At 44.1% G+C, this 72,089-nt stretch overlaps 1 non-coding gene across 1 annotated transcript; it reads left to right on the plus strand.

Moving 5' to 3' along the window:
• The first annotated feature begins 29,299 nt into the window (after positions 1–29,299).
• On the plus strand, positions 29,300–29,401 carry LOC126254813 (U6 spliceosomal RNA). The gene has a single exon (XR_007546447.1). It is a non-coding gene; the product is annotated as a U6 spliceosomal RNA (small nuclear RNA).
• Positions 29,402–72,089: the final 42,688 nt, after the last annotated feature.

The following is a 72,089-nucleotide window of genomic DNA, read 5'->3' on the forward strand; positions in this document are numbered from 1 at the left end:
GTGCGTCAGATAGACAAAATCTCGAGCTGGTTGGAGGTCCTGCCCATAATACACTACTGGCCATTAAAATTGCTACACCAAGAAGAAATGCATATGATAAACGGGTATTCATTGGACAAATATATTATACTAGAACTGACATGTGATTACATTTTCACGCAATTTGGCTGCATAGATCCTGAGAAATCAGTACCCATAACAACCACCTCTGACCGTAATAACGGCCTTGTTACGCCTGGTCATAGAGTCAAACAAAGCTTGGATGGCGAGTACAGGTACAGCTGCCCATGCAGCTTCAACACGATACCACAGTTCATCAAGAGTAGTGACTGGCATATTGTGACGAGCCAGTTGCTCGGCCACCATTGACCAGACGTTTTCAATTGGTGAGAGATCTGGAGAATGTGCTGGCCACGGCAGTAGTCGAACATTTTCTGTATCCAGAGAGGCCCGTACACGACCTGCAACAGGCGGTCGTGCATTATCCTGCTGAAATGTAGGGTTTCGCAGGGATCGAACGAAGGGTAGAGCCAGGGGTCGTAAAATATCTGAAATGTAACGTCCACTGTTCAAAGTGCCGTCAATGAGAACAGGAGATGACCGAGACGTGTAATCAGTGGCACCCCATACCATCACGCTGGGTGATACGCCAGTATGGCGATGAGGAATACACGCTTCCAATGTGCGTTCACCGCGATGTCGCCAAACACGGATGAGACCATCATGATGCTGTAAACTGAAGCTGGATTCACGCGAAAAAATGATGTTTTGCCATTAGCGCACCCAGGTTCGTCGTTGAGTACACCATCGCAGGCGCTCCTGTCTGTGATGCAGCGTCAAGGGTAACCGCAGCCATGGTCTCCGAACTGATAGCCCATGCTACAGCAAACGTCGTCGAACTGTTCGTGTAGATGGTTGTTGTCTTGTAAATGTCCCCATGTGTTGACTCAGGGATCGAGAAGTGGCTGCACGATCCGTTACAGCGGTGCTGATAAGAGGCCTGTGATCTCGACTGCTAGCGATACGAGACCGTTGGGATCGAGCACGGCGTTCCGTATTACCCCCCTGAACCCACCGATTCCATATTCTGCTAACAGTCATTGGATCTAGAGCAACGCGAGCAGTAATGTCGCGATACGATAAACCGCAATCGCGGTAGGTTGGTTGGTTGGTTGGTTTGGGGAAGGAGACCAGACAGCGTGGTCATCGGTCTAATCGGATTAGGGAAGGATGGGGAAGGAAGTCGGCCGTGCCCTTTCAGAGGAACCATCCCGGCATTTGCCTGGAGTGATTTAGGGAAATCACGGAAAACCTAAATCAGGATGGCCGGACGCGGGATTGAACCGTCGTCCTCCCGAATGCGAGTCCAGTGTCTAACCACTGCGCTCTCGCGGTAGGCTACAATCCAACCTTTATCAAAGTCGGAAACGTGATGGTACGCATTTCGCCTCCTTACACGAGGCATCACAACAACGTTTCACCAGGCAACGCCGGTCAACTGCTGTTTGTGTATGAAAAATCGGTTGGAAACTTCCGTCATGTCAGCACGTTGTAGGTGTCGCCACCGGCGCCAACCTTGTGTGAATGCTCTGAAAAGCTAATCATTTGCATATCACAGCATCTTCTTCCTGTCGGTTAAATTTCGCGTCTGTAGCACGTCATCTTCGGGGTGTAGCAATTTTAATGGCCAGTGGTGTATTCCAAACATTCTCAATTAGGTACCACGGAGATAAGCAATAGAATCTCTCACCATGTACGGGCCGGGTATTGTCCTGTTCAGATGTAAGCCCAGGATGGCTTCGGCCTGGAAACTCACTGACTGGAGCAGAATTGTCTTAAGTGGTGAGTCCCGCTTCGAACTGAGCCCCAATGACCAGCGAAGACGTGTCTCGAGACGCCCTGGACTGTCCGCCATGCGACCTGACAGCCGGGAGTGATGGTCTGGGGTGACAATTCTTTTCGTAGCAGGATAGTTGCGGTTGTCATCCGTGCCACCCTTACATCGCAGTGGTATGTCGACGATATTCTACGCCTCGATTTATTAATCTTGATTTGAATACCATCCCGGATTTTCATTTCAGCAAGATAATGCTCGCCCGCACATGGCGTGAGTTTCTACAGCTTGTCTTAGTGCTTGGAAAACCCTACGTTGGTCCACTAGTACGCCTGATCTTTCCCCAGTTGGAGCATTATGGGCAGCACCCTCCAACCATTCCAGGAAATTTCCGATCTGACGCGCCTGTTTGACAGAATTTGGCACGATATTCCTCAGGAGGATATCTAGCAATTCTTATCCATCAATGCCAAGCCGAATAATTGCTTGCACAAGAGTCAGACGAGGATCAACGTGTTATTGACTTGCCCTTGTGAAGTTCTTTGTTTTGAATAAAGCGTCCAGTTTTTCTGACATTTTAATGATTTGTTTGTAATCACACATACCCTTTTCCTTCCCATCTGGATAGTTCCTTCATGGTGCGTCGTTTTCTTCTCGCATAGAGCGTAGTATTCAATCACTCACAAGATCTTAAAGACTTAATACTTAAATCAATCAGTAGGAGTACATCAGGTTTGGAAAAGGCCTATGACCTTACGTTGCTGGTAACGGCCTTGCCGCAGTGGATACACCGGTTCCCGTGAGATCACCTATGTTAAGCGCTGTTGGGCGTGGCCGGCACTTGGATGGGTGACCATCCAGCCGCCATACGCTGTTGCCATTTTTCGGGGTGCACTCAGCATCGCGATGCCAATTGAAGAGCTACTCGACCGAATAGTACCGGCTTAGGTAAAGAATACCGTCTTAACGGCCGGGAGAGCGGTGTGCTGACCCCACGCCCCTCCTCTCTGCATCCTCCTCTGAGGATGACACGGCGGTCTGATGGTCCCGGTAGGCCACTCGTTACCTGAAGACGGAGTGCTATGACATTACGATACTTTATCAATAAAAAAACCAACAACATAATGTACTGGAATCTTCAGACGGACGGAGCATTTAACCCGGAAGCCCGTCCTTCAAAGGCAGTGCTGGGCAGGCCTGTGTCACACACCTCCCATCGGTCCACTTCCATCCCCCTCACAACCTCAATTATGCCTGCACGTCTGTGCTGCAAAGTGCTTCACAGAGCAGTTGAAATGGGACAGTACGCAATGTCGTGGACTTTCCGACCCTGGACTTTCCGATCCGTGACGACAACGTCGCGTTTTAGACCGCAAATATTTTCGTCGTGGCTTTTCCGACTTGCAAAGACAGCTGCAACAGCGGAGGAGGTTCTGGTCGGCAATACCAAGGACAAAACTGGTTGTTCGGAAGGACAACGGTATCCTACAAAGCGGTCGGAAACGCCACGTTGGTGAATCCACGGAGCACGCATGCTTGACAACGGCGATGTGTGGACGTTTTGCATAATTTTCCGTGTACCCCCACTGCAGTAGCCCAGTACCAAAGCCTGGGTGATCACGTTACACTGATCGTCGGCACACGACGTTCCATTCCACTGTGTTTGACTAACTTCACTGAAACTCAAAGTGTCCATTTCGATGACGAATGAAGGAAAAAACGGACGACAACAAAATAGTTTCTGTTTTGGGAAACATGATGATGTGATTACAGCAGGTGTTAACGTAAGTACCTCATCTATGACACGTGTTTATACCTGCTGGTTATAAACGTCTGTTATATGTTAATGTTTCTTCAGCAACTTCTTCTTATGCAGCCTTTGTAATCTAGTGTTTTGCAGATAAATGATCTTGATGGGTAGCAGAGCGACACAAAAATGGTTCAAATGGCTCTGAGCACTATGGGTCATTAGTCTCCCAGAACTTAGAACCAGTTAAACCTAACTAACCTAAGGACATCACACACATCCATGCCCGAGGCAGGATTCGAACCTGCGACCGTAGCGGTCTCGCGGTTCCAGACTGCAGTGCCTAGAACCGCACGGCCACTTCGGCCGGCAGAGAGACACATCTCCGTTTCCAAAAACCATGTTTATTTAATTTAAAGAGTCCGATTTTCTATATCTTTCTTGAAGTTTGATACCTTTAACTCAGTGGCTCATGAGTGTGAAGTACTAATACAAGAAAAGTTTCACTTTTTTCTGTATTTGGCAGAAGAGGGAAATAAACACATAAATGAGATACACTTGACGTTGTTCAAGCAGTATGATGATTCAACAACGAGTTTTTTGACTGTTTGGTTGTCACTAGGTTCACCTGATTGAGATTTTGCAATCTGTTTTCACCTGTGAAGTTAGTCTCAGATGTTTCCGAAATAGTTAATTCTGTCGAAACAACGTTTTCGAGGGATGATGATACGAAAAGGATGGATTATATTACTATATTATTGTTATTATTATTATTATTATTATTATTATTGCAACCAATTTTCCTCCATCTAGCGAGACACTAGAGAAAATATGTGTGTGTCAATTTTTTTTTTGGTTATCAGTCTACTGACTGGTTTGATGCGGCCCGCCACGAATTCCTTTCCTGTTCTAACCTCTTCATCTCAGAGTAGCACTTGCAACCTACGTCCTCAATTATTTGCTTGACGTATTCCAATCTCTGTCTTCCTCTACAGTTTTTGCCCTCTACAGCTCCCTCTAGTACCATGGAAGTTATTCCCTCATGTCTTAGCAGATGTCCTATCATCCTGTCCCTTCTCCTTATCAGTGTTTTCCACATATTCCTTTCCTCTCCGATTCTGCATAGAACCTCCTCATTCCTTACCTTATCAGACCACCTAATTTTCAACATTCGTCTATAGCACCACATCTCAAATGCTTCGATTCTCTTCTGTTCCGGTTTTCCCACAGTCCATGTTTCACTACCATACCATGCTGTACTCTAGACGTACATCCTCAGAAATTTCTTCCTCAAATTAAGGCCGGTATTTGATACTAGTAGACTTCTCTTGGCCAGAAATGCCTTTTTTGCCATAGCGAGTCTGCTTTTGATGTCCTCCTTGCTCCGTCCGTCATTGGTTATTTTACTGCCTAGGTAGCAGAATTCCTTAACTTCATTGACTTCGTGGCCATGAACCCTGATGTTAAGTTTCTCGCTGTTCTCATTTCTACTACTTCTCATTACCTTCGTCTTTCTCCGATTTACTCTCAAACCATACTGTGTACTCATTAGACTGTTCATTCCGTTCAGCAGATCATTTAATTCTTCTTCACTTTCACTCAGGATAGCAATGTCATCAGCGAATCGTATCATTGATATCCTTTCACCTTGTATTTTAATTCCACTCCTGAACCTTTCTTTTATTTCCATCATTGCTTCCTCGATGTACAGATTGAAGAGTAGGGGCGAAAGGCTACAGCCTTGTCTTACACCCTTCTTAATACGAGCACTTCGTTCTTGATCGTTCACTCTTATTATTCCCTCTTGGTTGTTGTACATATTGTATATGACCCGTCTCTCCCTATAGTTTACCCCTACTTTTTTCAGAATCTCGAACAGCTTGCACCATTTTATATTGTCGAACGCTTTTTCCAGGTCGACAAATCCTATGAAAGTGTCTTGATTTTTCTTTAGCCTTGCTTCCATTATTAGCCGTAACGTCAGAATTGCCTCTCTCGTCCCTTTACTTTTCCTAAAGCCAAACTGATCTTCACCTAGCGCATTCTCAATTTTCTTTTTCATTCTTCTGTATATTATTCTTGTAATCAGCTTCGATTCATGAGCTGTTAACCTGATTGTGCGATAATTCTCGCACTTGTCAGCTCTTGCCGTCTTCGGAATTGTGTGGATGATGCTTTTCCGAAAGTCAGATGGTATGTCGCCAGACTCATATATTCTACACACCAACGTGAATAGTCGTTTTGTTGCCACTTCCCCCAATGATTTTAGAAATTCTGATGGAATGTTATCCATCCCTTCTGCCTTATTTGACCGTAAGTCCTCCAAAGCTCTTTTAAATTTCGATTCTAATACTGGATCCCCTATCTCTTCTAAATCGACTCCTGTTTCTTCTTCTATCACACCAGACAAATCTTCACCCTCATAGAGGCTTTCAATGTATTCTTTCCACCTATCTGCTCTCTCCTCTGCATTTAACAGTGGAATTCCCGTTGCGCTCTTAATGTTACCACCGTTGCTTTTAATGTCACCAAAGGTTGTTTCGACTTTCCTGTATGCTGAGTCTGTCCTTCCGACAATCATATCTTTTTCGATGTCTTCACATTTTTCCTGCAGCTATTTCGTCTTAGCTTCCCTGCACTTCCTATTTATTTCATTCCTCAGCGACTTGCATATCTGTATTCCTGATTTTCCCGGAACATGTTTGTACTTCCTCCTTTCATCAATCAACTGAAGTATTTCTTCTGTTACCCATGGTTTCTTCGCAGCTACCTTCTTTGTACCTATGTTTTCCTTCCCAACTTCTGTGATGGCCCTTTTTAGAGATGTCCATTCCTCTTCAACTAAACTGCCTACTGCGCTACTCCTTATTGCTGTATCTATAGCGTTAGAGAACTTCAAACGTATCTCGTCATTCCTTAGTACTTCCGTATCCCACTTCTTTGCGTATTGATTCTTCCTGACTAATGTCTTGAACTTCAGCCTACTCTTCATCACTACTATATTGTGATCTGAGTCTATATCTGCTCCTGGGTACGCCTTACAATCCAGTATCTGATTTCGGAATCTCTGTCTGACCATGATGTAATCTAATTGAAATCTTCCCGTATCTCCCGGCCTTTTCCAAGTATACCTCCTCCTCTTGTGATTCTTGAACAGGGTATTCGCTATTACTAGCTGAAACTTCTTACAGAACTCAATTAGTCTTTCTCCTCTTTCATTCCTTGTCCCAAGCCCATATTCTCCTGTAACCTTTTCTTCTACTCCTTCCCCTACAACTGCATTCCAGTCGCCCATAACTATTAGATTTTCGTCCCCCTTTACATACTGCATTACCCTTTCAATATCCTCATACACTTTCTCTATCTGTTCATCTTCAGCTTGCGACGTCGGCATGTATACCTGAACTATCGTTGTCGGTGTTGGTCTGCTGTCGATTCTGATTAGAACAACCCGGTCACTGAACTGTTCACAGTAACACACCTTCTGCCCTACCTTCCTATTCGTAACGAATCCTACACCTGTTATACCATTTTCTGCTGCTGTTGATATTACCCGATACTCATCTGACCAGAAATCCTTGTCTTCCTCCCACTTCACTTCACTGACCCCTACTATATCTAGATTGAGCCTTTGCTTTTCAGATTTTCTAGTTTCCGTACCACGTTCAAGCTTCTGACATTCCACGCCCCGACTCGTAGAACGTTATCCTTTCGTTGATTATTCAATCTTTTTCTCATGGTAACCTCCCCCTTGGCAGTCCCCTCCCGGAGATCCGAATGGGGGACTATTCCGGAATCTTTTGCCAATGGAGAGATCATCATGACACTTCTTCAAATACAAAAAAAAAAAAAAAAAAAAAAAATGGTTCAAATGGCTCTGAGCACTATGCGACTTAACTTCTGAGGTCATTAGTCGCCTAGAACTTAGAACTAATTAAACCTAACCTAAGGACATCACACACATCCATTCCCAAGGCAGGATTCGAACCTGCGACCGTAGCGGTCGCTCGGCTCCAGACTGTAGCGCCTAGAACCGCACGGCCACTCCGGCCAGCTCTTCAAATACAGGCCACATGTCCTGTGGATACACGTTACGTGTCTTTAATGCTGTGGTTTTCATTGCCTTCTGCATCTTCATGTCGTTGATCATTGCAGATTCTTCCGCCTTTAGGGGCAATTTCCCACCCCTAGGACAAGAGAGTGCCCTGAACCTCTATCCGCTCCTCCGCCCTCTTTGACAATGCCGTTGGCAGAATGAGGCTGACTTCTCATGCCGGAAGTCCTCGGCCGCTAATGCTGATTATTTATCAAAATTTAGGCAGTGGCGGGGATCGAACCCGGGACCGAAGACGTTTTGATTATGAATCAAAGACGCTACCCCTAATTAATAGAGTAAGGGAGTTTCATGTACCATACGATTGCCTTTTCCGATCTTGTAGAGCAAACAATACGCCGGTGAGGCAGACCCTGATTGCCGCGCACGCTACGGTCCGTTCCCCGGATTGTAGCAGGTGTCGTATCGCGTAGGTGCTGCCTTGGAAGGACGTCTGGGAAAACAGTTGGGTACTACAGCACAGCTGGTTGTTTTGTAGTATTATCTGTCCGCGGAGCCCGCCAAAAATCATAAAATGACACCACACTATCTGGTCAGGCTAACGTGACCACCTGTCAAAATCCTGGGTAAACACCCTTTGCTCGTTTTCAAAGCTCTATCTTTTCCTGAGTATTACATGTGTAAAGGTGACTGATGCTTTAATAGGACCATAAAATCATAAAGTTTGCATTCCGTAGTCTGTAAATGTTCTATGAGTGCTGCTTTGGTCACACGGAATCCACCTTTTGCTGCGCGCAGATGCGGGAAGAGAGTCAGAGAGGTTCTGGGAGGTACGTGAAGCCATTACGACTCCAGTGCTGTGGGCCAGCTGCGCCATATTTTTCAGATGAGAATCCGTGGCGCCAACAGCCCAATCGAGATTTTAAATCCGGGGGTTTTGATGGCCTGATGTGCACGGTAGACTCACGCTGGTGCTCTTCGAATCACGCATGTACACTGTGGGCTTTGTGATACCTTGCAGTGTCCTGCTGGTAGATGCCACTGTGTCGAGGAAAAGACAAGCTGCTTGTGGAACTGGACATGGCTCCCAAGGACAGATACATGCTTGTGTTCATCCATCATGCCTTCCAGAATGACGAGATCACCCAGGGAATGCGGCGAAAACATTCCCCTGATCATAACGTTCCCTCCCCCGGCCTGGGCCCGTCCGACGATTGCTGCACGGCCTTACACACGAACGATCACCTGTCAGATTGAGCATAAAACGTGACTCACGCTACAAAGGCCACCTGTCGCTACTCAGTGGCCGCCCGGTTGCGCTACTGGGGTACAAATTCCAACCTTTGTCTCCAATGAACAGCAGTCATCATGGTTACATGAACCAGGTTACTCGCCGGCCGAAGTGGCCGTGCGGTTAAAGGCGCTGCGGTCTGGGACCGCAAGACCGCTACGGTCGCAGGTTCGAATCCTGCCTCGGGCATGGATGTTTGTGATGTCCTTAGGTTAGTTAGGTTTAACTAGTTCTAAGTTCTAGGGGACTAATGACCTCAGCAGTTGAGTCCCATAGAGCTCAGCGCCATTTGAACCATTTTTGAACCAGGCTACTCCTGCAGAGACCCGTACGGAAGAACGTTCGCGGAACAATCATTGAGGAGACACTGTTGGTAGCCTCTACGTTCATCTAGGCCAGGGCTTCCCCTTAGGGGTCCGCCGGCTCTTTCTAGCGGGTCCCCGGTCTCCTTTCACCAAATTGTGTAGAATAATGAGTAAAATTATTGAATAAAAATGTGAAAATCAAATTCATCACTGTTTTTCGTATGAAAAACGTGTACTTTTACTTCAGGTCGTATTCCCAAGCAGCCTTTGCGGTTCCTAGTGAGAACGCCTACACAGTTCAGTGCCGGAGAGTGCGGCTTCTCTGATCGACTGTTTCGCAACAATACGGGCGTCGTTTGTGCGCCGGCTCGCGGCGCTAGATGCGCTGAAACCTTTGACGCATGCGCGGAGCGAGCTTTGTCGACCAATCACAGCGCTCGCTGGCACGTATGCGGCCCCAGGCATCATTAAATGTTAAACTTGCTTTGTCAGTGCACTACCTATTTCGTAAGTCGATTTTTGGCCAGTTTATTACTTCTAACATGGATCGGTTGCTGAAGTCAGGACATCGAAGGAGGGTGCAGTTTCTCCATCGCCTTCACAACAAGGAAAGTTTCCAGTTGAAATGAATGAGAAGGGAGGACGACCAAAGGAAGCACAATCACAAGAAGCTCCACAGCCGGATTTATTATGTGAAAACTCTGCAAGTACTCCATTGGTTGCAATATCCTGTGGAAGTGGAATAACCAAGAAGCGTAATTACAACAAAAGCTATTTAGAAATGGATTTTTTGGAGACAAAGGAGGGTAAAGCTCAGCGTGTAATTTGTGGGCGAGTCCTTCCGAACAGTTCAATTGTTCCAGTTAAACTGCGCCGTCATTTTGAGGTATTCACCCGGATTTCCAGGCTAAAGACATCTTTTGAGATTTTCTCAAAAGGAAGAATGCTGAACCAACTGCCTCTCAGCATTGCATGAAAACTCATGCAAAAACGAATAATGAAAATTCATTAAAAGCTACTTTCTTGGTTAGTTATGGAGTGGCAAAAACAGGCAAAGCTCATACCATTGCAGAAAATCTCATAAAGCCGTGTGTTAATGATATTATTTCTTGCATGCTAGATGAAAAGGCAGTGAAACTTGTATCTTCGGTGCCATTATCAAACAATACTGTCAAGAGACGCATTGTTGACATGTCAAATGATATGAAAGACACTCTTGTTTCTCGCATTCAACAATTCATTTGCTCTGCAGATAGATGAATCCACTGATGTTGCAGGATTAGCGATTCTATTGGCTTTTATGGACGCGCAAATAGCGGAAATTAAACTTAGGTTAATAGCGTGTAAGACTAGGGACTAATGACCTCAGCAGTGAAGTCCCATAGACTCTACATACATTTGAACATTTTTCTTCGAATTTCACGAAAAACCACACACACGCACACACACACACACACACACACACACACACACGACTGTTACGAACGTGTGAAATGTCAACTACCAAATAATTTTAATCAGGCTATAGTGAACAAAGGGAGTAAATCCACTAGTAAGTGTCTGGATACAGTGGGAATTCAAATTGGATCGTTAATTGCAAGTTGTTTTCAGTCATCTCTAAACCAAAGACTATTGATACTTCAGGGTGGGGGGATCATTGGGAACATGGCACTTGCATTAAGAAGCTTTCAGTTCCCTTGGGTTTCGCTCTGAAATTTAAAGTTACCGTGCTCTTGACTGACTAGGGGTCCGCCATGGATTTTCAAACTGAAGAAGGGGTCGTCCAGCTGAAAAGGTTGGGAAGCCCTGATCTAGGCGATCAGCTGCTCGACAGTACCATTTGCCCGTACACATCTCTGCAGCTATCGTTCACCCTTGTCATCTATGGCCTGTGGTACAACACACTTGTCTCGGGGCTTATTTTGGATAGCACCATTTTGCCAAGCAGGGTATACTTTAACCACAGCCGGCCGCGGTGGTCTCGCGGTTCTAGGCGCGCAGTCCGGAACCGTGTGACTGCTACGGTCGCAGGTTCGAATCCTGCCTCGGGCATGGATGTGTGTGATGTCCTTAGGTTAGTTAGGTTTAAGTAGTTCTAAGTTATAGGGGACTGATAACCACAGCAGTTGAGTCCCATAGTGCTCAGAGCCATTTTGAGCCTTTAACCACAAGGGCACGTGAACAGTTTACATACTTAGCCGTTTCCGAAATGCTACCACCCGTGGCCCAAAAGCCAATGATCATACCTTTTTCGATGTCAGACAAATCGCTTCGCTTCCTCATTATGACAACCACTGCACTGTTTTTCGTTACAGTCCACTGCCAGTTCGAGCGAGGTGGCGCAGTGGTTAGCACACTGGACTCGCATTCGGGAGGGCGACGGTTCAATCCCGTCTCCAGCCATCCTGATTTAGGTTTTCCGTGATTTCCCTAAATCGTTTCAGGCAAATGCCGGGATGGTTCCTTTGAAAGGGCACGGCCGATTTCCTTCCCAATCCGTCCCTAACCCGAGCATGAGCTCCGTCTCTAATGACCTCGTTGTCGACGGGACGTTAAACACTAACCACCACCACCACCACCACTGCCAGTTCCACCTGCCTTCTGTGAGTGGTTATTGCACCTTGACAGAGACAGCGACCACACTGATGTGATGGACCGTGTACGTAACAAAAGTTATTCTAATCCTGTGTAAACGAAAGTGGCTATAGAACACAGATTGACCAACTGAGATACTGTTGTTAAGTACTGCTATTGGGTATGGCGGAGAGAGTGATCCTTGAGTGTTGTTTTGTTTTGATGAAGAAAAATAACATATACACAAGTACGTGATCTTGCAGGACAGTCGACGCTGGAGTGCTGAAAATTCTCATAATTTGCAACAGAAGACTCTGCATGATGAGTGAAAAGGCGCATCGCGTGTACTTAGTGCAACACGAATCATCGGGCCACTCTTCTTCCACTAAACTACAACTTCTGATAGGTATGTGAACAGAATGTTGGCACCTGTTTCCAGAGAACTAGCAACTAATTAATAATTATAGCGTTAATGATCGAAGCAGAAGAAATGAACTAAAATGTGTTCTGCAGCCGGTACTGGAACCCGGGTCTTCTTGCTTGCTTTTTTTTCCCATTTTGTTCGTTGTTGATCGTTGTGTTTGGTCGTTGCGGCAGTCACATGACATCCGTTCGAGTTCGTTGTTGGTCCTTTCACTCAGACTTTTTTTTTTTCTTTTTTCTTACAGAGGCCAACCAGCTCTCTGACCCAACACGCTGAGCTACCGTGCCGGCAATAGGCAGAAATGCCAACCATTACACCACTGCAGTACAATGGTCAACATCGCTGGACGAACTACCCAAGTTTTGTGCCCTCAACTTGGGTAGTTCGTGCAGCAATGTTGACCATTCTACTGCGGTAGTATAATGGTTAGCATTTCTGCCTAGCAAGCAAGAAGACCCGGGTTCGAGTCTCAGCTGCTTCGATCATTATCGTATATAATGAAGAGACTTAGATGTCCCAGGGAAACATTTTATTATGAGATATAAAAAGTTATAACGTTATCACATTCTGTAAAATGCAAGAGCCCACACAGCTGACACTTCTACATCTACATCTACATCTATACTCCGCGAGCCACCTTACGGTGTGTGGCGGAGGGTACTTATTGTACCACTATCTGATCCCCCCTTCCCTGTTCCATTCACGAATTGTGCGTGGGAAGAACGACTGCTTGTAAGTCTCCGTATTTGCTCTAATTTCTCGGATCTTTTCGTTGTGATCATTACGCGAGATATATGTGGGCGGTAGTAATATGTTGCCCATCTCTTCCCGGAATGTGCTCTCTCGTAATTTCGATAATAAACCTCTCCGTATTGCGTAACGCCTTTCTTGAAGTGTCCGCCACTGGAGCTTGTTCAGCATCTCCGTAACGCTCTCGCGCTGACTAAATGTCCCCATGACGAATCGCGCTGCTTTTCGCTGGATCATGTCTATCTCTTCTATTAATCCAACCTGGTAAGGGTCCCATACTGATGAGCAATACTCAAGAATCGGACGAACAAGCGTTTTGTAAGCTACTTCTTTCGTCGATGAGTCACATTTTCTTAGAATTCTTCCTATGAATCTCAACCTGGCGCCTGCTTTTCCCACTATTTGTTTTATGTGATCATTCCACTTCAAATCGCTCCGGATAGTAACTCCTAAGTATTTTACGGTCGTTACCGCTTCCAATGATTTACCACCTATGGCATAATCGTACTGGAATGGATTTCTGCCCCTATGTATGCGCATTATATTACATTTATCTACGTTTAGGGAAAGCTGCCAGCTGTCGCACCATTCATTAATCCTCTGCAGGTCTTCCTGGAGTACGTACGAGTCTTCTGATGTTGCTACTTTCTTGTAGACAACCGTGTCATCTGCAAATAGCCTCACGGAGCTACCGATGTTGTCAACTAAGTCATTTATGTATATTGTAAACAATAAAGGTCCTATCACGCTTCCTTGCGGTACTCCCGAAATTACCTCTACATCTGCAGATTTTGAACCGTTAAGAATGATATGTTGTGTTCTTTCTTCTAGGAAATCCTGAATATATTCTATGAGAATATTAAGCGGCGCTTTTGATGACAGAAGCTTTCCTACACAGTTTCTGTACTGACATCGGGCAGCGGTATCTAAATTCGTCAGTGGATACAATACCATTACCTTAAAAGGTTTTACAGTTCGAGAATGTATCCAGCTGTGTTAGTAGGCGCTACTGTCGTACCAGTGTGACGTGCTAAATAGCGCGAACGTGTTTTCAGGTTTTCGTCCAATTTCGTCCAAAGTCAGCTAAAGACGCCCACACGAGTCCGAAAGGGCCTCATGATTTCCACCGATCGGACGCAGACTTTCCGGTATTGATTTCTGCGTAACGTTGGAGACCGTACTTGCGTGAAACACCCAACACATTGATCAGAACAGCCAAGGTTGGAACTAAATGCGACGCCTTGTCTATAGGTGCAATAGATTTACAAGTAACGGATAATGTCACACTGTTACTATTCCGCTGCACTGAATTTACTACAATTGCTCGTGCTGGCAGTTTGTGAGAAAAACTGGTACGTGGTGTTTTATTTTATTGTAATTGGCGTGAGCCATCGCATTCTGTCAGAAACCTATTTCATAGCCGTATTTGAACATTACAACTGTTGTGTTGTTTCGTAAATGGATAAATATTAAGACAGAAACGACAGCAAGACCCGATGCACAGTCTAGAAATATTTATTTTCCTATAAACTAGCTGCCACCTTGAAAGCTGTGAGTGTTACTTTTTGCAGGAATTTTTCTTGTTTTGGATGTTTGAAACCGCGCTTGTAAGATCTGAATTGCGTAACATTGAGTCTGGACAGAGATGCTCTGCCGCACAGGATGAGTGAAAGGTGATCTTTTCTCTGCGAAGATTCCCGTCAGATTTTTCTGTCGATCACGAGAGAGGAGAGAAGAAAGTTAGTTGAACTTTGGTGTTAGATATGAAAAATCGAGTTTTGGTTTAGTAGCAGCAAGGGACAAACAATTTTTGGAATTACGTTATGAATCAGTAGATGACATATTATGGAGAGAAAAAAGAACTGATTTTTACCTTGGTACTAATAATGGATTACAGGTAATTACTAAGTTTGTGTTATTTGAGGAAGTGGTTTGATAATGCAGCTTTGTTGTTTAGTCAGACATACAGGCCAGGAATCTTTTTGCTTTAGATTGTTTTCAGCATTTATCGATCAGTGAGAGAGAAATGGATGTTAGAATTAGATTTTGGAATTTTGTTTAGGGAGAGGGTATACATGTGAAGTTCAGATTCTTTTTAATTCTTGGACTATTGTTACGTGATTTTTGAAATTTCATTAAATGTTCTTCAGTCAAAGGAAATGAAATGCCGGCCGGGGTGGCCAAGCGGTTAAAGGCGCTACAGTCTGGAACCGCGCGGCCGCTACGGTCGCAGGTTCGAATCCTGCCTCGGGCATGGATGTGTGTGATGTCCTTAGGTTAGTTAGGTTTAAGTAGTTCTAAGTTCTAGGGGACTGATGACCTTAGAAGTTAAGTCCCATAGTGCTCAGAACCATTTGAACCATTTTTTTGGAAATGAAATTGGAATTCGGTTCTTTTAAACCAGAGTCATTGTCCACATCGCAAGAGTGAATTAATTCAACAATTATGAACCAAGAATGATAGCAATGTTTAAGTATGCGTTGCACCTCTGCGATACGTCATGCCATGGTTATTGGTAATGATACGTCCGATTCACTTCTATTGATGAGTCACCTTGTAGTGGACGTGATACAGCGTTGTACACGATAGTTCTGTATTCGAATCGAGAGTTTGCCGACATGATGTTTACTTACGGAAAGGCAAATGGGAAAGGGCGGCGCGCAGCAAGATTGTATCAGGAGACCTATCCCCGTCGACAACAAGCACAGCATTCAATGTTGGCAACACTGTTTCGCCATTTCTCTGAGACAGGCTCGTTTCAGGAAGCAGGTAATCATGAAGGACGTACCCGAAATGTTCAGAATTGGAGGAAAATGTGATTAACATTGTGCAAGGTGACCGCCGTATCAGTACCAGGCGGTTGACTCGCCAGTACAGGGTAAGGCAGGCGACCGTGTGGAACATTCTCTATGGTCATTTTTACTATCCTTATACTTACAGCGTGTGCAGGGCTTACTGGCTACAGACTTTCCACATGGGGAGCAGTTCTGTCACTGGTTTCTTCACCAGGCAACCACGATTCCCGGATTTGTGCATCCATCCTCTTCAGAGATGAGGCCATCTTTACGTGTACTGGTATCTTCAACTTTCATAGTATTCATCTGTGGGATACTATGCACAACCCCCGTGGTATGGTGGCAGCGAATCATCAGCATCGGTGCAGCCGGAATGTGTGGGCCGGGATAATTGGCGACCGAATTTTAGGACCAGTCTTCCCTCCAGGTCACCTATCAGGCTGGAACTATCGCGTTTCTTGCGGGTGACTCTGCCTTCCTAGCAGGAGGAACTGCCATTGCTGATTCGAAGGGTTAACGTCCGGAAGCATCTCAATTGTGTCTTCCCTGGTCAATGCATCGGATGAGGGGCTCCAACTCCATGACCTGATCGTTTACTGGATCTCAGCCCGTGCGATTTCTGATTATGGGTCCGTCTCAAAAGTATCGTGTATGCACCGCCCATTCCAGATGTGGAGACAATGGAGTAGCGTATTCATGCTGCCTTTGACACTGTTCGGATGTAGCCTGGCCGATGTGAACGTGTGAGACAAAAAATACTAAGGCGCGTACACGCATGCGTTGAGGTCCATTGGAACCATTTTCAACACATACTTAACTGTGGCTGCATGGCCCAGCGTGCATTAGACCGCAGTCTCTGTAACAAAGTATGATTGAATAAATGGTCTCTAGCATGGAAACCATGCATTTCAGGACATAAGTTCATTAGACCGTTTTTGTTCCTCTCATCGATAAAGTTTGTACACGGTGGAAAAAAATCACCCTGTATATATGTGGTTCAAAATGGTTCAAATGGCTCTGAGCACTATGGGACTTAACTTCTCAGGTCATCAGTCCCCTAGAACTTAGAACCTAACTAACCTAAGGACATCACACACATCCATGCCCGAGGCAGGATTCGAGCCTACGACCGTAGCGGTCGCGCGGTTCCAGACTGTAGCGCCTATAGGTATATATGTGGATATATGTATATTCTTGCCTGTTATTCGGTTAAACTTCCACAGCACGTTGCCGAAATATCGCAGAACTTATTTCGTGTTTCACTTGTGGCAGTGCCTTCTCAGCGTGAAAAAAGAGGAAGTGACGTCAGAAAACTCGTACAGTGGCCGGTTCCCGTGTGAGGACGGCTTCACTGCTCTCCGCGCTGCGTCTTGCCGCAGACTTTGGCCCAGAGCGAGCGTCGTCGCTACGGGCCCGAACAGCAGACTGAAGACTGTCTGTCCACCACGACCAACGCAGCTTCCAGCGGTTTGTAATATGTGACTAGTTCTCCGTGTATCCGTACACAACGAGTGCATACTGTATGTGCATATACCTGCTACTGGCACTCGCATAAAACACAAAAAATTAGAAAAATTAATAAACAATATCCAATTCAGAGAAATTAATCTTCTCTACTACTGACAAGAACGCAGGGAAACGAATAAACTAAATATTGTGTGCAAACTAGTGTTTCTACGCAATTATATTTATCTAAACTGCAATATGTCACACTTTGTCTACGATTCTGGGTATGTTCTTCCACTTCCAAATAATCTAATATTTTATTTTTGTCTCCGTTTAGTTATTTAATTTTATGTTGTTGGTTTTTTTAAACATTTGTACGTTTCTAAATAATAATCACTTTGAGGAAATTTAAAAAGTTGCAATTTTGTTGTTACTTTTCCAGAGAGAGAACTAACAAGTGGATAATCGGACCTGTTAGTCACGGATTATGATGAGTCTCAGGTATGTTGTAGAGCGATATGTCCCGAGTACCCGGCTAGCCGCTTCCGATGGGACCATCCCCACTTTTTGAGAAAATCGATGTTGAATTTTTATGCATACCGCCTATCTCCGTAGCGTGGTGCGGGGGCTAAGATTTGCGGCTCACGCGCTGGTGGTACGGGTTCCAACTTCACTTTCTGTATTTCTTTCCCCATCGTACAAAGTATTATTAAACAGTATATGACATGCAAAATTATTCAAATATAGCCATTTTCTTTGTAGTTCTTTAGTAAATCAATCATTACAGCAAACATTCTTCAAATGTATATTCCGTTTGTGGCTCGTAGTTAAAATTCCACATATTTTGACAGCTGCAATGAGTTACGTACGATGGACGGAGTATTAGCAGCTGTTGAAGGATTCCAGATTTGGACGAAAGTACTCATTCCTAATTTTGAAGTCGATCACGTAATTAATACCGATCAAACCGGCTGCCAGTATCAATCGACGTACAATAAATCACTTGCGTCACAAGCAGCGAATACCGATTTGAACAAGATTAGTCTTTCCTTCACAGCATTGAATAACACAAGTGTACCAGGAAAAATATACCCTTATATTTTCTTATGTGCAAGAACCATCCGGGGAATCTGGTCGGATCGTTGACAATAGAGTTACGACCTTGACTTATAAATTTAAAAAATGTAGTTGTGACTTGCCTGTATTCATGGAAACTGACGGAAGCGCCGCACGAAGAGTTTTTAAAGAAAAATTTCTTTAGATTATTAATTTTTGCGGAGGGCGGACTATATCCAGATGAAAGACAGGCATCTACCTCCACTATAAAAATCATCACACCCTGATGTACTCCGTTTTGCCAACCCTGTGATGTTCGTTTTTACAGGCGCGTTAAGAGTTTCACGAAAAATATTCAAAATGCTCCCGGCTTGCTAAACACTAATAGTCAGATCGCTTCGAGGGAACATCCCATAAAAATACATTCTTGAACTCTGCAACAGTTTAATGCACCTGTTTCCACGTGAAATATCAAATACAAGTGGTTCGAATCCAGATTGATCGTAGAAAGAACGATATTTTTGAATCCAAACGAACTATGTTTTCCGGTATTGTTTCTGAAAAATCAGGACTGCATGGTAACACCTTCAGTAATTCGTTTGGTGCTCTACGAATTTGTGTCTCGGTTGTTCCTGTGACAAACATCATTCGGAAGTGTGTTGTTGATTTATTAATGATATTATTACGGTGAAACAGACTATTTTTGAATAATTTTGCGTGACGTATACTATCTAATAATGTTCTGTATGATGAAATAAAAAATAAAAAAGGGAATAACTGGGGAGTACCGCCAGCGTCGGAGCCATGGCCTTACCTCCTGTACTACACTCCCTCTGTCGAAACTTGACGTTACCTGATATCGGATGTGTGCATTAAATTTCAACATCTATTTTCTAGAAAACTTGGGAGCCATCGCATGAAAAGTCGATAGCCAGGTAATCAGGACAGGTCCCTCTATGACATACGCAAGACTCATCAAACTCCGTGATTAACAGGTCGGATGGTCGCCTTGTTAGTAATGTATCGACAGGCAGCAGAGTGATTCGATAGCAGTCTGAGGTCGATAGACCGGAGATAGTTTTTGTTGGCTGGTAAACGGGGAAATGACGTGTTTGTTGCAACAGCTTTATGGACTGTTTTTTTCTGTGTGTGGAGTGGAATGTGAACTTAATGTACTTACTAAGTGATTTTAGTTATGACTTATTGTCTCAGAAAATAGTAACGTGAGAAGTAAATCCGTTGGAAGAGAGGAGAGACGGATTCGATATGTGGACTGCTGTTGATGCAGAGTGCGGACTGCAGAGCTAAAATATAAAAGTACTAAAGTGCTTGTCGTGATGCACTAACATTTCACGAAGTAATTTGACATTTACGATGCGCGGACAGACGAGTAAAAGGGACCGTTTTTAATACTGATTGCGCGATGTGAACTATAAATATAGACTTACTGAAGTGCTTCTCGTCATAAACTGATATCTAAGAAAAATATATAAAAACTGAAACATTAGAATAGTGGTGAGAAAGATATGTTAAGTGCAGTGAAGCCGCTGGATAGTTTGTTTCCTGTGCGAGGTATGTTTCTCCCACGTCAGCAGCTACAGGTACTTCAGTGAACCAGGAGACTGTAAATACAGCATTTCCTACTGCGTCACTATACAACTGAGTGCCATCAATAGTACAATTACAGCGTCAGTTCTTCATAAGAATAACGTTCTTCAGGCACGATTTATGGGCCGTCAACGCGGGTGACGGCAAGTCGTTTCTCACAGTTTCCGTCCAACATTCGAACAGTCTGTCTGTAGGTGGCTCTCTTCTCCACGAAAAAAGGTAAAGGATGTGTTTAACGAATGTGAAAAAAGTTTTAATGTTTACATATACGTCTTCATAAAATAAGGAAGATTTGCTACGAAACAGTCACTAGTCCATCCGAATTTCATTCTGGAGACTAATTTTACGTACTTTAATAGCTGCGGCCTTTGTCGGTAGCCTTGGGCGTGTGGAAGGGATAGGTCCATACACGAACCTACATCTACATCTGCATAGAATTATGGGACATGTTTTATACTCAACAATTACGACGTTTTTGGAAAATGAACATCTCCTCTATAAAAATCAACACGGATTCCGCAAACAGAGGTCATGCGAAACTCAGCTCGCTCTGTTCCTCCATCAGATCTACATCGCAGTGGACAACGGCGCTCATGTTGATGCCGTATTCCTTGATTCCAGTAAGGCGTTTGACACCGTCCCTCACTGCCCTTTAATGAAAAAAATACGAGCTTACGGAGTATCGGAGCAGACTTGCAACTGGATTCAAGACTTTCTTGCAGATACAATGCAACACGTCGCTCTTAACGGAACTAAATCGACAGATGTAAAGATAATATTCGGAGTACCACAGGGAAGTGTGATAGGACTGTTGCTGTTTACAAAATATACAGGGCTATTACAAATGATTGATGCGATTTCATAAATTCACTGTAGCTCCATTCATTGACATATGGTCACGACACACTACAGATACGTAGAAAAACTCATAAAGTTTGGTTAGGCTGAAACCGCAGTTCAGGTTTCTGCCGCCAGAGCGCTCGAGAGCGCAGTGAGACAAAATGACGACAGGAGCCGAGAAAGCGTATGTCGTGCTTGAAATGCACTCACATCAGTCAGTCATAACAGTGCAACGACACTTCAGGACGAAGTTCAACAAAGATCCACCAACTGCTAACTCCATTCGGTGATGGTATGCGCAGTTTAAAGCTTCTCTATGCCTCTGTAAGGGGAAATCAACGGGTCGGCCTGCAGTGAGCGAAGAAACGGTTGAACGCGTGCGGGCAAGTTTCACGCGTAGCCCGCGGAAGCAGGGAGCTAAACGTACCACAGCCGACGGTTTGGAAAATCTTATGGAAAAGGCTAAAGCAGAAGCCTTACCGTTTACAATTGCTACAAGCCCTGACACCCGATGACAAAGTCAAACGCTTTGAATTTTCGGCGCGATTGCAACAGCTCATGGAAGAGGATGCGTTCAGTGCGAAACTTGTTTTCAGTGATGAAGCAACATTTTTTCTTAATGGTGAAGTGAACAGACACAATGTGCGAATCTGGGCGGTAGAGAATCCTCACGCATTCGTGCAGCAAATTCGCAATTCACCAAAAGTTAACGTGTTTTGTGCAATCTCACGGTTTAAAGTTTATGGCCCCTTTTTCTTCTGCGAAAAAAGCGTTACAGGACACGTTTATCTGGACATGCTGGAAAAATGGCTCATGCGACAACTGGAGACGGACAGCGCAGACTTCATCTTTCAACAGGATGGTGCTCCACCGCACTTCCATCATGATGTTCGGCATTTCTTAAACAGGAGATTGGAAAACCGATGGATCGGTCGTGGTGGAGATCATGATCAGCAATTCATGTCATCGCCTCCACGCTCTCCCGACTTAACCCCATACGATTTCTGTGGGGTTATGTGAAAGATTCAGTGTTTAAACCCCCTCTACCAAGAAACGTGCCAGAACTGCGAGCTCGCATCAACGATGCTTTCGAACTCACTGATGGGGACATGCTGCGCCGAGTGTGGGAGGAACTTGATTATCGGCTTGATGTCTGCCGAATCACTAAAGGGGCACATATCGAACATATGTGAATGCCTAAAAAAACTTTTTGAGTTTTTGTATGTGTGCGCAAAGCATTGTGAAAATATCTCAAATAATAAAGATATTGTAGAGCTGTGAAATCGCTTCAATCATTTGTAATAACCCTGTATAAATGATGTAGTAGAAATCGTCGGATGCTCTTTAAAACTATTCGCAGATAATGCAGTTGTCTACACCAAAGTAACAACGTCAGAAGATAGTAAGAATTTGCAGAACGACTTGCAGAAAAACAGGTTTCCTCGTCAAAAGTACCCATTTATGTTAGTGCCATGCTTGACAAATTAAATGGATACTTAATAGAGCAAAATCAAAGTTGTATTGAAGAACTATGCCAGACAATGAAGCGCGAGATAAACACAAGATTGGTGACGCTGAAGCAGGAGAATTAGTTGCTCAAGCGACATTGCTAGATCCAAGGACCAAGTCTCATGATCTAGAACCTAGAAACGCAGAAAAAACGATAGGTGACTCAAGAAGATGTGTGCTACGCTGAAGCAGGAGAATTAGTTGCTCAAGCGACATTGCTAGATCCAAGGATCAAGTCTCATGATGTAGAACCCAAGTTAAATACTGACCAAAACAGTCAAGACATTACTAGAAACAACGAAGAGTCTCCAATGGTTCAAATGGCTCTGAGCACTATGGGACTTAACATGTGAGGTCACCAGTCCCCAAGAACTTAGAACTACTTAAACCTAACTAACCTAAGGACATCACACACATCCATTCCCGAGGCAAGATTCGAACCTGCGACCGCAGCAGTCGCGCGGTTGCGGACTGAAGCGCCTAGAACCGCAAGGTCACAGCGGCCGGCGCAGAGATTCTAGTTGCCCAGTATACTGACCTTGTTGATGAATCATAACGAGGTAACCTGTCTTTGATTCGTTTATAAAAAAAAGCCCAAATTTGTTGGTGGACATCTTCAGTCCTCTGGTCACTTGCTTCAAATTGTGACGGGTCTCAGGCAACGAGATGATTTATCTGCAGACTGCAGAGCGTCTGTAATTGTACGAATACACGGGATGATTCCGGGATGATGTAACAGGCTTTTAGGATGATGGAGAACGATAAATGTATTAATTTGAAGTAAGGATCCCTGTACCGAAGGCGAATGAGTCGAAAGTTATAAACAAAACCGATCTGATGGTTCAAATGGTTCAAATGGCTCTGAGCACTATGGGACTCAACTGCTGTGGTCATAAGTCCCCTAGAACTTAGAACTACTTAAACCTAACTAACCTAAGGACAGCACACAACACCCAGCCATCACGAGGCAGAGAAAATCCCTGACCCCGCCGGGAATCGAACCCGGGAACCCGGGCGTGGGAAGCGAGAACGCTGCCGCACGACCACGAGATGCGGGCGAAACCGATCTGATACCTTTGACAGTTGAATACATGTACCGGCCGGTTCTTGTGTTGCGAAGAGATAGGGTTGGTAACTTTCAGTGGTGGTAGTGTGAACAAGAACTAGAAAAAATGTCCAAAAAAACGTGGGCTCTAAAGTGCGTACCTTAACAGCTATGAACACTTGCTCAGTAGAGCAGTAGAGGAGATGTGTTTTACATTAGCGAAGATGAACGAATTGTCATAGCTCCTCAGGTATGCAATTTAGAGCCCACGTTTATTGGACATTTTTTCTACCTTTTATCTACACTACCACCACTGAAAGTTGCCATCCTTACACTCTTCGCAACATAAGAACCGGTACATGTATTCAACTGTCAGAGGTATCAGAACGGTTTTCGTTTATAACTTTCGACTCGTTCGTTTCCGGTACAGGTATCCTTACTTCAAATTAATACATTTATCGTTCTCCATCATCCTAGAAAGTCTGTCACATCATCACGGAGTCACCCCGTGTATACGTACATTTAGAGACGCCCGCGCCTATAACTCTGACGCTCTGTAGTCTCGTTGGATGTCGTTTCCGGACATGGGTTCCTATTCAAAATACGATGTACTCACTCACCTCTTCAAGTCCTAGAAGTGTGTAACGGGAATTTCCGACCACCCTGTATGTTGTGTTAGCCTCAGGAGATAGAAACGACTTCAAAGTGTTGATCGCCACAAAAATGCAAACGAATTTCTCCTTCTCCATGAGAAAGCAAGGCGCACACAAGTCTGCGCACCCGAGACGAGCTCACAAATCTTCATATGGCCGTTCTTCGTCACAAACCGTACATCCCGGATCTCGCACTTTCCGACTTCCAACTGTTTGGCCCAATGAAGTCTGCACTCGGCGAGAAGCAGTACGTGGCTAATGGGGAGGTTATTGGTGCTACAAGACGTTGCCTCCGACGTCGACCAGTAAAATGGTACCATGTGGGCATACAGGCTCTCCCAATAAGGTGGCGATAGGCCGTCGCACACAGCGAAGATTCTGTTGTAAAATAGAGTTTTGTAGTCAAAAGAGCGGGGAATAATGTGGCGTGTTCTAATCCCGAATAAAACCAATTTGGAATGAGATTTTCGCTCTGCAGCGGAGTGTGCGCTGATATGAAACTTACTGGCAGATTAAAACTGTGCGCTGGACCGAGACTCGAAGTCGGGACCTTTTCCTTTCCCGGGCAAATGCTCTACCAACTCTTTTTTCCACTTTGTTCGTTGTTTATCGTTGTGTTTGGTCGTTGCGGACGTCATATGACATCCGTTCAAGTTCGTTTTTTATTTATTTTTTTATTACAGAGGCCAACCGGCTCTTCGACCGAACATGCTGAGCTACCGTGTCCGGCTATTGTTCGTTGCGTTTGATCTCGGCGGACGTTACAAGATATCCGTTCAAACGAAATTACAATGAAATGAACACCCTTAGCTGCTTACACGCATGGACATACGTCAACGGGGACAGATGAAAATGTGTGCCCCGACCGGCACTCGAACCCGGGACCTCCTGGTTACATGGCAGACGCTGTATCCATCTGAGCCACCGAGGACACAGAGGATAGCGCGACTGCTGGGATTTATCTCTGGCACGCCTCCCCTGAAACCCACATTCTCAACGTATTGTCCCGCACTACATTCGTAGTGCCCCCGCCCATTATACTCATTACTCGCGGCGCGTTGCCGATTCCCGTAAGAGTTCGGGCACTGTTTGTGCATCCGCACAGAGGAAGAAGATGGTCAAGTGGCCAGTGAGCCTTAACTATATATATACTAAGATGGTATCTGTTCTGTCGGACATGTCCGGAAGAACAGATACCATGTTAGTATACATCCTTTCAAGTTGTTCGTTGTTACCTTTACTCAGTTTTTCTGTTACAGAGGGCAAGCAGCTCTCTGACCGAACACGCTGAGCTACCGTGCCACCTTTTTTCATTTTGGTCGTTGTTGATCGTTGTGTTTGGTCGTTGCGGACGTCACATGACATCCGTTCAAGTTCTTTTGTTGATCCATTCACTCAGTTTTTTTATTACAGAGACCAACCAGCTCTCTCACCGAACACGCTGAGCTACCGTGACTCACGGCCCATGCTCACAGCTTTACTTCTGCCACTACCTCGTCTCCTACCTTCCAAACTTTACAGAAACCCTCTTGCGAACCTTGCAGAACTAGCACTCCTGACAGAAAGGATATTGCGGAGACATGGCTTAGCCACAGCCTGGGGGATGTTTCCAGAATGAGATTTTCACTCTGCAGCGGAGTGTGCACTGATATGAAACTTCTCAGTTGGTAGAGCACTTGCCCGCGAAAGGCAAAGGTCCAGAGTTCGAGTCTCGGTCCGGCACACAGTTTTAATCTGCCAGGAAGTTTCATATCAGCGCACACTCCGCTGCAGAGTGAAAATCTCATTCTGAAAAACATCCCCCAGCCTATGGTTAAGCCATGTCTCCGCAATATCCTTTCTTTCAGGAGTGCTAGTTCTGCAAGGTTCGCAGGAGAGCTTCTGTAAATTTTGGAAAGTAGGAGACGAGGTACTGGCAGAAGTAAAGCTATGAGGACGGGCCGTGAGTCGTGATTAGGTAGCTCAGTTGGTAGGGCACTTGCCCGCGACAGGCAAAGGTCCCGAGTTCGTGTCTCGGTCCGGTACACAGTTTTTATCTGCCAGGAAGTTTCAAAATTAACCTGATTAAAAAAAAAATGTGTCGCATTACTTATTGAACGCGTCTCGTATATTACGAAAACTAATTATCCACTGACAGTCCCTTGGTGTATGCCCGAAATTATGTTCACCTCTGAAGATATCACTGCACTGAGAATGAAATGCTGTGTTGTGTTTGCTAGGAACTCTTCAGTCGAATCAAAACAGCTGGTCTGATATTCAGCATGTTCATATTTTGCTCACCAGGTGGAAGCTCCGCGTCGTCGTCGTTATCCCCACAGTTGTACAACGAGAAACATTGCTACGAACGGTATTTGCGTATATAATGATACGGCCGTTGACTCGCCGCTCCCACTTAGTACGTATTCATTACGACAAATGTGGCCGCGCGGACGAGCCAGCCGATCAGAGCAAGGGATGACCGCAGCGCAAACACACAGGGGGGACGCCGCCGGCGGTCACCCGAGACGCCCGCCGAAGCCGAGCAAACAACATTGATCCGCGAGCGGGTTCCCGTTACCGTGGCAACCACACAGCTCGTGGGAAAGGCCGCGGGGCAGGGGTGTGGGGGATGACGGAGTGGGGGGAGCGGCCGCACTGGCAGGTCTGTCATTAGCTGGCGGTGGAGGAGCCAATCAGCGGGCCTAACGAGTGTGGGCTGCGCTGTAATGCGATTCCGATCAGGGGTAGCGACAGGGAGGCCCGCGTCTGCTTGCGCAGCGGCCCGGCCGGCGCTTATGCCGTAATGAGTGGCTGCCGGCGAGCTAACGAGATGAATTGCCCGCGCGTACTTCATTTCTCGAAAAGTACCTGCAAATACGGGATGGAACACAGTAATGAATAGCCGGTCTAAGTATGATGTTACGGCTCAACTGTCTGCCTTACAGTGCTCGTGTGCTCTTCCCGTTTCACCACACAGTGTACGAGCATCAGCCGGAAAGTAACGCCAGCAGTTTATTCCTCTTCTAATTTACAAGTGAAAAAAGAAAAAAATTACACAATATGTAGTCAAAACTAGGACTGTTGATAGAATACCGATACATCGGTGTATCGACATTTTTCCATGCAATATCGATGCACAAACAAATAATTTTACACCGATATAGCGATGTCGAAATGGCAATGCCGAGTCCTGAGATGTTTATTTTATATTATATGTTTTCGCAATTTTCGATAAATATTTGAAGTTGTCCTTTTGAAATTGCAGTAGAACATGATTTTACTTTCACTGTATGAAGGAGTCTTACTATGTTTTGAGCTTTCATCACTTCCCGTCTTTCTCTTTGACTGTGTGAAGTAAGTCAGTTGTACACCTCAAGAATAACATTGACAATTACTGCACAAACAGCTGTATCCATGACCATGCAACAAGAGAGAGACTCAACTTACATTTACCAAGAAAAAATAAACATAAAACTCAAAACAGCATTTTCTACCAAGGAATTAAAACTATACAATAAATTACCAAAAGAGATTAAAGAAATTGCAGAAATACACTTATCCGAAAAGGCAGCTAAAAAGTACCTGTTATGCAATACATTTTATTCATTGAAGGATTACTTAGCTAAAACAGACTAGGGGTTTGATAAAAAAATGTTATACAAATAAATAATAATAATAATGATTACAAAATAGCCAACGTTCCACATAACACCTTCGCTTTATGTTTTTTTCCTCCTTTTTTCCTTTCTAGACATACTTACCGCCAAGCTATGCATAGCAAAATACCAACACCTCTTCCTCTTTCTGAGCTCAACATCTCATTGATTATGGAGGGATGCTGACTCAGTTTTCCAGGGTAGCAAATGGGAAGTTGCGGTACAGAAAATGGCACAGAGATCACCAGTGTGTGTGTGTGTGTGTGTGTGTGCGTGTGTGTGTGTGTGTGTGTGTGTGTAGTGAGTGACGTGTTATGAAACAATGTGTGTATAGTGTGTGCAATGTCTGATAGTGAGATATGAGTGAACATTGTGGGTTTACATTATTTAATAAGTTATTTGTAAAAAAATTATTGTATACCAGGAGTAAATCTAGTGATTGTCTCCAACTAGAAGCCTGTAAATATATGTGTATACGATTTAGCTTATTTTAAATTGATCTAAATCTGTAAATACTTTGTCACGTCCTATATCCTTGTAAAAAAGAGATCTACAGATGATTAAAGCTACTACTACTACTACTACTACTACTGCAAGTGTAGATGGAACATAGAAGAAGTCTGATTGCGCTGGTGCAGGGAAGGGGGGGGGGGGGGGAGTAGCCGTGTGAACGCAGTAACAAGATATCCTATGTAAAGAAATATCACAACACTTACAACAGTTGCGTTAAAATTTTTCTTCACATCGGCATTCTTCAAAAACAGTTGCTGAAACTGATGAACAAAAATCTAATGACAAGATTAGTATTTGCTATGAACGGAGACGTGCGAGGGCTGACGTAATCGGCGCTCGGTGCTACCAACAGAAATTACAACGTTTAACTTCACCACGCAGTTTTGACACTACAACTGCTAGGTCGCTGGCGTTTGTACAAATGAAAAAAACAGAGAAGTTGACATGGATATGATGTGTTCCAGTCAATCCGATATGTGACGAAAACGAGTGACGGACCAATCGGACACCTTTTATTGTGCCACTTACGTGCCGTTACTATTGTTAACAAAGTGGTTATCGCCAAGCGTGAACGTGCGTAGGTTTCCTTCAGATCTTTCTCTAAGGGCGATAAACAGGCTGCTACCTTGTTGATGTACAGAACACCTAATAATAAATCAATACTTAAATATACGTCTCTGAAACTGGCAGTATATTTACAATGTGCGGACGACAGTTTTCTTGGCCCATACGCCGATTGTCAATACGTAGATATATCGATAGTTTATGTCGATACATCGAGCGCTGTGAAAGACATTTTTTTTAGATATCGACATATCGGATTCCCGATATTTTTAAAAATATCAACAGTCCTAGATAACGGTAGTGAGTAACTATTACCTCTTCTATACAACTTCCTTACTTTTCACAAGTTTCTATCCCACTTTGAACAATGACATTTGTTTATCAGTAGTAACGATTTCTACATATTTCGCCTTTAACTAGTAAGGAAAGAACGAAAAAATACTCACAGCTTTACTTTTCGGAGTTATTTATCCACATTATAAGAATGACGCATTTTCTTCAGCAGGAACTTATTTCTACTTTCGTTTCTCAGGCCTTGAGACCTGGATTTTGAAAAATTTCCGCAGCTGCAAACCGAGAACAACGATTAACTGCTCTAGTAGCCCGAACGTTTTTCACTCTGACGGTGTGGGACTTTCTCCCATTGCTACACAGCATCACTTTAGCAGAACGTATACAAAAACTGGAACAATACTGAGAAGATCAGCGTGGCCTCTGCCCAAGTACGAACCACAAGTCATGAAGCGTTCAACATATTTACAAGGAAGAGCAGGGAGAATATTAACCAAAAACAGTACCTGAACTCATTGTTAAGATCTGTTGAAAATATTGCGGGTTTAACTATTCCATGTAACTATATTTACGGATCAGTTGCGCACATAAAAACTAGCCTAGTTAATTATTACACAAATAGCTGTATCAGTGACCGTGGAACAGTATATAAACTGAAGATACACTTGCTAAGAAAGAATAAACTTCAAACTAAAAATATAATTTCCACCAAGGAATTAAAGTGTAAAATAAACTACCAAATGAGATTAAAGAGACTACCAAAAAAAAAAAAAAAAAAAGACAAAGTAGTTTTTGAAATAAATTTACAAAATACCTGTTAAACAACACATCCTCTAAAGTGAAGGGGTATGGTCAAATATGTAACAAAACTTAATCATAACAAAAATCCGTGTTATTTCAAGCGATGCTTTTGGACTAAATTTTTTTGTAGGAAGGTTTACTTGCAAAAATCTGCAATGTGTAATACTAACACCACACTAACTCATCCTGACACAATATCTCATTCATCATGTAAGGATACTGACACAGTTTTCCAGTAAAGGAAATGGGAAGTTGCGGGACAATAAATTCAAAACAAACATTGTCGCTATGGTCGTGATGTCAGCTGACAGTGTGTGTAGTGTTAACTGAGCTGTCGTGTTCGACAATGTAAAATAGTGCAATATGTTCGAAATTCTGAGAAAACCGTAGTCTTTTGCCCCTACTGTTCAATCGGTACATAAAAAAAACAATGATGGAAATAAAAGTAAGGTTTAGAAGTGGAATTAAAATTCAGGGTGAAAGGATGTCAATGATACGATTCACTGATGACATTGCTATCCTGAATGAAAGTTGTAAGGTGTCTAGAGTTTAAGGAACTTACATGAGCTTGATCCATAACCATAGTATGATACAGTATGGGCTGGCCAAGGCGACCGAGCGGTTCTAGGCGCTTCAGTTTGGGACTGCGCTGCTGCTACGGTCGCAGGTTCGAATCCTGCCTTCGGTATAGTTGTGTGTGATGTCCTTAGCTTAGTTAGGTTTAAGTAGTTCTAACTCTAGGGCACTGATGACCTCAGATGTTAAGTGCCATAGTGCTTAGAGCCATTTGAACCATTTCTTTTCATACGACTTCCTCAGAAAATAATAATTATATTCTATCAACAAAAACCAATTGCAGTAATCTCATGTAGCCGGCCAGTGTGGTCGTGCGTTTCTAGGCCCTTCAGTCTGGAACCGCATGACCGCTACGGTCGCAGGTTCGAATCCTGCCTCGAGCATGGATGTGTCTGATGTCCTTAGGTTTGTTAGGTTGAAGTAGTTCTAAGTTCTAGGGGACTGATGACCACAGATGTTAAGTCCCATAGTGCTCAGAGCCAATCTCATTTACTGAAAACTAACAGAACAATATCTACCAATTTAAAGGACAGGGGCATGCATAAGTAAGTTAAAGTGAAACCCATTTTGGAGATGAACCGAGCGGGTGGTTAATGGCCTTCGAAAACCCCACTTAACAAGAGAACAGCGAGCTCCAGCGCAGAAAGGGATAAGGCCAGAACAATACATTGTTCCTATTAATGTAAATACGGCTGGGATCAAGGCTGGACGGCTTTAACAGAGCTAGGGGGCGAGCTGGCAAGGAAAATAGAATTCACCTCTAACGAGATGGCGATTTGCTGAAGCCATACTGGGCGATGCAGACCGACACGGTTGGAAGATCCCCATCATATAAAAGCATTTTGAGAACTAGAATTTCTAAGGATCTCTCTTGTCTTGTGGCGGACTGCACAAGTGTGTAGAAAATAGCTAGGGCGTTGAGAGGTTTGCTTCTGTGAAGTGTGGATGATATGCTTCACATTGTTGCAACAGGTAGCAAACAGGTAGTTAATTATTCCTGTGGGAAATTTTGCAGGCAAAGAAATTGCACACATCACTCCAACCCTTAGCGCTGTGCAATAGCTATTATTTCGACTAGGGAAAAATTAATGTTCTACGGAACGCAGGGAGGTTGAGACCGAGTGAACGCAGACAAGGCCAGAGTAGGGAATTAGCGTTTCAGATCCAAGATGGGGACGACACCATTGCAGATCGCGCTTGCTAAAGCACCATCACACACTGTTGGTGTTGTGGTCTTCAGTCCTGAGACTGGTTTGATGCAGCTCTCCATGCTACTCTATCCTGTGCAAGCCTCTTCATCCCCCAGTAACTACTGCAACCTACATCCTTCTGAATCTGCTTAGTGAATTCATCTCTTGGTCTACCTCTACGATTTGTACCCTCAACGCTGCCCTCCAATACTAAATTGGTGATCCCTTGATGCCTCAGAACATGTCCTACCAACCGATCCCTTCTTCTAGTCAAGTTGTGCCACAAACTTATCTTCTCCCCAATCCTATTCAATACTTCCTCATTAGTTATGTGATCTACGAATCTAATCTTCAGCATTCTTATGCAGCACCACATTTCAAAAGCTTCTATTCTCTTCTTGTCCAAACTATTTATCGTCCATGTTTCACTTCCATACATGGCTACACTCCATACAAATGCTCTCAGAAACGACTTCCTGACACTTAAATCTATACTCGATGTTAACAAATTTCTCTTCTTCAGAAACACTTTCCTTGCCATTGCCAGTCTACATTTTATATCCTCTCTACTTCGACCATCATCAGTTATTTTGCTCCCAAAATAGCAAAACACCTTTACTACTTTAGGTGTCTCATTTCCTAATCTAATTCCCTCAGCATCAACCGACTTAATTCGACTACATTCGTTTTGCTTTTGTTGATGTTCATCTTATATCCTCCTTTCAAGACACTGTCCATTCCGTTCAATTGCTCTTCCAAGTCCTTTGGCTGTTTCTGACAGAATTACAATGTCATCGGCGAACCTTAAAGTTTTTAATACCTACTCCAAATTTTTCTTTTGTTTCGTTCACTGCTTGCTCAATATACAGAAACGTGCATGCCCTCGGGAAAAATTACGGCTGTAGTTTCCCCCTTGCTTTCATCCGTTCGCAGTACCAGCACAGCAAGGCCGTTTTGGTTAGTCTTACAAGGCCAGATCAGTCAATCATCCAGACTGTTGCTCCTGCAACTACTGAAAAGGCTGCTGCCCCTCTTCAGGAACCACATGTTTGTCTGGCCTCTCAACAGATACCCCTCCGTTGTGGTTGCACCTACGGTACGGCTATCTTTATCGCTGAGGCACACAAGCCTCCCCACCAACGGCAAGGTCCATGGTTCATTGGGGGGGGGGGGGGGGCATCTTAGGCCACAGTAAATGTTGAGTTGAGATTTTGCTCACTCCAGCTTGTGTACACTTTGACCATTGAAGAGCAAAAGCTAGGGTACTAATCTACCTTCACATTGAGTACATGGGAGTTTTTTATTGGTTTAAAAAGTAAAATTATTCTCCACCAACTCCGTGCATTGACCAGCTAGGCCATCATAGATGTAAGTTAGCTGATGAAGATTTTTAATCATTCTTGCCTGTGATAAAAATTTTCATATGCAGAGATAAGGAATTTAATAATCTCCAATTCAATGTGTCCAACAATTAAATATTTTGTTATTGATTGTTGGAAGTAATTGAACATGATTTTTGTGTGTTACTTGAAGCCTGAAAGTATAATGGTAAATTATATGTAGAATGGAAAAGGGAATAGCTGTTTTGTCTTTCTAGAATGGATCCCAACCTTTTACTTTTATTAATTTATGCATTCTAGTTACGTGACAGCAGCATTTCTAATTGCACCTAACATTAGCTGCATTACAGGGCCAGGTTCATATTTATCTAGAATGTCTGTTCAACACCCTGGGCTTGAGAAGACAGTTCAGCTATTTTGTCCATTTGCGAGCTTCACAAAGTGAAGAAAAATTACTTGATCTGCTGAATGGAATGAACAATCTAATGAGTACAGAATATGGACTGATAGTAAATCGAAGAAAGACAAAGTAATGAGAAGTGACAGAAATGAGATCAGCGAGGAATGTAACGTCATTGAGCAGATGATGTTAAGGAACTTTGCTATCTAGGCCATAACATAGCCAATGATGGACGGGGTATGGAGGACATTAAATGCAGGCTACTAATGGCAAAAAAGTCATTCCTGGGCAAGAAGTCTACTAGTGTCCAACATAGGCCTTAATTTGAGGAAGAAATTTTTGAGAATGTACGTTTGGAGCACAACATTGTGTGGTCGTGAAACATGGACTGTGGGAGAACCAGAACAGAAGACAATCGAAGCATTTGAGATGTAGTGCTGCAGACAAATGTTGAAAAGTAGGTGGACTGAGAAGGTAAGGAACAAGGTGGTTTGCACAGAATCGGAGAGGAAAGGAATATGTTGAAAACACTGATAAGTAGAAGGCACAAGATGATAGGACATGTGTTAAGACGTGAGGGACTGACTTCCATGGTACTAAAGGGAGCTGTAGAGGGCAAAAACTGTAGGTGTAGGCAGAGATTAGAATACACCCAGCAAATAATTGAGGATCTAGGTTGCAAGTGCTACTCTGAGATGATGAGTTTATCATAGGGGAGGAATTCATGGCAGGCCACATCAAATCAGGCAGAAGACTGAAGACAATATATATATATATATATATATATATATATATATATATATATATATATATGTGTGTGTGTGTGTGTGTGTGCTTGGAGTCCATATTGACCAGCAAGCGTTTCCTGTTCAAAGAATAAGAAGGAGACAGCGAGGTTCGTTAGAACGATGAATTTCTTTCGAAAATTCTTTCCGAGTTTTGCGCAACTGGGTGCTGGGCAATCATTTTGCGACGTAAGATCGAACCTTTTCTCTGTGGGGCTTTAAAAACGGCATTGGATAACGTTCCAATGTTCCAAATTTTGATAACCAATTTATATTACAAACGGGTGCAACGAAAGCCGGGATCGCTGCCGTTTTACTGCTAGAGGAAGCGAAGGAGAGAAAACCCATAGCTTACGCCAGCCGAGCTCTATCTGAGGATTAAAAGAAATAATCTGTCTACGAGTTGTAAGGCTTGACTGTCGTTTTTGGTCTTAGAAAGTTTAGATACCATTTAGAACATAGGCCATTGTTACTAAAAACGGATAACCAAGCTTTATTGTGTGTGTTGGCGCGTCCGCATACGACAGGGAGGCTAGCGAGATGGGTGGTATGAATATATCCATTCTGTTTTGCGGCTCGGCACATTAGGAGCACCGATAACCAAGTTGCGGACGCCCTAAGTCGCATGTTTCCGGCTGAGGAGGAAGCCGAGGGGGCAGCTTTTTATACGGGTAGTTATTCTTGGTGAACTACCTGAATTGTTTCGTAATTTTGGCGATGAGCAAAAGAACGACACGAAGTCAGGGGTGCCTACGAACCACGCTGAAGCGGATGATATAGTTTCAGCGTACTTGCAGTGCAAGATTACACTGGACTTTTAGTACGTTTTGCAAGCTGACTCTAAATTACCGCCCTGCCAACTCTCTTTAAACAGCAAACCTTCTAACTGACTACTTGCCCTATGTGTATGCTGAATTGATTCTGCCCTATGGCTGTGTTTGTTGTTGATAGCCTGCATAGAGATTATCTCAGTTATCAGAATATAAATGAACTTCAATGGCTGAAATGATGTGACTGTCATTACTTTGTCAATTTTAGAAGGGTAATTAATATATCAACACGGGACTGATATTTTATAAACGTTATGACAACAGTTTATTGCTTAGGAATTAGGCAAAAGTACATGTTAAGCTTGATGAGGAAAATAAAACATGATCTGACGGCAGTCGCCCGCATCTCGTGGTCGTGCGGTAGCGTTCTCGCTTCCCACGCCCGGGTTCCCGGGTTCGATTCCCGGCGGGGTCAGGGATTTTCTCTGCCTCGTGATGGCTGGGTGTTGTGTGCTGTCCTTAGGTTAGTTAGGTTTAAGTAGTTCTAAGTTCTAGGGGACTTATGACCACAGCAGTTGAGTCCCATAGTGCTCAGAGCCATTTGAACCATTTTTTCTGACGGCAGCACAAATATCAACGAACACTTAACAACACTGTGAAGACTAAGGTTTTCCTGATTGAGCTATTTACTCAGGCTCAAAATCTGGGTAACACAATCTAAAATTATCTAACACTGAGCTGACCTCGATGGATTTATTCTACGCAAAATTTATATTACGTTGTTGCAGCTGAGAACAAGTGGTGAGACTGTGATCTTGTTTGCCCTCACAAGCCGGAACATCAGCGCAGTACCCCTTTTCTTCGAGGTTGCCTGAGGTGTCGGTTGTGGTTCAGGCGTCTGCAGAGTAACTATGTGTGGCGCCTGTAATTCCCTATCGCGGGCACGAAATACGCAAAGTGGCGGCTAGCGATCTGTTAGACGAATCGCAGTTACTGTATCACGGAGCCATGAAATCTCGGCAGTTTCCAGCTCGTGACACTCCCTTCGCCGATCATACTGTGGACCAATTTTGACTCACTTATACACCAGTGCGGGCAAGGAGATCAAACGTGAAAGCTGTAGACTTGTCACGAAAAAATTGCCCTTAGCACAATTGTCTGACACGACTGAGGTCTAAACTGTTGGTACAGCTAAGCCCTCGCCATAGGCTAGGTGGGGTCACGTTCAGCACAAGTGTCCCAAGTGCCCACTCCCCCCCCCCCCCCTCCCCCTACTCATAAGTCAGGACCAGAATTGTCTCGAGACCAGAGTCTGAATCTGAAGATACACTTCAGACAGCAGTCTGAATTGAAAGACCGTGTATCTCCTCTCCTCACTTTCCACCAAACCTACCTACATCTGCATCTATATTCTGCAAACCACCGTGAAGTGCATGGCAGAGGGTACGTCCCACTGTGCCAGTTATTGGAGATTCTTCCTCTTCCATTCACGTATGGAATGCAGGAAGAATGATTATTTGAATGCCTCTGTGTGTGCAGTTGTTATTCTAATCTTATCCTCACGATCCCTGAAGTATATTCCAAGAGTAACCATTTGAAGTTGGGTCTTGATGGTTCAAATGGCTCTCAGCACTATGGGACTTAACTTCTGAGGTCATCAGTCCCCTAGAACTTAGAACTACTTAAACCTAACTAACCTAAGGACATCACACACATCCATGCCCGAGGCAAGATTCGAGCCTCCGACCGTAGCGGTCGCGCGGTTCCAGGCTGCAGCGCCTAGAACCGCATGGCCACTCCGGCTGGCTTGGGCCTTGAAACTTTAATAATACACTTTCTCGGATCAGTTAACGCCTGTCTTTAACAGTGCCAGTTCAGCTCCTTCAGTATATCTGTGGCAGTTTCCCACGGATTAAACAAACCTGTTACCATTCTTGCTGCCCTTTTCTGTAAACGTTCAATATCCCCGATAGTCCTGTTTGGTATGGGCCCCAGGGTCCCAAAAAACGTGAGCAATATTCTAGACTCAGTGGCACGAGGGATTTGTAAGCATTCTCCTTTGTAGAATGACTGCATTTCCGCAGTATTCTACCTATAAACCGAAGTCTACCAACTGCTTTACTCACCACATAACCTATGTAATCATTCCATTTAATATCCCTACAAAGTGTTACACCCAAGTATTTGCATGAGTTGACCAACTGAAACAGTGATTCATTGATATTACAGTCACAGCGTACACGTTTTTTCGTTTTGTGAAGTGCACTGTTTTACATTTATGAACATTTAGAGCAAGCTGCCAATCTCTGCACCACGTGAGACGTGGCATGAGCCCCCTCTCATGTTTCTATCTTACGATTCTCCTCTTTAATTGCTTGCGGTGGAAAGTCGCTATTCCTTCACACGCGGACTTCCCACACAGCGTCTCTCGTCACCCGGGTGGTCCGGTGACAGGCGGGCTCCACTGATCTGGAAAGGGTTAAGCCGACGGGTGTGAGGAAGTCGAGTGAATGCTTTGCAGACGCCGACATTGTCAAAAGACACGCCCGGAGGGGTCTGAAGTAGCGGCTAGGCTAGAGGTTCCGTTACTTCGCAGAATCTTAGCGAAAACACTTTCTGGCGGGCTACCAGCGAGGTGTGGGAATGACTTGTGTACCCAGGCAGTTGTGGCAGGAAAATTCCCGCCCTTTCTGCAAAATAGTAACTGTGATTGGCTTGCTCAGGGCATAGCTCCGTGACGTAGCAAAATCAGCGCAGAAATTGGCGCCAAGAATCTCCATTGTTGGAATGGTAGTGCTCCGGCAATGGAGTGGAATTTTCCGCCGGTTTTCGAGTTGTTGATTGGAACGTTTAACCACGGCCACTGTCGTGGGGGCGGGAATGTTGTGTGTTCGGCCTGTACGGGTGCTCTAGGTAGTCAGCTCTCGCCTTTCGGTCGAGGACGTCGAAGCAACCAGCCATCGCCTCCGGTACGCCAGATCGTGTTCTGGCAGTTAAGAAGACAGTTTGGTTATGTATGTCCGCAGCACTGGCAGATAGGGATTTTCCTAGGTGATAATCAGAGCTCAGCAGAGCGCGCCTGTTCGTCTTTTTCTATCTTTGTTCTGTCTTGAGTAGCAGCAATTAATGTTGGGTTAGCTGTGTGTCTCTCTTAAGATTTGAGTGGCAAGGAATTGGCTCCACATACCACTTCGTCTTAAACCTCACAATCTAGTTTAGGGACAACTTCACCTTCACAGCGTTTGTTTGAGTATCCAATTTGAGCCAATTTGATGTATTATAAATGTTTCATGTGTTTTTGTTTATTATTTTGTGTTTAGTCTTAATAAATCATATTGTTATTTTGGACAGAACTTTCATTCTGTTAATCGGTAGAGCAACCCATCATTTCTCACTACGTTAATGAAACCTTCCTTTATTTAACTTATTTATCAAATTAAATTATTGCAGGTGCCAAACTCTTTTCTACTCCACTTGCAGGGTTGATTACAGTCAGTTCGCGTATATTTTTTAATCCATGTGCAACAGCAAAAGTCGGAGTTAGAATAGGGGGGGCTTAGAGCATCATTTACATATGTAGATTCTAGAAGAATTTAGTGTTAAATACACTGCTTGCCCCGGCATCTCGCATAAAATGGCGACCCTTAGCCTCGGATCTTCCCTGTGAATCGCTGATAAGCAAGTATTATTAGTAGTAGGGACACTCAGAATTTTTTTTGCTTAATTTTTTATGGATTAATACCCAAGATTTTTTCTGGTAGTTCCGCGTTTAGTTTTAAGTAGCGGCGCATGATCACAGTTTTTGTTCTCAGTGTATATATTTTTTTGTTTGTTCATTCTTTTTTTGTGTTTCTTTTATGTGGTGGCCGAACCACATCACACTTTGTCGGGTTTGTGTGCGGTTTCTATACCACAACAAATCGTGCATGTAATTATAGAGTTGGAACGACGTTGTTCAAATTTTATGTTTATGTGTAAAAAAAAATATTGGGAGTAGATTATTTTTATTGTGCATTTTTAGATAAATTTGGTTTTTCATGAATGATCACGAGAAGGAAGGCACGACTATTATCGAGCGTAGCTAAAACGAAAGAGGATAGCATAATGGATAAGGGGCAGTTTACTGACGGGGATAGGTTCGGAGATGAGATGGGTACATTTTTAGCAGGTCAGGACGACAGACTCATTGATGAGGAGGGTGATTTGGACGCGATCATAGAGCAGCGTCGCGGTCGTGATTATGATAGTGAGGTAGAGGATGAAACAGAGACAGGCACACAGGTCGAGACGGTAGCAGAAATTAATAATCAAACGAACGAGAGCAGACAGGGGCCAGCTCGGCCACGTCAGAGCTCTAGCGCCCAGGTGTCCAGAGTTACATCGCCCATGTTTGAAGAGGATCAAAAAGATGACGTAAACCCAATACTGTGCTTCCTACGATCAATGAAAGAAGAAGCTGACGAACAACATAAGAAGGAGAAGGAAGAAGATGAGAGAGTAAGAAGGAGAAAGAAGAAGCTGACGAACAGCGTAAGAAGGACACAGAGGCAATAATTTCGCATATAGGGGAAATTCGTGGGGAATTACTAACAATAAAGAAAGAATGTGGAGAAGCAAAACAATTGTCAATGGTAGCACAAAAAGTAGCAGGCCTAGCCAAAACGGCAGCAACAGGGGCAATGAAAATCGCAAAAGTAACTTCTCAACTTGCAGGTCGCTTGCGACGTGCGACACAAGCCCACTCGAAATCCCTAGCGTTCTTAAAAACCCAAGGTAATATTGCGGTTACGAACATCACGAAACGAATGAAAGAAGTAGAGAGTCGGATAGCAAAACTAGAGCGAAACGGGCACACGAGCACTGCGCGTTCGGATACCAATGATGGAGCACACAGAATTGTGTCTCCGAGGAAAAGCCCGCCGTGCTCTAGCCCAGTGACAGAGTGCGGAACTAACAATGCACACGCAGAAACACCTAGTAATAGCTCCAATAATTGTAGCCCACTTAGGAGAGTGAATTCTGAGTGCCACTGCCACTGTGATACAGAGGTTGCACATCACAGTTATCAGCAAGATAGATCAGGACACTCAGCAGACGTGCAAGTATCGGAAACGAGTGACAACACCAGCGCGAGGATCGGACAGGATTTTGATCACAATCACTTCCTGTCGATACTAAAATTCCAAAAGTTCAGAGATAATGGAGGGTCGATGCATCCCAAGAGCTGGGTGATACAGTTTACAAATTCATTACCGTCATCATGGCCAACCCTGGCAAAATTAGAATTCATGTGTCGACACATTGAAGGCCAAGCCGCGGAAAAGATGCGGGGTGTGGCAGCGACGTGTCAGACTTATCAGGAATTTGTTGATGCGTTCCTGGGGATCTACTGGTCAAAGGAAACGCAAGACAGGATTAAAGAGGAAATAATATTTTGTCCTGAACTGGAAGTGTCCGGGCAAAGGAGCGCAACCAAATTTTTTGATGATTTACTCAAGAAGAATCAATTTTTAGATAGTCCATATAGCAAGGGAGAAATCATCAAATTTTGTTTTTCCAAATTGCCTGTTAGGTATCAACAGACACTTGTCGGCAAGTGTGGATCTGACATAGAAGCATTCAAGAGTCTATTGCGCGAACTCGAAGTAGTTTTCGATAAACAAGACGCAAAGGACAGGAAGAAGGCGCAAAATAATAAATACCACGGGCCAGCAAAGGCAGACGACAACAGGTCGCATAATCGCGCTCGTCAGTTAGGAAACCAGGGTTACGGAAATCAAGGTTACGCAATTCAAGATTATGGAAACCAGAGACACGGAAACCAGAACCTCAGGGAACAGGGTCAATCTAGACAAGGAATCTGGGACAGGAGGAATAATGAACGGCAAAGCGACCGTAACTGGAGAGAGCGAAATCAAGGACCACAGGAGAACCAGGAGATTGAAATTAGACCTGCAAATCCTAATGCACGTCAGAGGAGGGGGAGTCTGACAAGGGATTGGCGCTAGTCCATAGGACTCCACCACATCTCTCACACAAAGAAGTTCGTGCTATAGCAGTAGTGTAAGTGGTTTACATAGTAGAATAGGCAAATATATAAACCTTTCTTCGGGGAACAATAATCATTGCATTAATAGATTAAGACTGTTAAATTATTAACACGCTGCATTGTCTCACATAAGAATTTACTGCTGCTATCCTTTTTTGTTTCTGTTCGCGACTTCCAATGTCGATGGAGTAGGAGACACTACCTTTCCATAAGCAATGTTTTAGTCCTTTCCTGTCTGGTGTCCATGTTGAGGGATAATGATGAGTGAGGAAATGTCGCACAAACGGGCGCATACAAGAACGTGCTGTTAGAAGCGTTCTGAGAAGTCGTGATACGCTCCATAGCGGCCACAACCAGTTCGTGAGACGTTCATACCAATGCTTGCAGGCACGCGTCAGTACACTGCAAGATTGTGGTATATTGCGTGATTTCGAGGATGAACATGTGCAGTATAGTTTTTACAGTGATGCGCCAGCATCGTTGTCTTGCAAGTCGGGGTGAACCTGCGAGCGTTTGACTCCAATGGTGCCCTAGACGGTAGAAATGCGGGCATAAAGCCTACCATGCCAATGTGCTGGTTGGGGATTTAGCGTGCTGCTTGTGACTGTCACAGATGAATAACCAAGGAATTATACTTGGATATTCGTGACATACTGTGTAGCTGGTGTGTGGTGGGCGACGGAATCCTCAACAGGAACCGCTCCTAGCTTGGTCATATTACACTGCCTCTGGAAAGGTGTGCTTTGATCGCGAATACTGCATAACATAGAAAAAAAAGTTGCAACTATAAATTTATTGTCTTGTATAGCCATGGCTAACCCAGTCTCTGGAGTTTCAGTGAGGCGTAGTGAGAACTCGGAGGCCATGTCGTACGGCGCGCACATCACTGTCGTCAATAGCGGCGAGCAGCGAGACATCTCAGCGTAACAGGAATTGTGTAAGAGTGTTATATAAGGTAAAATAAATAAATAAATAAATAAATAAATAAATAAAATAAAATAAAAAGAGAGAGAGTACCATATACTAGGATAAGTTAAACTTTAGGATTTAACAATAACTAGATCCTTAATATTGTGGGGTTTTCTACCGCAAGTGTTTGGCGCGCGCATGTTGGGATGTTATTTTTCAGGTCATCAAATCACAGACCCAAGATGGAGGGACGACCGGCGAGCGAACGTAGAATAGTTGCTTGTTCTTTATAGCTCAGTAAAACTTCGACCTGCATAATAACATAATTTATTCAAAAGACATAGAATGTAGTTCGTTGGCAAATGTTAGTTAATTCTTGAGCATGTCTACTGTCGATCTATATAATTAATAGTAATATTAGTGCGGGCCCGCACATTTAGCTGTTCATCCAGTGTAGCGTCACACACCATGTACAGTAGTGAGACCGGTCTCTACACAAATATCAAGATAAATTATTTCCATGTCTAGATTACATACACCACGATTTTGTTACAATGATAGCCATAGATTAATAACTATAAAAGTAAAATAAGAGTGTCTGAAATGACAGACCATCAATGTGTCATTATGTAAATTTATTATAACATAGAAGGTCATGGGGAAAAGTTAGGCATAAGATTTTTGTAAGAATTGTGCAGATGACAGGGATCGTGGCAATGCAGAGGCCAGCCGGAGCAAAAACGAGAGGTCATCAGCTACCTGCAAGAAGAGAGCGTCAGCGCGCCACCTGACGTGAAGGGCGCGAGAGCATCCGGTCCTACAAGCTGACAGTCACCGGGCCGTATACCTGAGGGATTAGGCGGCAGACAGCCCTCGCCGGGCCACAAGCGAAAGTGAGGCTGGCCGTTGACTCTGACACGCGACCCACACGCGACAGCCTGCTAGCTCTCCGGACGCGGCAGCCGTTTGGAGGGATTCCCTGCGGCAGACCACGTTGTCGTGAGTACACGAAGAAGATCACATATCGTGTCAGAACCTGCGCCTCATGTGCCTCAGGACAGAAAGGGACGCTATATACTCACCTGTTTGGGTTTTTACAACTCACTAACATTGGCCGATCTGCATACACAAAGCAGTATCGTGCCACACACTCTAACAAATGAATGGTCTCATTTCTAACTTCTCCTCTCTATTAGAGAGCAGTTTTAGCAATCGTCGCTCCTAGTTCGATCCTGTATGGATGACCTCACACACTTGTGGAGTCACTCCACGTGCCATCATCCCTCGTTGAACTGCAATATTGGGAAACGTAAAGTACTGTCCAGCGAGAGAAGAGTCCTAGACTAGTGATGTATCCCAACAAGTAGACCTCAGAGACAATTAATCGACGTGAGAAGAGCCTATCACTGTGTCTTCCTACGGTACTGCCGTGATCATATGCATGGGTCTTGCTGCAATCTCAACAGAGTACTGATACTCCAGCACACCCTATTGCCGTTGCAACAACGTAGCAACAACACCCGACGTTTAGCCCTATGTGATGTCAGTACTGTGGAATTTGTGAAGTGCTTCGAATATTTCTAACAATGTGATTTAGTGCCTCATTTTCAGCACAGTCGTGAACTTTGTGCAATGTGCACGCACAACTTGATGCCCCATGAACCTTGCTTTTTTTCTTAAAATTCTTTCTCTTGGTGTTGTTTTTGTAATGTATGTTATACCTTGTATGTGTTTGTGTTTTACACTGCAATTCTTATTACAAATTATTGTATTGTTCTCCACACCATGTTTTTTTGTATTTTGTATTTATTGTTGTGTGTATGCAAACAGTGTGCCTGAAGTCCCCATAAACTGAAGCAGATACCACCACTGTCATTGTGAATGGACCATCAGTTCAGGGAACATTTTGTAAAGGTTATTCTTGCTGCAGGGAGACAGAATGAATCGGAGGTTGTAACTAGATTCTGAAAGCTCACAAAGAGATTGTTAACTTAAATAGTATCATGTGTGAGTGAGTTCAGGTTAGTTTCATGATTCAAATTGTTGTAAAATCTTGGGCATTTAATTGGGGAGCACTCCAACTCTGATTGTAAAGAATAAAGTGCTCCATATTTGGCTCACATGCCCGGGCCATATTTAGAGCGTGAATGTCTGTGTGAATCGGTGTTTGGAAGGGGCTTCCTGGGTATGGATGTGTGATGTGAGTGTTAGTGTTCCATATTAAGAAGGTAAAGGCTACATCATAAATAATCGTCCCTCTATGAGCTGCACTTTTCGGTTGCAGTGGTTTTTTAAAGATTGCGGCATGTGGAGTCAGTTTGCAAGATTGTTCTTGGGCGATTGACTCACTACCTTGCTCCTAAGTGAGCCAACCGCTCACCAATTACAATCTAAAATGGCGTAGGGGCAATGAGAGGTGGCATGAGCCCCCTCTCATATTTCTATCTTACGATTCTCCTCTTTAATTGCTTGCGGTGGAAAGTCGCTATTCCTTCACACGCGGACTTCCCACGCAGCGTCTCTCGTCACCCGGGTGGTCCGGTGACAGGCGGGCTCTGCTGATCTGGAAAGGGTTAAGCCGATGGGTGTGAGGAAGTCGAGTGAATGCTTTGCAGACGCCGACATTGTCAAAAGACACGCCCAGAGGAGTCTGAAGTAGCGGCTGGGCTAGAGGTTCCGTTACTTCGCAGAATCTTAGCGAAAACACTTTCTGGCGGGCTGCCAGCGAGGCGTGGGAATGACTTGTGTACCCAGGCAGTTGTGGCGGGAAAATTCCCGCGCTTTCTGCAAAATAGTAACTGTGATTGGCTTGCTCAGGGCATAGCTCCGTGACGTAGCAAAATCAGCGCAGAAATTGGCGCCAAGAACCTCCATTGGTGGAATGGTAGTGCTCCGGCAATGGAGTGGAATTTTCCGCCGGTTTTCGAGTTGCTGATTGGAACGTTTAACCACGGCCACTGTCGTGGGGGCGGGAATGTTGTGTGTTCGGCCTGTACGGGTGCTCTAGGTAGTCGGCTCTCGCCTTTTGGTCGAGGACGTCGAAGCAACCAGCCATCGCCTCCGGTATGCCAGATCGTGTTCTGGCAGTTAAGAAGACAGTTTGGTAATGTATGTCCGCAGCACCGGCAGATAGGGATTTTCCTAGGTGATAATCAGAGCTCAGCAGAGCGCGCCTGTTCTTTTTCTAACTTTGTTCTGTCTTGAGTAGCAGCAATTAATGTTGGGTTAGCTGTGTGTCTCTCTTAAGATTTGAGTGGCAAGGAATTGGCTCCACATACCACTTCGTCTTAAACCTCACAATCTAGTTTAGGGACAACTTCACCTTCACAGCGTTTGTTTGAGTATCCAATTTGAGCCAATTTGATGTATTATAAATGTTTCATGTGTTTTTGTTTATTATTTTGTGTTTAGTCTTAATAAATCATATTGTTATTTTGGACAGAACTTTCATTCTGTTAATCGGTAGAGCAACCCATCATTTCTCACTACGTTAATGAAACCTTCCTTTATTTAACTTATTTATCAAATTAAATTATTGCAGGTGCCAAACTCTTTTCTACTCCACTTGCAGGGTTGATTACAGTCAGTTCGCGTATATTTTTTAATCCATGTGCAACAGCAAAATTCGGAGTTAGAATAGGGGGGGCTTAGAGCATCATTTACATATGTAGATTCTAGAAGAATTTAGTGTTAAATACACTGCTTGCCCCGGCACCTCGCACACGTTGAAATCATATCAAGATCTGACTTGCTACTTAACGAATACGCACTTCGAACTACGAAGCCAGTTGAAGAAACTTGCAGTAGATATCTGAAGGAACGCTTCTGAAGTGGCCTACTAGAGGGTAGTGCAAGTGAAGACATCCAGTAGCAGCTGCTCTGTTAGTGTTACTGTATCTCGTGATCGAATATTACGCCAGTGTCTCTATTGATTTTCACAGGAAAGCTATTCCTGTAAGGCTCTGAAAATTTATCTATCAAAGAACGTTCTGTGTGAAATCTTTCCCAATCTTCGATAGTTTTGGATATTATACCAACAGCAGTGATTTTCATTAATAACTTTTTGTCGTAACAGAACGGGAGATGAAGGTCATTCAGTGACGTGTCTTTTGACGCCACTTGAATGAGAGAAAAAGAACCGGAGAATGGCTAACGGTGGAAGACGCTACATGCTGCATAATACGCTTCTCGAGTGTAATTTTTTATCTCCATGAGGCTGCAATACTTGATTTACAGTTTTCTACAAGACACTGAGGGAATTGTTGGCTGGGAGACCTTAAATCTTTGGTTTGGCCTCTTAAGTGGCAAAAGTTTTCTTTACTGCCGTATATGGGGACTTTCTGTTAATTATGCCAGTTTGATACATACAGGTTGGCAATTGCTGAACTGTATGAAGAAAAGTAACTTAATTACAAACTACATCTTGAACATACATTATTCAACATGTAAACGTCATTATAGATATTCCGATTCAGGTTATGACATGATCGATACGCCTGCCATCATTGGCGATGATGTGGTGCAGACGAATAGTGAAATTCTGCATGGCCCGCTGGAGTGTCGGAATAGTGGCGCTGTTCGTGACCTCATGAATGGCTGTTTTTAACTCATCGATGGTTCTGGGGTTATTGTTGTACACCTTGTCTTTAGTATAACCCCACAAAAATGAGTCACATGTGGCAGTGGCCTCTAGGTGCCCCAGAGTTCGGGCCCAAAAGTGCTCTTCCAGGACATCGAACACTCTCCTGTTTCGATGGGGTCGAGCTCCGTCTTGCAGGAACCACATCTTGTCGAAATCAGGGTCACTTTAGATAATAGGGATGAAATCATCTTCAAAAATCTTCACGTACCGTTCGGTAGTCACCGTGCTATCAGGGAATATCGAATGCATCCAATTTTGCTCATTGAGGAACAGGAAAATGGGCTTTGTCGCTAAACCAAACCATATACCCATACTTCAGATGGTTCAAATGGCTCTGGGCACTATGGGACTTAACACCTGAGGTCATCAGTTCCCTAGAACTTAGAACTACTTAAACCTAACTAACCTAAGGACATCACACAGTTCCATGCTCGAGGCAGGATTCGACCTGCGACCGTAGCGGCCGCGCGGTTCCAGACTGAAGCGCCTAGAACCGGTCGACCACACTGGCCGGCCTATATGCATACTAATTCCCATCATATCCCGCGGCTAACCGCGCAGTTTGAACGTCCTAAGGCAAACCGTTCAGAAGTTACGATGATTTTATTTCATATAATTCAATAACTGTTACGCTGTACGATAGTTGTGAGCGTACAGTGTGCCGTCGAAGAGCGACAAGACTGCCGCTGGGGATAGTCATTATCACTCTCATATCCCTCCACTTCATAAACACTGCGGATAGGTTTGGAATTTAATCCAGGCCCATGATGCAAAGTGCGTGGAGCAGGACCTTTACCGTTCGTCTTTCCCTGGTGGCAAAATATTTGCTCCGAAAATTTCTGCCACCAACTGGATTCAAACTGTTTAGTCCGAGTCCAACACAGCCATACAGGCGTGAGTTGGAGAACTCGGCTACGGAGCCAGGTAAGGTAGTAAGCATTTCAGATAGACGGAAGCAACGACATGAAGAATGCCTTGGTAGGCTGCGCAAACCACGAAACGGTTCGCAACTACCGGTTCTCGAGTTTAAGAAAACGTCGGAAGCCTGCAAAGGAGACACGTCAATCATTGAGCGGTATCTGTCGCTCTCCCCTGGCAGGTACAAGCGCAGTAACTCACAAGAACACTTAACGACCCGCGCCCGGTCTTCCTGTGACAGGCGGCCCGACTGGGAACTCCGCCACCGGTCGGCAACCTTCAGCCTTCCCGCCGACGTCCTCGGTACGTTTCGGTCTGTAATTGCCAGTGAAGCAGCTGGTTAACTGGTTTCTTTCCTGAGGCACAGTGGTAGTTCGAAAGAGGAACTGATGACCCACAGTGAACGCCCAAAGTACTTCTATAGGACAGCATCCTCAAGGAATGAAGATTATGGTTTAACGTCTTGATACGCACTACTAATAGAATCCAGTACGTTGTCCTCGATGGTGAGTGTTCATCGGAGGTGAGGGTATCATCTGGAGTGCCCCAGGGAAGTGTGGTAGGCCCGCTGTTGTTTTCTATCTACATAAATGATCTTTTGGATAGGGTAGATAGCGATGTGCGGCTGTTTGCTGCTGATGCTGTGGCGTACGGGAAGGTATCATCGTTGAGTGACTGTAGGAGGATACAAGTTGACCTGGACAGGATTTGGGATTGGTGTAAAGAATGGCAGCTAACTCTAAATATAGATAAATGTAAATTAATGCAGATGAATAGGAAAAAGAATCCCGTAATGTTTGAATACTCCATTAGTAGTGTAGCGCTTGACACAGTCACGTCGATTAAATATTTGGGCGTAACACTGCAGAGCGATATGAAGTGGGACAAGCATGTAATGGCAGTTGTGGGGAAGTCGGATAGTCGTCTTCGGTTCATTGGTAGAATATTGGGAAGATGTGGTTCATCTGTAAAGGAGACCGCTTATAAGACACTAATACGATCTTTGCTTGAGTACTGCTCGAGCGTTTGGAATCCCTATCAGGTCGGATTGAGGGAGGACATAGAAACAATTCAGAGGCGGGCTGCTAGATTTGTTACTGGTAGGTTTGATCATCACGCGAGTGTTACGGAAATGCTTCAGGAACTCGGGTGGGAGTCTCCAGAGGAAAGGAGGCGTTCTTTTCGTGAATCGCTACTGAGGAAATTTAGAGAACCAGCACTTGAGGCTGACTGCAGTACAGTTTTACTGCCGCCAACTTATATCTCGCGGAAAGACCACAAAGATAAGATAAGAGAGATTAGGGCTCGTACAGAGGCATATAGGCAGTAATTTTCCCCTCGTTCTGTTTGGGAGTGGAACACGGAGAGAAGATGCTAGTTGTGGTACGAGGTACCCTCCGCCACGTACCGTATTGTGGATTGCGGAGTATGTATGTAGATGTAGATGAAGATGTAGTTTCTCAGATGAAAGCGGTACAGAAAATTGACCGCGAGCTTACGAAAAGAAATACCTCTACAGATCCCTGACCAATTTAGGAAATTCGCGAATCTGTAACTCAGAATGGTTCCATATGGATTTGAAAACAGCTCCACCAGGAAAAAGTCCTGGTTCCTAACCTCTGTGGTAGCTCACTCAGTATGGACTATTGGACTGAGTGAGAGATTTAAGAGTTTGTACTCAGACGCGGATATACAAGATTTTTAAAAAAGCTACTGGTAAAAACAAGAAAAAATATCCTGTGGACATTGCTGGAAGCAAATACTTGTTAAAATATTGGCCTTTTGGTGCGTCACTGCCACGACTGTTCGAACTGCAGGAGATGATTTAATGTGGTTACCATTCATTCATTCAGACACATCCTTTCATCTTCCTTCTCACAGAATCACCGACTTGTGCGAGCATATCCGGTTGACCTCACATGCGTTGCATCTAAGCATTTGTAGCGTGTGTCGATGGGTTTAAGGGATGAATCATTATTTTTGTAGTCATAATTGGAAAAGCACCAATCTGGAAATAATATGACAAAACAACATGACATACTGAAAGCTTTCGATTAAGGTACCCTCGTGATGACTGGGTGTTGTGTGTTGTCCTTACGTTAGTTAGGTTTAAGTAGTTCTAAGTTCTAGGGGACTCATGACCATAGCTGTTAAGTCCCATAGTGCTCAGAGCCATTTGAACCATTTTTTTTTTTTTGATTAAGGTACCATGTATATGCAGTGTTTCTTGACTTCCGATAAAACATTTCACTCATCACCACACCTCATATGGGGTATCAAGTAATACTTGGTAGGGAGGACGCAGCATGCCCTCTTGGATGGAGAATCACCGTCAGGTGTAGATGTAACTTCGGGTTTGCCCCAGAGAAGACTGTTGGTTCAAATGGTTCAAATGGCTCTGAGCACTATGGGACTCAACATCTTAGGTCATAAGTCCCCTAGAACTTAGAACTACTTAAACCTAACTAACCTAAGGACATCACACACACCCATGCCCGAGGCAGGATTCGAACCTGCGACCGTAGCAGTCCCGCGGTTCCGGACTGCAGCGCCAGAACCGCACGGCCACCGCGGCCGGCGAAGACTGTTGGGACCGTTGCTGTTCATGTTGTATGTTAATGACCTTGCAGACAATATTAATAGCAAACATCAAGCTTTTTGCAGATAATACAGCTGTCTACACTCATGCTCATAAATTAAGGATAATTGCAGAATGTGTTGCCACACAACGTGGCACTACACAAAACTTGCGCTAATAGCATATGTACATAGGGAACACACACGACACAGATATGTAAGTCCACGGTATTGGTGATAAGTTGAGAAAACCGTCCCGAAACACATGTGCTACAAAGCTCCACTGTTTCCTGCGCATGTACCCCTACATCAGTATAGGATATGATCACCGTGCACGCATACACAGGTCGCACAACGGGTTGGCATACTCTGGATCAGGTGATCGAGCAGCTGCTCTAGTATAGCCTCTCATTCTTGCACCAGTGCCTGTCGGAGCACCTGAAGCGTCATAGTTGTTTGAAGATGAGTAGCGATACGTCGACCGAGAGCATCCCAGACGTGCTCGATGAGGTTTAGGTCTGGAGAACAGGTAGGCCACTCCATTCATCTGACATCTTCTGTTTCAAGGTACTCCTCCACGATGGCAGCTCGGTGTGGCCGTGCGTTATCATCCATCAGGAGGAAGGTGGGACCCACTGCACCCCTGAAAAGGAGGACATACTGGTGCAAAATGACGTCCCTATACACCTGACCTGATATAGTTCCTCTGTCAAAGACATGCAGGGGTGTACGTGCACCAATCATAATCCCACCCCACACCATCAAACTACGACCTCCATACAGGTCTCTTTCAAGTACGTTAAGGGGTTGGTATCTTGTTCCTGGGTCACGCCAGATGAAAACCAGGCGAGAATCACTGTTCAGACTATACCTTGACTCATCCGTGAACATAACCTGGGACCAGAATGAAATTTTCACTCTACAGCAGAGAGCTGATACGGAACTTCCTGGCAGATTAAAACTGTGTGCCGGACCGAGTCTCGAACTCGGGACCTTTGCCTTTCGCGGGCAAGTTCTCTACCACTAAGCTACCCAAGCACGACTCATTCCCCGTCCTCACAACTTTAATTCTGCCAGTAACTCGTCGCCTGCCTTCCAAACTTCACAGAAGCTCTCCTGCGAACCTTGCTGAACTAGCCTGGGTGATGTTTCAAGAATGAAATTTTCACTCAACAGCGGGGGGTGCGCTGATATGAAACTTCCTGTCAGATTAAAACTGTGTGCCGGACCGAGACTCGAACTCGGAACCTTCGCCGAGTTCGAGTCTCGGTCCAGCACACAGTTTTAATCTGACAGGAAGTTTCATAACCTGGGACCACTGTTGCAATGACCATGTACTGTGTTCTTGACAACAGGCTTTACGGACTCTCCTGTGACCAGGGGTCAGTGAAATGCACCTTGCAGGTCTCTGGGCGAATAAACCAAGTCTGTTCATTCGTCTGTAGACTGTGTATCTGGAGACAACTGTTCCAGTGGCTGCGGTAAGGCCCGAGCAAAGCTACCTCCAGTGCTCCGCGGCCGTCTGTGGGCACTGATGATGAGATATCGGCCTTCTTGCCGTGTTGTACATTTTGGACGTCCCATACCGTAGCACCTGGACACGTTTCCTGTGTGCTGGAATCGTTGCCATAATCTTGAGATCACACTTTGTGGCACACGTTGGTCCCGTGCTACGACCTGCTGTGTTTGACCAGCCACCAGTCGCCCTAGTGTTCTACCCTTCATAACATTATCAATATGTGTTCTTTGAGCCATTTTGAGCACACAGTCACCATTAGCACGTCTGAAAACGTCTGCACACTTACTCGCTGCACCGTACTATGACAAGCACCAACACACCTCTTCGTTTGTGGACTGCCGCCAGCGCCACCGTACGACGACCGCAGGTCAAATGCACCACATGGTCATACCCCGACGTGATTTGATCCCGCAAACCGACCACCAGAGCGTTGTTTCGCCATGTATCAGCATTATCCTTAATTTATGAGCATGATTGTATAATGTAGATCTGAGAGAAGCTGCATAAATATTCAGTCAGATGATGATAAGATTTCAACGTGGTGCAGAGATTGGGAACTTGTTCTAAATGTTCAGAAATGTCAAATTTTGCACTTCACAAAACGAAAAACTGTAGTATCCTGCCTACCCCAGTCGGAGGTTTGAGTCCTCCCTCGGGCATGGGTGTATGTGTCGTCCTTAGCGTAAGTTAGTTTAATTTAGACTTAAAAGTGTGTAAGATTCGGGACCGATGACGTCAGCAGTTTGCTCCAATAAGATCTTACCAGAAATTTCCAATTTCCGTAGTATGCTGCAACATCAGTGAGTCACTGTTGGGATAGCCCAAATCGTAGAAATACCTGGGAGTAACACTTTGCAGGGATATGAAACGGAATGATCACATAGGTTCAGTTGTGAGTAAAGCCGGTGGTAGACGTTGGTTTATTGGTAGAATACTGGGGAAGTGCACCAGTCTACAAAAGGGATTATTTACAAATCACTCGTGCTATTAAGTCTAGAACATTGCTCAAGTGCGTGGCACCAGTACCGGATAGGACTTGAATACAAACCCCAATAACTGGTAAAAATTTGTAAATTTGTGGTAAGATCTTATGGGACCAAACTGCTTAGGTCATCGGTCCTTAAGCTTACACACTACTTAATCTAACTTAAACTAACTTACGCTATGGACAATACACACACGCATGCCCGAGGGAGGACTCGAACCTCGGAGGGGGGAGCAGCGCGGACCATGACAAGAAGCCCTTAGACCGCGCGGCTACCCAGTGCGGCTAATAACTGGTACAATGACCATGCACCTCACGGCCGTTTGCAGAGTATAGGTGTAGATGTACATTAATCAGTTATTAACTGCTGATTTCTGAGGGCATGCCATTGAACCTCCTCGGCCAACCCATCTGTCATCAGACGTTTGCGTTAGGTACTGTATGGGGGTGGAAAATGATTCGGTACCTCATCACCCATAAACCACATCGCTTGTCTTTTTAGAAGAGTAAAGTTGTCAAAAAGCGCGGGGAATTTGTCGTGCAGAAGTTCTCTACGGCAACGTGCGTGGTGGCTTTCGTGTTCATATCGAGACCTAGGCATCAGTTTTCATTTCATACTGGCGGGCTTAACTAACCACAGACTTTGGCTTAAAGTTACTATTACCAATATATGACAGGTAGAATGTTTAAAACAACTACTGAAACAAAATGTCGTATTCAATCTCAAATAAACAAATAAATTACAATCTTCAGTTACATATACAAAGAAGCTCACAGTTTTGCAAATGTAACTCCGCTAAAATAGATTTCAAAGAGTGTTCAGGTTCTTAACTACGAATTTATATCCTGCACTCGCTGTACGATTAACTGGAGAACGTAATTCACAATAAATAAAGAAAGACACAAAACACCAAAGCGTATACCAAGCCCCCTCAGAACTCCATATAAGTCGTGGAACTGTTATTTTACAAAAATTTTATCCTGAAGGAGTGGTTAAATGGTGGCTTAGGAAATCGCATTCCAGGCTGTATATTCCTTCTCGAAATACACACTACAGTATACAAAATAACGCGGATTATAAATTGTTTCCATTGCGTTACACAAAAGTGTAATCACGAATATTAGCAAGGTCAAATTACAGTCTCCAGTTCAACCGTGACTACCTTTTCGATACATAACGAAATTTTAGTAACTGAATCCAAATTTTCAATGCTTCATTAACTCTCTTGGTCAATTACTTCGTGAGAAAGCTACTGAATCAGCTCTGAGGTGCGAGACTGGATTATGTAGCTATTAATCAACCAGAAAATCACTCCCTCAGATTTATTACGAAAATAATCCAGAGGCGGTACAGAGTATCGCAATATCTATAGTAACAATAGGAGTTAAACTGCAGCCCTACTTTCTTTACATAGATCTTCCAAAATTGCAAATGCATATAAATGAACATACACTTGTCATAAACACATCATACTAAACACAGCTAAATTATATATAACGAATGTTTGCTAAATTTTACTGTCGAAATTTAATTACTTTTAGATTTATGGTTAGATTTAATGAATTTAAATTTCTCTTAATGAACTGTGCGATAGTTAAATCTAGAACTTTTCTTAACTAGGTTCAACCGGTAAATATTTTTACAATGCAAAATAAATCTTACTGAAGCTTTCGTAAGGAAATGCAACACTTTTTCCTTTATAATTATGAATCTAGTTACAGCGCAAGTAACGTGACTTTATACCCACTTAAATTAAACTGTATTGATAACAGAACAAAGAGTAAATACTGATCCATGAGATTTATAATAGTAACAAAAATGGCAGATTGCCCTTGAAACAACAATGCGACGCGTTGCATCAGCGTTGATGAGTATCCACGTGGTTTTAGGCGTAGGGTTTACACGGGTAACACGTGGCTCTTCTTCCAATTATCACATACCACAGAGCTCTGTTTAAACATTCTACATCTTCACCAAAGAAGCCAACGACCATCCGAGGTGATAAGTTCTTATGACCGTATGGATTTTAGCCTCGTATCCAATGAGAGATGTGCACATTTGGACGGCCGACAACTGCCCGGTGCTTTGTTCCCATTTGAGACGCTCTCCACACGTCTTCCACTTTCTCATCGGCGCTTCCCTCCACCTCTTCGTACCCCATCGTTACAATTCTAAATAGCACTCCTGCGGTACAGAAACATTAATAATCACGAGGAGTAACAAAATATACACAAATGACAGATCGAGCAGCGAAACATTCAGCGGTACCCGAGCGGCGTCGTGGATAACCTTATGGCATGCTGATGCTCTTGTTTCGTCTGGGGCATCAGCACTGACATAAACGTCCGCAGATATGGCGCCTGCCTAAAGTGTAGCTCCACGTGATCGAGAGGCCGACAATACCAATCGCGGAAGTGTGTGTCGTTTCCTAGGATGGGAGTCACCGCTCTCCGCAGGTCCTGTAGAACCGAGAAACACGATCGACTGGCCAAAGTGCCACTACTTTTTTTATGACCAGCATAAATGGGTTTAACAGCAAGTTCTGAAAGGACTTTTCTAGGATGGTCTCCCGTCGGACTCTGGACACTTTTTGCCGCGAACGTCTCTTTCATTATAAAAGGAATTGATTTTAACAGAAATTACCACCTTGGCAATAATTTCGAATTTATTCAGGCCAGTATCGATTCACAAAAGTCAAGCGAAACTACTCCGTACCTTGAGAGTTGGCTGTTAAATAACCACTACCTATTATCACTACGTCGCTAAATAATGATCGCATCGTTACCACCAAGATGTTTCTGTCGATGATATCGACTGCGGATACCGGCTATCTTTGACGTTTTTCTCTGCGTTTGCGAAAGGGATAGTGACACTCTTCTGAATATCCTAGCCAACACCTCTTCTCTGAGGCCTGTTGTGGCGAGAAGAAGAATGTGGCATGTCACTGGTTTGGTGTTTGGTAAGGTGGTTCACATTAAGTGGTATCTGAATATTTCTTGTTATTTTGAGTTTCCTATCCTTCTATTTGTTATTTAACTACATTAACACAACTGGCTTTCTGCAACCATTATTCTACAGTAGGATGCCATACACAACTGTTAGCTGAACACACTGATGCAGTCCAATACTCTCATATGACATTTCCCATCAAAGATAGGTTTCAGTGTCTTTGATCTCACGTATCCCATTCTACGTAAGCATTTCACAGTAAAGAAAGTAAGTGTGATGCTGGTACAGCACACAAAGTCGCTATGGTTTACTCTACAGAATAGTATACGATCGATGTTACGAGTTAATATCGCCACTGCACGCTAACTACAAGTCGAGTTTCTGAAACACTTTCACTGTTGCTGGATCTTAGGTACGATTTTTTATGTTTAGTTATGTTCAGGATCGTGTTTCTGCGACTGATAATTATCGTTGCGCTATTAAAGTAAGTGTGAACTGCTTACGTAACATTAATTCCTCATGCTGTAGTCGTATAGCTTTTATTGATTAATTACACGAGTCATAAGTTTGTCTATGATAGAGTATACATTTTCCAGTTCGAGGCATGTTACGATTCTTTACACTAGTAATTCAGATTTTTGGACAGATCAGTAACCTTAGAACCTGTAGAACTTCATCTTGGTATTGTATCTCGGTTTGCCGCGCGGGATTAGCCGTGCGGTCTAAGGCGCTGCAGTCATGGACTGTGCGGCTGGTCCCGGCGGAGGTTCGAGTCCTCCTTCGGAGATGGGTGTGTGTGTTTGTCCTTAGGATAATTTAGGTTCAGTAGTGTGTAAGCTTAGGGACTGATGACCTTAGCAGTTAAGTCCTATAAGATTTCACACAAATATGAATTTGAATTTTGTATCTCGGTTTGACTCGAAACAAACAAACACACACACGCACAGACTCACACACATCACACTCACACACACACACGCACAGACTCACACACATCACACTCACACACACACACATACATACACACACACACACACACACACACACACACACACACACACACACAAAATGAATATTCAAAAATTCACTTTGCTTAATTAAAGTTTTTCATTAATTTTTAGGGTAGATCGCTTCTGCGTAATGACGGAAAATAAAGTTGGTATCGCGACCACTTGAGGTTGTGGCACACAACAGCACATCAACTTCAGCGTCTTGGTCACTGGAGGCGGCTTGCAATCTTGTTTGAAAAAAAAATACAAAATCGGCTTTTGCTTTGTTTATAAGCAAATTCGGCAATTTCTTCGTGTAGAGGAACCACACATTAGGACGGGGACGGTGGTGATGTGAATTCCTCTCGTTGTGAATACGAATCGGGTGTCTTCGACAATAGAACAACGTCGATCAGCAATTAGTTGTTCCCCACACGGCGATCTCTTTGTAATCTTATTTTTTCTGTCCCTATTATGGAAGATATTCCGACTCCTCTACTGACATGATTCACATGATTTTGTTACACTCCTCTACTCCGCCACCGTCGCTGAAGTAATATTTTGTTAATGGCAGCAGCACGATCATCTACATTCGTACAGTCGTAAAACTGTTTAGTTAAGGGCCACACCTGAACGTCTGCTCATGGACAAATTTTAATGACGTGCTCGCTAGACTCTCCCAGAAAAAAATCCACAACTGACTGCATACCGAGACTTCGAACACATTAATTTATCTGAAACTGAGGCGTAGGAAATAGTTTGGTGGACGTCTTCTACTCTCTTCTCGGACTTGGACTAAAAATTTCGTGCGTTTACTACTTAACTTGCTATGACAAATAAGCTCCTCTAAAATCTGGAAAATAAGGAGCAAACCTGCAGCTTGGCTAACTGAAGAGCTGAAACAGGTCATGAATCTCAGAGACGCTGCGCATCGGACAGACGCGCCGTGGAAAAATCACATTTCTTACAAGCGGAAACGGAACGGAAACAGTCCAGCTGCGAGAAATGCTAACCTCTGAAATGCCTATACATTAACTGACGACAGTAACGGACTGTGTTGTTGGTATAGGCAAAGAAAAAGCTACAGCTGTTCGCACTATCCTAGCCGAGGAACTGGACTTGTACTTCACATTAACTACACCCAGAACAGGACCACATGCGAAACAGAGACTTTTTGGTTGCTTCATCTGGATAAACGACTACAGCAACGAAAATTTCTGTCTCAAGCATGGTCCTGGCAATACCGTCAAAAAATCCTTCATGCGTATAAGATCAGCATATACTGCACATGCTGGCATCACTGTACTAGTGATTAAGCTTATTACTGACTCACTACAGCCCATCATAACAGATATTTTCAGCGACTCCTTAACCACATGTGTTTTCTGTGAGGTCTGGAACCGCCGGGTTGTTATGTCACTACCTAAAGACTTCGACATTGTTGGGTTGGACTTATTACTTGCCATACTTAGGAGCGTAAATTTCTCTCCAAGTGCAATGCATGACCTGTTCGCACCTAACTTCTCACCAGCAGAGCGTCGTGTCCGGTGCCATAGAGTTACAATGGAGCCAGATAGTACCAGCATTCGGCATTAGGACCTATATTCATTGTATGTCAGATGTGTGTCACCAGTTTTGACTTACTGCAAACAACACATGTTTTCTAATGACCTCCAGTTGTATCAAAGTGCAAAACCAAAAAAAGGTTAAAGAAAGCTATCGGTAATTTCAGTACTCACTTGTGTGCGTTGTCGAAATGGTCGCAGGATATAGAGTCAAAGCTCAATCCAACCAAATGCCGAGCGGTCCTAGTGGGTCATAATAGGCTCTTTAGTACGAAATATGTTAAATGGTACAAAAATCATACTCTGTCCTTCAGCAAATAGTCTAGGAATAATAACAAATGAAAAGCTAAATGAGGCTCGGCACACAGTAGTAATGTGCAATAATGCATCAGCATCTCTCCGTGCCCTACTAAACGAAAAAAAGCTCTTGCTTTTAGACCTGAAAAAGAAACTGGTAGTAATCAAAATACTTCCGATTCTTGATTACAGTGCTGTTGCACTGCAAGCTCTTTCTCAGGTAAGCACACGGTGCCTGATGAACGTCGGCGTTCGATGTAACCTGTGATGTTCGACTCTTTGATCACGTTCCACCGTATTATACACTGTTATCCAGCTGTATGTACACAAGCGCAGATACGTCCAGATACTTTCTTGTCAAGGTACACCGTCGCTCATCAGAAATCGACCTTATCGCTTCCGTATGAACACCATGGCAGAAACACCCGTTCCCATCGGAGCAAAACCATTTTTGTCCCATGCCATCACTCAGCGGCTTTCTCCAAGCCCTTTTCCGTAATAGGAACCCGACTCTGGAATTTGAAAAGACAGTTAGGGGCAATCTTCTGAAGCAAAAATAATGTCTACCGTTGTCCCTGTATGCACTCATTGCATCACATCCTTCTTTCCAACCAGACCTTCCCTGTTTGCTAATGCTGTTAGCTGGTGCAGTCTACTTAAACTTCTGTCAGAAATAGCCTTTGGACACCTATAAGATTCCATATGGAAACGAACCTGACTCATTGACGCAAAAGTACATTTTGTATCTGCCAATATCACTGTTACTATTATGGCTATTATTTTAGCGGCATCAGCAGAAGCTGTAATAGTCGTTCAGCTAGTATTAACTTGGTTATTCTTAATCGCTGCTATTTATTCTCACGCCCTCTATATATGTCCAGATCATTTTTAGTTATATTGATTCTATGTTATTACTATCTTTCATATTAAAATTATCGTTACTTCTTAAACTCTGAGCTATCCGAATTGGCCTCGAGAGGCCCAAACGTACCGACCGATTGCCGTATTATCCTCAGCCGACAGACGTCACTGGATGCGAACATGAGGTGCGTGTGGTCAAAAAAAAAAAAAAAAAAAAAAAAAAAAATGTTCAAATGGCTCTGAGCACCATGGGACTCAACTGCTGTGGCCATCAGTCCCCTAGAACTTAGACCTACTTAAACCTAACTAACCTAAGGACATCACACACAGCCATGCCCGAGGCAGGATTCGAACCTGCGACCGTAGCAGTCGCACGGTTCCGGACTGCGCGCCTAGAACCGCGAGACCACCGCGGCCGGCCGTGCGTGTGGTCACATCATATCTTTTCCTACATTACTGATATTCCGACCTGGAGTTTCCATTGTTAAAATCGTATTTCTACCAATTTAAATTTGGAGCTAGAAACCTTCAAAGTGTTAATAGTGGATGTAGCACGCTGTGCTTTACATAATATTTGGTTGTGTGCAGATGGATGTTCTTGTAAAAGAATACTGATGTAAGCAAAGTGTTAAAATGTGTGCACATATTATTGAATGCACAACGCAATGTGCCATCTAATCGACCCCATCGGGCGAGATGCTACGTCGACGGTGTCATAGAGCGAAAGGATACTCGATGTGCCCTTTGAAGTCATCTGGAGTTGTGGTTTCAGGGACATAAACACACTTCTTTAGACATCTCCGCAAAGGGAAATTACTGGTGTTAAATTGGGCGACCGATTCCTCCGCAACGAAAAACGCCTTTATTTTAATGATGTCCATCCAAAATGCTGTATCATTTCAGTTACACTCTCTTCCCTGTTTCGTCATCATACAAAACGTGCTGCCTTTCTTTAAACTTTTTCGATGTGCTCCGTCAATCCTATCTCCTAAGGGTCCCATATCGCGCAGCGGTATTCTAAAAGAGGATGGATAAGCGTAGTGTAGACAGTCTCCTTGGTAGATCTGTTAGATTTTCTAAGTGTCCTGCCAATAAAACGCAGTCTTTGGTTAGCCTTCCACACAACATCTTTTGTGTCTTCCTTCCAATTTAAGTTGTTCGTAACAGTAATTTCTTGGTATTTAGTTGAATTTTTGGCCTTTAGATTTAACCGATTTGTCGTGTAACGAAGTTTAACGGATTTGTTTTGGCACTTATGTGGATGACCTCACACTTTTCGTTATTATATTATACATAATTGCCAATTTTCGCATCATACAGCTATGTTTTCCAAATCGTTTTGCAATTTGTTTTGATCTTCTGATGACTTTACTAGTCGATAAACGACGGCGTCATCTGCAAACAACCTAAGACGGCTGCACAGATTGTCTCATAAATCGTTTATATAGATAAGGAACAGCAGATGGCCTATAACACTACCTTGAGGAAAGCCAGCAATCACTTTTGTTTCACTTGACGACTTTCCGTCAACTACTGCGAACGGTGAACTCAATGGCAGGAAATCACGAATCCAGTCACATAACTGAGACGATGTTCCATAAGCACGCAATTTCACTACAAGCCGCTGGTGAGGTACAGTGTCAAAAGCCTTCCGGAAATTCAGAAATAAAGAATCCATTTGAAATCCGTTGTCAATAGCACTCAACACTTCATGCGAGTAAAGAGCTAGTTGTGTTTCACAGGAACGATGTTTTCTAAATCCGTGTTGACTTTGTGTCAATCGACCGTTGTCTTCGAGGTAATTCATAATGTTCGGAAACAATATATGTTCCAAAATCCTGGTGCATATCGACGTTAATGATATGGGCCTGTAATTTAGTGGATTACTCCTACTAACTTTCTTGAAAATTGGTGTGACCTGTGCAACTTTCCAGTCTTTGGGTACGGATCTTCCGTTGAGCGAGCGCTTGTGTATGATTGTTAAGTATGGAGCTGTTGCATTCAGCATACTCTGAACGGAACTTAGTTGGTATACAGTTTGGGCCGGAATATTTGCTTTCACTAAGTGATTTAAGTTTCTTCGCTAGTCAGAAGATATTTACTTCTAAGCTACTCATGTTGGCAGCTGTTCTTGATCTGAATTCTGGAATATTTACTTCACCTTCTTTTGTGAAGACATTTCGGAAGGCTGTGTTTGGTAACTCTGCTTTCGCAGCACTGTTTTCGACAGTATCTCCATTGCCACCGCGCAGAGAAGGCACTGATTGTGTCTTGCCGCTAACATACTTCACATACTACCAGCATCTCTTTGGATTGTCTGCCAGTTTCGCGACGAAGTTTCGTTGTGGAAACTGCTATGAGCATCTCGCATTGAAGGCCGCGCTAGCACGAGTCGGCTTGCCCGTCACACTTCGCGAACGCTCGGGTCCTTGCAGGGACGACTGGAAATTAATATGTAATTGAAAAGTTATCCACGAGAGATATTAACTTTGTTGTGTGCTACCCAGAGGTTGCATTTAATTGAACGCGCAGTCAAGATTTATTAAAATCTTCTGAAACAGTGAAACGTCTCTGTGAAGTCGTTTCATAAGACGCTTGTCGAATTCGGTACAACTTATTCACTTTACTACCTGATTTTAGCTCAATTCATGAACTCTCCCAGAAAGACTGAGTACTCAAATAAGGCCTACTGAATATTATATGTGTGTTTTAATGTGGGGGTTTCCGTTTTGTTTTGTGGGAAACGCTGAGTTGGTCATCGTCTGCTGGGAGCAGACGATGTTGCTTCTCGTTCGAAGGAGAGCACAGGATGACCAACTTAGGTTTCCAGTACCTGAACAGAGAGGTTTACCCATCTTAGTCGCTGTGTCGAAGACTGTTTTTGTGTGTGAGGTTGGTGACGGAGGACTACCCCTCTGGTAGCTTCCGCTGCGCGGGGAGCTAGGTGAACGCTTGGTGAGTACGGATCGTAGCTCTTAAGGGGGGAACTTCAGCTTAACTGAAGCGTGTGAAGCGAGTTATTTTTCCGATTGTGCCATAATTATATTGCTTTAAATAGGCGATTGTTGAGTGTTTGAGTTAAAAGTGTGCAAGTTACTTTGTTCATTTTGAACAACGATGAAGTAGAATTTCAAACGGTAAATCTGATTAGGAAAAGCTGGTTAGGATCACTTCAACCGTACGTGAGTGTAATACTGTGCCGAAGCGAGTATGATTGATTAATGATTTTTAATCTTATATTTTGTGGAAGTTGCTTTTGTCTTTGTGTGCCGATTTTGTGCCACGTGTTTGGTAATCAATGACCCTTCTGGTCCACCACGGCACCGCAAAAGGCTTTATTTTAACAGTTTGCTTGTTTAATGAGCTATAATTTCTGCAAGAATATCTGTTCTTTCGTGCGCTTTCTAGAAACCAGCACAACAGTTTGATTCGGAATGCACCACGTGCTCTAGTTCGGACGTTTGCAAGCAGCAGACGCAGTTAATATGTTGAATAATTATCGCACAACCTCGTACATTGGTTAAACCTCTGTCCAGAATAGTGCATTCGTAGAATAGTAATGCGATTCTCAGTGAGATATTTTTATGCTATGAATGAAAAGGAGATGATAGTATCATTGTCTCCCACCCCCGTTTTGTGTGTTTCCTCTTGCTGTAGTTAAATTTAGCTCTGTTACATTCTCACGTACTTCTTGCTTAAATATTTCTAGTCAGGCTCCAGTTACGTGTAGTTAGGATGTGCAACCAAATACGTAGATACAATAAATAATCTACGTGAAAGATAAATTCTGTGGTGTTGATCTTACCCACTTACTCCGATTACCAATCCTGAATTAATCAAGTTGCTTCATGCACGACATGGAGTGCTGTTTATCTGGCTATTTAAAGAAATTTGCGTACTTGTAATTAAGTTATTAAAGTAATTAAACCAATAATTTTCCAGCTCCGTTTTGTCTAAATAGTTAGGAAGGTCTGGTGGCGACCCTGAATTTCTGAATTTTTATCATTATTTGTGTGAGAGAAGCACCGAGAAATGCGAGATAACGTATATGGCTCGATGAGAAACGTCGTATAGATAGTAATACGTTATTCGCTCCCCGCCGGACGCGGCTGTTGCCACACGAATGACGTGCAGTGTGTCGGATGCTGTGACGTACGCGCCGCGGCCTGTCTTTCTCGTGAGCCTCACGCGGTACGCTGAATCCCGTTTGTTTGTGTGGTGCCACGTATCGCGTATCCGACTGTGTAGCGCGACGGTCGGCAGTCGAACCGAACGTTACACCTAACAGAGCTTCGAGGAAGGTTGTCGTTCCGTGACACCGCCAAAGTTACATCACGTATGCAGTCATTGAGAAGGCGCATTGCGTTGTGCATTCAGGAACATGGGCACATATTGGAACACCCCTGTTACATCGTCATTCCGCCACAATAAAATCCATCTCCACCAAGCCAAGTTTTATGTACAGCATTTCGCATACACCCCTACCACTCTGAAGGTATGTAGTTCACAAACTAACAGTCGTATAAATGTGTTTACTTTGTACACAGCTGGTTTAACGACACCGCTTTCTTTCACCCTCTACCTTACACTCCAGAAATCCCAACATCTCTCCAAATTTACCTCAATCAGTTTACCTCCTGGTGTAACCAATGGCTCCTCAACATCAACCCCTCCAAAGCCCTGGCAATAAATACAGGCTGAACCACCTGCGCCTTCCGCCTTACCATTTACGTCAGTCCTAACAAGCTAACTAATACACTAAAATATCTTGGATTAACGTGGGAACTTCACCTACTAACCATCCAACATAAAGCTCACAACAGATTAAAACTACTAGAACTGGTAACTGCCGTAGCTTGGGGATTGAACCCTTCCACTGTCCTTCAAACCTAGAAAATCCTGATCCGACCCATCCTTAGCGATGCGAATGTTTCACGGATCTCCCTCCCCCCACCGAATTTCTATGAGTTGCTCCAGATCCTGGTGTAAGTAGGCTAATTAGGTTTTTATGCTGGTAACGCCTCTGTATGAAAATCACTGACTGTGCTGTGTGCAGTCTGTGGCTGGTTGGCATTGTCGGAATATTCGCTATTGTAGTGTTGGGCAGTTGGATGTAAACAGCGTCTAGCGTTGCACAGTAGGAGGTGAGCCGCCAGCAGTGGTGGATGTGGGGAAAGAGATGGCAGAGTATTGACAGCGGACGATCTGGAAGTGTGTCCGTCAGGAAAACGAAATCTGTAAGACTGGATGTTATGAAATATATATAATGGCTTTTGAACTATTAAGGTAAATACATTGTTTGTTCTCCATCAAACTCTTTCATTTGCTAACTATGCCTATCAGTAGTTAGTGCCTTCAGCAGTTACAATCTTTTATTTAGCTGGCAGTATTGGCACTCGATGTATTGCAGTATTCGAGTAACGAAAATTTTTGTGAGGTAAGTGATTCATGAAATGTAAAGGTTATTGTTAGTCAGGGCCATTCTTTTGGAAGGATTGTTGAAAGCCAGATTGCGTTGCGCTAAAAATATTGTGTGCCAGTTTAGTGATGATCAGAATAAGTATAGAGAGAAATGTGTGAGTACGTTCAGTTTTGCTCAGCTGTTTGAAAATCAAATAACGTAGAGGTTTACCAGCACTGTCATTCTTAATTTTTCTAAGGAGATGCTTCACTAGAACGCCTAGCATTCTGCCTCTCTTTCCACATTCGGTTACCTTCCCCCACAAGGGTAACTTTACCAGCTCATCTAATTCCCGCCCCTCCTCACTCACACCGAACAACCTTCACCATCTACAAACTCAACGTCGATATATACATATATGGATATGGAGTTTGTTCTTTCGGACATGTCCGAAAGAACAGACACCGTATCCGCATAAGTGCATAGTCCTGGCAATACCGGCCATGACCTTCTTCTTCCATGCGGATGCACAGATATTACCCGAACTGTTACGGGACTTGGTAAGAATGTCTTCCACGCGACTGTAGTGTGTGTGCATATAAGGTGAGAATGTGGGTCCCGCGGGAGGCGTTGCGGGAGATCGCACTATCATCTGTGCCCTCGGTGGCTCAGAAGGATTGACCGTCTGCCATGTAAGCAGGAGATCCGGGGTTCGAATCTCAGTCGGGCACACATCTTCACCTGTCCCCGTTGATATATATCAACGCCCGTCAGCAGCTGAAGGTATTAATATATAATTCTAATTTCAACGCCAACAATCCTACAGTTTCTCTTTTACTTTCCAATCATCGTATGCTGCCGCCCCTTTACCAACACATAACACCAATTAAGTCGGGTGATGTTGAGGTTATTAGATTAGGAAATGAGACACTTAAAGTAGTAAAGGAGTTTTGCTATTTGGGGAGCAAAATAACTGATGATGGTAGAAGTAGAGAGGATATAAAATGTAGACTGGCAATGGCAAGGAAAGCGTTTCTGAAGAAGAGAAATTTGTTAACATCGAATATAGATTTAAGTGTCAGGAAGTCATTTCTGAAAGTATTTGTATGGAGTGTAGCCATGTATGGAAGTGAAACATGGACGGTAAATAGTTTGGACAAGAAGAGAATAGAAGCTTTCGAAATGTGGTGCTACAGAAGAATGCTGAAGATTAGATGGGTACATCACATAACTAATGAGGAGGTACTGAATAGGATTGGGGAGAAGAGGAGTTTGTGGCACAACCTGACGAGAAGAAGGGATCGGTTGGTAGGACATGTTCTGAGGCATCAAGGGATCACCAATTTAGTATTGGAGGGCAGCGTGGAGGGAAAAATCGTAGGGGGAGACCAAGTGATGAATACACTAAGCAGATTCAGAAGGATGTAGGTTGCAGTAGGTACTGGGAGATGAAGAAGCTTGCAGAGGATAGAGTAGCATGGAGAGCTGCATCAAACCAGTCTCAGGACTGAAGACCACAACAACAACAACAACAACACCAACCCTACACGTACACACCCATATAGCCGGTCGCTGGTCGCCAAGCTGTTCTAGGCGCTACAGTCTGGAACCGCGCGACCACTACGGTCGCAGGTTCGAATGCTGCCTCGGTCATGGATCTGTGTGATGTCCTTAGGTTAGTTAGGTTTAAGTAGTTCTAAGTTCTAGGGGACTGATGACCTCAAAAGTTGAGTCCCATAGTGCTCAGAGTCATTTGAACCATTTGAACACCCATACAATATCCCAAAGAAACTTCAACCATTTCCCCCTCGCGGATCAAGAACTTCGCCCCGGCATTTACCCATCATACTAGCTATACTCCATTCCACCTCATCTGAGTTCCTTCTTCCCCATATTTCCTTACCCCCTTTTCTGCTGCCCCATTTCCCCTTCAGCTTTTAGCCTCACCAATGCTCCATCTGCTGCATATCCTCTTCTGTCACAACAGCCACTACTACCGTATCGAGACTATGCACCGGTCCTCCATCCTTATACTACCATATTCCTACTCTTCTCAGCGACCAACCTTGTGCCCTTCATCGACACACTCGCTATCCCAGGGCAGGTCTTTCCAGTAGTAGTGTTAGGAAATTACTTCTTTTAAATTTCAGCATTTCGGCATCATGTTTTTAATGTTTTTAAATCTGCGTTACTGTAACTCGTTTTACTCTTTATTATATAGAAGTTCAAGGAGACATTTTCTTATATCTTCCTTTTTATTTTTACCTTTAAAAAGCTTTCGATTCATTGTAAATATCTCACCTTTCTGTTTCTTGTTTTTGTTCCATTTAGTTTATGTTGTCATTTGCCTGGAGAGCGGGTTGACTGTACTACTAACAGCCCATCCCTCCGCCCATACGGGGCATGGGGCACAGTGGTATGAAATAACAATAAGGAAGAAAAACTGAGTTAAATACGTCAGATATATGATAGAAAAAACTTATGTTCTGGTTAAAAAATTGTGTCGCGTTGCTGGAAAATAACTCAGTAAACGACGTTCATAGCCCCGCAAAAAGTGTAACGTTTCTTATGTGGACCTATCTCAATAAATATTTCTGTCACCTATTATCTTGTAAGTTACAGAGGCACACACTTTACCTGAAGCACTGTGTATGTAACAGAGGAGTACGTGGTGGACTACATCAAGCCAACCTACATATTGTCAGAACAAAAGCCTGCCAGTGTCGGACGTAGTTCGTAAGTTGATGCGCATAATAAGTGACGAAATGTTACCTCAGAGTGAATAGAGCTTATAATCGCTCGTCACGAAATTAAATTAATAATGCTTGGCATAGGTCAATAATATTTAAAGTAAACTGGAAGTTTTGAATAGGGCTAATAATTGCTCGTCACGAAATTAAATTAATAATGCTTGGTCGAATATTCATATCTTTACCTATCCTAGGTCAATAATATTTAAAGTAAACTGGAAGATTTGTTGCGACACTCGTAACTGTCTCAAAAAGTTTTTGAGCTTCTGCTACAACTGGTGATACTACCTGCATTGTGGACAGTTTACATTCAATGAATGAACACATACTTTTTCTTCTTTCTTACTTGTCAATAGCCATATTTCTGTTGCGTACGAACCAGTATTACTGCAGTCAGGCGATGCAGAGAACATCGGTCGCGAGGTTCCAGCAGCGAAGCTTTAGTACATATGTACCCTTAGACAGTCAAAATGGTTCAAATGGCTCTGAGCACTATGGGACTTAACTGCTGAGGTCATCAGTCCCCTAGAACTTAGAAATACTTAAACCTAACTAACCTAAGGACATCACACACATCCATGCCCGAGGCAGGATTCGAACCTGTGACCGTAACGGTCGCGCAGTTCCAGATTGTAGCGCCTAGAACCGCTCGGCCACACCGGCCGGCCCTTAGACAGTCACTCATAGTAAATATTTTGACATGTTGTTTATATTTCTTATCAGCTTTTAATACATGTAGTCACATGTGTTTATCGAAGTCAGTGATTCATCATGAACAAATTGTCGTGTTGCTTACCATAATTTGCAATGTATTAATACAAGAGCGTTTTAATTTATCAGAACTACAGGCGTAAGATTTTGGAGTCCACACTGTGGACCGTGACACTGTAATCTCTTCAATAAAACTTCAGCAATTAGAACTATTGTGCAGTGTTAATTCTGAGTAATTCCAACAACATGTTCCTTTCCTTTAACTATGCAATGTGTGACGGTTTTGTCTCCCCTGTGCAACAAATACCAAATATATTTGTGTAGTCCTAAACGAACTCTCGAGACACAGAAGTAACATACATTACTGTCAACAGTACCCAGAACCAGTGTCGTTAACAAAATGTCTATGTCCCTGGCGCCACAGGGTGTGTCTTTCAGAACCATTACGTACTAAGCGTCCTTTCACGCCATAGTAGACACAAAGTACGCACGTAAATGGAGGCATTAGCGAGGTTTCAATGCAGTAAGTTTTTCTTGAATTTGTCATCGAAAATTATTTGGCATTCTAAAAAATATAAATGTTAGGGTGTCTTTTCTGAAAGTATCTGTCTTGGAGGCAGCCTTTTATGTAAATTAAAAATTAACGGTTAACAGAACATACGAGAGAAGAATGGAAGCGTCTGAAACGTGACACTGCAGTATACTGCTGGAAAATAACGAGGAAATACTGATAAATAACGAGGAGTGCTGAAACTGGGGAAAAAAGAACCGCATCGCACTACTTGACTAAGTCTTCCGAAGTAAGAGTGATTTCAGGTGTGCCGCAGGGGAGTGTCGTAGGACCGTTGCTGTTCACAATATACATAAATGACCTTGTGGATAACATGGGAAGTTCACTGAGGCTTTTTGCGCATGATGCTGTGGTAAATCGAGAGGTTGTAACAATGGAAAATTGTTCTGAAATACAGGACGATCTGCAGCGAATGGACGCATGGTGCAGGGAACGGCAATTGAATCTCAATGTAGACAAGTGTAATGTGCTGCGAATACATAGAAAGAAAGATCCCTTAACATTTAGCTACAATATAACAGTTCAGCAACTGGAAGCAGTTAATTCCATAAATTATCTGGGAGTAGGCATTAGGAGTGATTTAAAATGGAATGATCATCTAAAGTTGATCGTCGGTAAAGCAGATGCCAGACTGAGATTCACTGGAAGAATCCTAAGGAAATGCAATCCGAAAACAAAGGAAGTAGGTTACAGTACACTTGTTCACCCACTGCTTGAATACTGCTCACCAGTGTGGGATCCATACCAGATAGGGTTGATAGAAGAGATAGAGAAGATCCAACGGAGAGCAGCGCGCTTCGTTACAGGAGCATTTAATAATCGCGAAAGCGTTACGGAGATGATAGATAAACTCCAGTGGAAGACTCTGCAAGAGAGACGCTCAGTAGCTCGGTACGGGCTCTTGTTTCGAGAACATACCTTCACCGAGGAGTCAAGCAAAATATTGCTCCCTCCTACGTATATGTCGCGAAGAGACCATGAGGATAAAATCAGAGAGATTAGAGCCCACACAGAGGCATACCGACAATCCTTCTTTCCACGAACAATACGAGACTGGAATAGAAGGGAGAACCGATAGAGGTACTCAAGGTAACCTCCGCCACACACCGTCAGGTGGCTTGCAGATTATGGATGTAGCAAATCAGGGACATAGTGAGGAATCAATGAGTTGTTAATTTAGTAATGGAGGGAAATATGTGTGTATTGTTGGGGAGGAGAGGGTGGAGAAAACTGTAGAGGGGAACCGAGGTTTGATTGCAATAAGCAGTTTCAAAGGGTTGGTTGTCCTGTGTTGAAGAGACTTGCACAAGATGCACTGGCGTGTATAACTGCATCACGATAGTCTTCGAACTAAAAACTCTTACGTTACTGATACCGTAACAGCTAGAATAAAGCGACAGAAGGAGTCAGATTTTGCACGCTTACTGGCGGTCACCTTTGCCAACATCGGACAAGGAGGCGGGGTGCAAAACATATTATTAAAGCGCGCCGATCGTTGTTTGTTTCCAGTGAAGGCGACAGGCGGAGTAATTAACCGCGCAGAGACGCGGCCTGACACGAATTTCACCGGCGGCGCCCTTGCACAAGACCTGTCGCCTGTCACCCAACTTCACGGCGCGTGGCGGCCGTGTCACAAATGGCGTCACAGTCGGCCTGACAGCAGAGGGCCGCCGACAAAGCGAGCCGCCGGCCAATTTGCGTGCCTGGGACACGAGGGCCTAATGAGCACGGCGCAGGCAGCCTCCAGAAGCCGGCCAAGTGGCGCCAGCGCACCTGTGCAGGATTAGCCGCCAGTGGGCGGCCCGGGGGACTACCCCCGACCAGGGCTGCCACCCTCGCCAGCTGGCGGCCACCCCGCCTCGAGTGGCGCGCGCTTCACTTTTGTTGCGCGCGGTTTCGATGCGTCAGCGCGACAATAGGGTGCGGCCGCCGGAGGGGTGGGAGGTCAAAAACCTCCCGGGCGCGCCCTCATAAGCGGACCGTGATGGGCTTTTTCGCTCGCTGCAATAACTGGCCGCGCGTCGTAATAAATCGGGTCGACAGCTGGTCAAACTACTCGATCGCCGGCAGGGGGAGCGGAATATATGTATGTCGGGCCCACCGCGAGTGGGCGGGCCGCTTCCTGTCGTTCTCTGCAAACACTCGCCTCTCACACGGGGCGCCGCCTCTCCGTGCTGTGACTTTGTTACACCGCGGTGCGACCAACGTAACAATATGTCCTGCACTGTCGCCTAGGGCACAAAGTAGTAGGCTACTGCGCATCGGACTAATATACACTACTGGCCACTAAAATTGCTACACCACGAAGATGTGTTACAGAGGCGAAATTTAACCTACAGGAAGGAGATGATGAATACATGCAAATGATTAGCTTTCCAGAGCATTCACAAAAGGTTGGCGCCGGTGGCGACACCTACAACGTGATGACATGAGGAAAGTTTCCAACTGATTTCTCGAACACAAACAGCAATTGGCCGGCGTTGCCTGGTGAAACATTGTTGTGATGCCTCGTGTAAGGAGGAGAAATGTGTACCATCACGTTTCCGACTTTGATAAAGGTCGGATTGTAGCCTATCGCGATTGCGGTTTATCGTATCACGACACTGCTGCTCGGTTGGTCGAGACTGTTAGCAGGATATGGAATGGGTGGGTTCAGGAGGGTAACACGGAACGCCGTGCTGGATCCCAACGGCCTCGAATCACTAGCAGTCGAGATGACAGGCATCTTATCCGCATGGCTGTAACGGATCGTGCAGCCACGTCTCAATCCCTGAGTCAACAGATGGGGACGTTTGCAAGACAACAACCATCTGCACAAAGAGTTCAACGACGTTTGCAGCTGCATGGACTATTAGCTCGGAGACCTTGGCTGCGGTTACCCTTGACGCTGCATCACAGACAGGAGCGCCTGTGATGGTGTACTCAACGACGTACCTGGGTGCAGGTATGGCAAAACGTCATTTTTTCGGATGAATCCAGATTCTGTTTACAGTATCACGATGGTCGCATCCGTGTTTGGCGACATCGCGGTGAACGCACATTGGAAGCGTGTATTCCTCATCGCCAAACTGGCCTCTTGTTCACATTGACGGCACTTTGAACAGTGGACGTTACATTTCAGATCTGTTACGACCCGTGGCTCTACATTTCATTCGATCCCTATGAAATCCTACATTTCAGCAGGATAATGCACGACCGCATGTTGCAGGTCCTGTACGGGCCTTTCGGGATACAGAAAATGTTCCACTGCTGCCCTGGCCTGCACATTCTCCAGATCTCCCACCAATTGAAAACGTCTGGTCTATGGTGGTCTAGCAACTGGCTCGTCACAATACGCCAGTCTCTACTCTTGATGATCTGTGGTATCGTGTCGAAGCTGTATGGGTAGCTGTACCTGTACACGCCATCCACGCTCTGTTTGACGCAATGCCCAGGCGTATCAAGGCCGTTATTACGGCCAGAGGTGGTTGTTCTATGTACTGATTTCTCAGGATCTATGCACCCAAATTGCGTGAAAATGTAATCACATGTCAGTTCTAGTATAATATACACTCCTGGAAATTGAAATAAGAACACCGTGAATTCATTGTCCCAGGAAG

Source organism: Schistocerca nitens, chromosome 4 (genome assembly GCF_023898315.1).
Source record: "Schistocerca nitens isolate TAMUIC-IGC-003100 chromosome 4, iqSchNite1.1, whole genome shotgun sequence".
Classification (NCBI taxonomy): Eukaryota; Metazoa; Arthropoda; class Insecta; order Orthoptera; family Acrididae; genus Schistocerca; species Schistocerca nitens.